Source organism: Neomonachus schauinslandi, chromosome 12 (genome assembly GCF_002201575.2).
Source record: "Neomonachus schauinslandi chromosome 12, ASM220157v2, whole genome shotgun sequence".
Classification (NCBI taxonomy): Eukaryota; Metazoa; Chordata; class Mammalia; order Carnivora; family Phocidae; genus Neomonachus; species Neomonachus schauinslandi.
In genome coordinates this window covers 100016623-100088711 of record NC_058414.1, presented here as the reverse complement: position 1 = coordinate 100088711, position 72089 = coordinate 100016623, and the positions used below count along the sequence as shown (strand labels likewise).

The window sequence follows — 72089 nt, the reverse complement described above, 5'->3', positions numbered from 1 at the left end:
AACTAAGATGATAGTGTGAGCCATCAGGGAGCACAGCCTGCAGGGTAGGGAAATGACAAGCCGGCCTCCCCATCACCCCCCACTCCCCAGCCCCCGCCAGAAGCTTCATCTGCGGCTTTGAACCCCCCTGCAGACCCACCGCCATTTTCAGGTGGCCGTCACTGGGTCAAAGAACACAGACCTGGAGGAAGCCCTGCTCCTCCAGTCACCATGAGATCCCCCAGCCTCTTGCTCAAGTCCCTGTGAGCACCCCGCGCCCCAGCAGTCCCTCAAAGTCTGACCCTCCGGCTGCCCGGCCTCCTCACCCAGCCTGACTCCACCCCTGTCCTCCTGAAAAAGCCCCACCCCGCCGCACCCCACAGGGCCCAGACTTCCCCCACCCCATCCCACCCCGTCCTGCCCCCCCACATCCTGCATGGCCCTGGCTGAAACCCCCTCCCTGCCCCTCCCCCTAGGGCCCTGGCCGGCCCCCAGCTGTCTTCAGGTGCCTAGTTTTCCATCATCTACTATTAATTCGTCTCCAAAGTCTCTGCAAGAAACACTAGTCTCCTCACCCTGAGTTCAAAAACGTGGGGTAACCCATCTGTTCCCTTTTTCTTAGACATATCACTTACGGGCCGTGCAGTCCTCCTGCATCCATCTGGATCAATGACTTTTCTAGACCTGCTGCCCAGCCAGATGCTTGCCAATTTTCTTCTTTCCAAAAACCAGCATTTTACTTTGTTAATAATACTTAATTCTGGGGGTGCCTGGGTGGCTCAGTCGGTTAAGTGTCTGCCTTCGGCTGGGGTCATGATCTGGGGGCCTGGGATTGAGCCCCTCAGCAGGGAGCCTGCTTCTCCCTCTCCCTCTGCCACTCCCACCCCCTGCTTCTGCTCTCTCTCTGTCAAATAATAAAATCTTAAAAAATAATATTTAATTCTCTTTTCTATATCTTTCACTTCAGCTCTTTATTTTTCCTTCCTTCTGCTTTCCTTAAGTTTATTATATTCTTGTAACTTCTTAAATGGGTCACTAAACTCAGTAATGTTCAGCCTTTTTTGGTTGTTCTAATGTAAGCACTTAAGGTTAACTTTTTCTCTTTTATGGCATCCCATAGGCCTCCATTTGTAGCATTTTTATTATCAGTTTAAATAGTTTCTAATTTTCTTTATGATTTCTTTTTGACCCATGAATTATGCAGAAGTATATCTCCTACTTTCCAAATGGATGGGGTTCTCTATGTTTTGTTATTGATTTCTAGCTTGATTGCATTGTGGTCAGAGAATGTGGTCAACAGAAGTTCTTGGAAATGTGTTGAAGCTTGCTTTATGACCCTCTACATGGTCAATTTTCATAAATGGCTTATACGTGTCTGACAAGAAGGTATATTTCTTTTCCTTTGTTGAGAGCAATGTCCTACAGGTGGTCATGGAACAACTCTGTTAATTCTGCTATTCAAATCTTTTCTGTCCTTACTGATTGTTAAAAATGACCTCACCTATCAACTACTAAAAGGTATTAAAATATCCTATATGATTTCAATTTCTCCTTGCAATTCTGCCAAGTTTTACTTAACATATTTTGCATAAACAGAATGTTATTGGTTACGTAAAAGTTAAGAACTGTAATATGTTCCTGGTGAACAAAAGCTTTCACCATTATTTAGAGACTCTCTGTCCACAGTAACGGTTCTGCTTTAAAACCTATTTTATTTTGTATCAATGCAGCTTCACAGGGTTTCTTTCAGCTGGTATTTGGTTTAACCTTTTCCCAATTTTACTTTCAATTTTTCTGAATAATTTCATGAGTTCTTACAACCAGGGGGACTTAAAACCTGGAATTTAAAAAATCAGCAGGCTCGGCTCTGAGCCTGGAGGGCAAGAGGAAACGGAGTCCCCACCGTTAGAGAGAAAGCACCACAAACAAGCCCAGAGATACAGCAGAGAGGCAGCAGTTTGAAAAACGCCTGGGCCATACCAGAGGGAGCGTTGTTGTTGTCTCAGGGATCACTGGGGGAACTCCTCCAGGAACAGAGGAGCTGGCTGGCACCGTTTCCCTCCCCTGCACCCCCAAGACAAACACACGGCCACCTTCGGGAAGAAGCACCCCGCCCACACTTGCTGCCTTACTTGCTAATAGCACAGCCCCAGGCCACCCCTCACCCCCCATCCCCCACCTCCCCACCCCATGCTGTGGCAGATCTGCCCCCCTTCAGCCAGGACTGCCTCAGTCCTGGCACTCTGGGTCCCCTCCCCTAGAAGACCAGCAGCTGGCAAACCTTGATAACACCGTACCTCCCCCACCCCCCACTTGCTCTGCTGAGCCGCCCCCTCCAAGCCAGCTGGCCTCAGTTCTGCTTAGTGACAGGTCCCCTCTCGCAGCGGACCTACCCGCAAACCTCGCAAACACTGCACATGACTCAACTCAAACCTCAGGTGGCCCCAGAATGGCACACTAACACCACAGGGACCAAACACTGCCCACAACAGGCAAAGTGAGCTACTGCAGACGACCAGACTAAGGGAAAAAGCAGCTCAGCTACAACAGCAGGATACACGCAACACACATAGGAGACACCCCTGAAGAACCAGGTTCTGGTGAACAGGAGACACTGCACTGCAGGGCACAAAAGGACTTCTTCAGAAGGCTACTACTTTCAAGAGCAAGAGACATAGCGGACTTTCCTAACACACAGAAAGAGACACAGAGTTAGATAAAATGAAGAGCCAGAGGAATATGTCCCAAATGAAAGAACAGGACAAAATCACAGCAAGAGACCTAAGTGAAATGGAAATAAGGAATATGCCTGATAGAGAATTTAACATAATGATCATAAAGATACTCACCGGACTTGAAAAAAGAGTGGAGGACCTCAGTGAGGCCCTCAACAAAAAGAACCAATCAGAGATAAAAAACACAAGAAATAAATTAAAAATACACTAGATGGAATAAATAGTAGACTAGAGGAAGCAGAAGAACAAATCAGTGACCTGGAGGACAGAGTAATGGAAAGTAATCAAGCTGAGCAGAAAAAAAAAAAGTTATGCAGAGTTGAGAGAAAAAAAAGTTATGCAAAATGAGAATAGACTTAGGGAACTCAGCAACACCATCAGGCATAATAACATTCACATTATGGATACCCCAGAAGGAGAAAAGAGAGGAAAGGGGGCAGAAAATTTATTTGAAGAAATAATAGCTGAAAACTTCTCAAATCTGAGGAAGGAAACAGTATTCTAGATCCAGGAGCGAAGAGATCCCCCAGCAAAATCAACCCAAGCTGGTCCACACCAAGACACATAGAAATTAAAATGGCAAAAGTAGTGATAAAGAGAAATGTTTAAAAGCAGCAAGAGAAAAGAAAGCAGTTACATACAAGGGAAACCCCATAAAGCTATCAGCTGATTTTTCAGCAGAAACTTTTCAGGCCAGAAGAAAGTGGCATGCTATATTCAACGTAATGAAAGAAAAAAATCTGCAGCCAAGAATATTCTATTCCAGCAAGGCTGGAAGAAGGATAAAGAAGGAATAGAAGGAGCAATAAGGAGTTTCCCTGACAAACAAAAGTTAAAGAAATTCAGGACTACTGAATCAGCCCTACAAGAAATGTTAAAGGGGATTCTCTGAGTGGAAAAGCGAGACCATAAGAAAGAGTAAAGAGGGGCGCCTGGGTGGCTCAGTTGGTTAAGCAGCTGCCTTCGGCTCAGGTCATGATCCCAGGGTCCTGGGATTGAGCCCCACATCGGGCTCCCTGCTCGGTGGAGAGCCTGCTTCTCCCTCTCCCTCTGTCTGCCGCTCTGCCTACTTGTGCTCTCTCCCTATCGCTGTTGAATAATTAAATAAAAATCTTAAAAAAAAAAAGAGAGAGTAAAGCAAGTAGGAGGCACAAAAACAGTAAAAATAAGTACATCTGTAAAAATCAGTCAAGGGACTCACCAAATAAAAGGATGTAAACTATGCCACCATAAACCTAAAATGTGGGGGTGGGGGGTGGGGGGAAGTAAGAATGCATTCCTGCTTAAGCAACTATCAGCTTAATATAGACTGCTATATGCAGAAGATGTTATTTACAAACCTAATGGTAACACAAATCAAAAACCAGCAAGAGATATGCAAAAAATAAAAAGAAAGGAATCCAAGTATATCACTCAAGGAATCCAACCAATCATGAAAGAAAAGAGCAAAGAAAGAAAGGAACAGAGAAGAACTATGAAAATAACCATAAGACCAAAAAAAAAAAAAAAAACAACCCAACAACCATAAGACAAGCACCAAAATGGCAATAAATACATATCTATCAGTAATTACTTTGAATGTAGCTGGACTAAACACTCCAACCAAAAGACATAGGGTGACAAAATGGATTTAAAAAAACAAGACAGGGGCGCCTGGGTGGCTCAGTCGTTAAGCGTCTGCCTTCGGCTCAGGTCATGATCTCAGGGTTCTGGGATCGAGCCCCGCATCAGGCTCCCTACTCAGTGGGAAACCTGCTTCTCCCTCTCCTACTCCCTCCGCTTGTGTTCCCTCTCTTGCTGTGTCTCTCTCTGTCAAATAAATAAATAAAAATCTTAAAAAAAAAAAAGACCCATCTATATGCTGCCTACAAAAGACTCATTTCAGACCTAAAGACACATGCAAATTGAAAGTGAGGGGATGGAGAAGCATTTATCATGCACAGACATGTGAAAAAGAAAGCCATGATAGCAATACTTAAATTGGACAAAATAAACTTTTAAACAAAGACTGTAACAAGAGACAAAAGACACTATATAATCATGAAGAGAACAATCAGCAAAAAGCTAGAACAACTGTAAATATTTATGCACCTAACATGGGAGCACCAAATATATAAAGCAGTTACTAACAAACACAAGAAAGTAATCGATAGTAATACAGTAACAGTAGGGGATTTTAACTCCTCACTTACATCAGTGGACAAATCATCAAAATGGAAAATCAACAAGGAAATGGTGGCTTTGAATGACACATTGGACCCAGACATATTTAGAACATTCCATCCTAAAACAACAGAACACACATTCTTTTCAAGTGCACCATGGAACATTCTCCAGAACAGACCACATATTAGGTCACAAAACAAGTCCCAACAAATTCAAAAAGACTGAAGTCATACCATGCATCTTCTCTGACCACAATGCTATCGAACAAAAATCAACCACAAGGAAAAAATCTGGAAAGAGCACAAATACATGGAGGTTAATCAACATGTTACTAAACAACAAATGGGTCAACCAAGAAATCAGAGGAAATAAAAAAAATACATGAAGACATGAAAACATAACAGTCCAAAATCTTTGGGATGCAGTAAAAGCTGTTCTAAGAGCTTACAACAACAGGCCTACTTCAAGAAGAAAAATCTCAAATAAACAACCTAACCTATTACCTAAAGGAGCTAGAAAAACAAATAAAACCCAAAACCAATAAAAGGAAGGAAACAATAAAGATGAGATTAGAAATAGAAATAAACAAAATAGAAACTAAAAACAAAAACAACAACAAAAAAACCCACAACAGATCAATGAAACCAGGAACTGGTTTCTGAAAAAATCAACAACACTGATAAACCTTTAGCCAACTCACGAAAGGAGGAGAAGGAGGAGGGGGAGGAGGAGGATAAGAAGACCACGATGACCATGATGATGACAAAGAGAGAGAACCCAAATTTAGAAATGAGAAAGGAGAGGGCGCCTGGGTGGCTCAGTTGGTTGAGCGACTGCCTTCGGCTCAGGTCATGATCCTGGAGTCCCGGGATCGAGTCCCACATCGGGCTCCCCCTGCTCGGCGGGGAGTCTGCTTCTCCCTCTGACCCTCCTCCCTCTCATGCTCTCTGTCTCTCATTCTCTCTGTCTCAAATAAATAAATAAAATCTTTAAAAAAAAAAAAAAGAAATGAGAAAGGAGAAATAACAACCAACACCTCAGAAACACAAAAGATTGTAAGAGAATATTAGGAAAAATTATATGCCAACAAAGTGGACAACCTAGAAAAAACAGATAAATTCCTAGAAACATATGACCTCCCAAAACTGAATCAAGAAGAAACAAAATATGAATAGGCCAGCAATGAACTCGAATCAGTAATCAAAAAACTCCCAACAAACAAAAATCCAGTACCAAACCACTTCACAGGTGAATTCTACCAAACATTTAAAGAAGAGTTAATACCTATTCTTCTCAAACTATTCCAAAAAATAGAAGATGAAGAAAAACTTCCAAATTCCTTCTGTAGGCCAATATTACCCTGATACCAAAATCAAATAAAGACACTACAAAAAAAAAAGAGAGAACTACAGGCCAATATCTCTGATGAACATACATGTAAAAATCTTCAACAAAATAATAATAAATCAAATCCAACAATACATTAAAAAACTCATTCACCACAATCAAGTGGAATTTATTCCCAAGATACAAGGGTGGTTCATTGTTTGCAAATTAATCAGTGTGATACATCACATCAATAAGAGAAAGGATAAAAACCATATGGTTTCAATATATATAGGAAAAGAACCTGACAAAGTACAACATCCATTCATGATAAAAACCCTCAACAAAGTACGTTTAGAGGGAACATACCTCAACATAATAAAGGAGACATATGAAAAACACATAGCTAACATCAATATTCAATGGTGAAAAACTGAAAGCTTTTCCCCTAAGGTCAAGAACAAGACAAGGATGTCTACTCTCACCACTTTTATTCAACATCATACCTGAAGTCCTAGCCACACCTATCAGACAAGAAAAAGGAATAAAATGCACCCAAATTGGTAAGGAAGAAGTAAAATTTTCACTATTTGCCGATGACATGATACCATATATAGAAAACCCGAAAGACTCCACCAAAAAAAACTACTAGAACTGATTAATGAATTCAGTAAGATCACAGGATACAGAAATCTGTTGCATTTCTATATGTTAATAATGAAGCAGCAGAAAGAGAAATTAAGAAAACAATCCCATTTACAATTGCACCAAAAAAAAAAAAAAATACCTGGGAAAAAAATTAACGAAGGAAGTAAAAGACTTGTACTCTGAAAACTATAAAACACTGATGAAAGAAACTAAGAACAACACAAACAAATGGAAAGATATTCCACACTCATGAATCAGAAGAACAAACATTGTTAAAATTCCATACTACCCCAAGCAATCTACTAATTTAATGCACTCCTTATCAAAATACCAACAGCATTTTTCACAAACAATCCTAAAATGTGTATGGAATCACAAAAGACTCCAAATAGCCAAAGCAATCTTGAAAAAGAAAAACAAAGCTGGAGGTATCACAATCCAGCTTTCAAGTTATATTACAAAGTTGTAGTGATCAAAACAGCATGGTTCTGGCACAAAAACAGACACATAGATCAATGGAATGAATAGAAAACCCAGAAATAAACCCACAATTATATTTTCAATTAATTTTGACAGAGGGTGGAAGAATAGGCAATAGGAAAAAGACAGTCTCTTCAACAAATAGTATTGGGAGAATTGGACAGCTATATGCAAAAGAATGAAATAGATCATACACAAAATACTTAGGCCATACGCAAAAGTAAACTCAAAATGTATTAAGGACCTAAATGTGAGACCTGAAATGATAAAAATCCTAGAAGACAGCACAGGCAATAATTTCTCTGATATCGGCCATAGCAACATCTTTCTAGATATGTCCCTGAAGCAAGGGAAACAAAAGCAAAAACTACTGGAACTACATCAAAATAAAAAGCTTCTGCACAGCAAAGGAAACAATCAACAAAACTGAAAGACAACCTACTGAATTGGAGAAGATATTTGCAAATGATGTAACTAATAAAGGGTTAGTATCTGAAATATATGAACTTATACAACTCAACACCAAAAAAATAATAATAATAATAACCCCATTAAACAATGGGCAGAAGACATGAACAGGAATTTCTCCAAAGAAGACATACAGATGACCAACAGTCACATGAATAGATGCTCAACATCACTCATCATCAGGGAAATGCAAATTAAAACTACAATGAGCTATCACCTCGCACCTGTCAGAATGGCTAAGATCAAAAACACAAGAAACAAGTGTTGACAAGGATGTGGAGAAAAAGGAACACTCATGCAAACTGGGAATGCAAACTGGAAAACAGTGGAGGTGTGGAAAACAGTATGGAGGTTTCTCAAAAAGTTAAAAATAGAACTACCATATGATCCAGTAATCACCCTACTGGGTATTTACCTAAAGAATACAAAAACACTAAATCAAAAGGATATACATATCCCTATGTTTATTGCAGCATTAGTTACAATAGCCAAATTATGGAAGCAGCCCAAGTGTCCATCAATAGAGGAATGGATAAAGAAGATGTTGTAGTATATTATATATATAATGGAATATTATTCAGCTATAAAAAGAATGAAATCTTGCCATTTACAACAACATGGATGAAGCTAGAGAGTATAATGCTAAGTGAAAAAAGTCAGAGAAAGACAAATACCATATGATTTCACTCACATGTGGAATGTAAGAAACAAAACAAATGAACAAAGAGATAAATGAAAGAGACAAAATGAAAAAAAGAGACTAACCAAAAAACAGACTCTTAACTCTAGAGAATAAACTGATGTTTACCAGAGGGGAGGAAGGGCGGGGGCGGGTAAAATAGGTTAAGGGGATTAAGAGTACACTTATCCTGTGGCACTGCTCCTCGAGGCTCAGTTCATTGAGCTTCAGACTCTCGATTTTGACTCAGGTCATGATCTCAGGGTTGTGAAATTGAGCTCCAGGTGGGGCTCCATGCTGGACATGGAGCCTGCTTAAGATTCTCGCTCTCCCTCTCTCTCTACCTCTCCCCACCATCTGTGTGTATGTTCTCTCTTTAAAAAAAAAAAGGTACACTTACGTTGATGAGCATTGAGTAATACATAGATTGTTGAATCACTATATTTTACACCTGAAACTAATTTAACACTGCATATTAACTATACTGGAATTAAAATTTTTCAAATTAAGTTAAAAGAATCACACATTTAAAAAAAAAACTTTGTTAGATATGATCAAAATTTTCCCATGTATTTGGTGAAAGAGAAAAGTATGACTACATAACACTAGCACTAATTGGTCAAGCAGCTAGCATGTAATTCTATATTTTGCTCTTTGGCAGTAGGAATTTTTTTTTTAAAGATTTTATTTATTTATTTGAGAGAGAGAATGAGAGAGAGAGAGCATGAGAGGGTCAGAGGGAGAAGCAGACTCCCCACTGAGCAGGGAGCCCGATGTGGGACTCGATCCCGGGACTCCAGGATCATGACCTGAGCCGAAGGCAGTCGCTTAACCAACTGAGCCACCCAGGCACCCCGGAAGTAAGAAATTTTAAACATTTTAAAAGATGAAATTAAAATGATTGAGTACCTATATTTCATAATGATTTGATAAAAGGGGTTTTAACATTTTTGAACAATGCATACCAACTGTGAAAGAAATATAAAAGTTGTATCCTTAGTTTCTATCCAATGTATATTAAAAATTTTGGTGGTTTAAGAAATTTTTTCAGCTACATTTAATGGAATCAGCTTAACTATCATGCTGCTCTAGCTATTTTAAAGTCTTTTCTTTCTAACTAATGAAAGAGTTGAGAGATGAATAATGAGAGAAATTGAAAAGAATTATGTTCTGATAAGGTTTTTTTTTTCCAAAGCTGGTTTTGGGGGATATATTATTTGTTTTAATATTTTATTTATTTGACAGAGAGAGACACAGCGAGAGAGGGAACACAAGCAGGGGGAGTGGGAGAGGGAGAAGCAGGCTTCCCGCCGAGCACGGACCCCGATGTGGGGCTCGATCCCAGGACCCTGAGATCATGACCTGAGCCAAAGGCAGACGCTTAACAACTGAACCACCCAGGCGCCCCATGGGGGATATTATTTCCTATCGACACTGTCACTGCTTTGCTCTCATAAAACTCCTTCAGAACTGATTTATGTTAACCAGTCCAGGGATTGGAAAAGGAAAGTAAATGAAAAATTATTGTTCTTACCACCCCTCCCCATATTATTTCTGAACATCTCTACTCAGGCCCAAATACCTCACTGAACACCAGACTTCAATCTTAACATGAACATGTATGAGAAAAAAGAATATACAAAGTTCTAAGGGTCTGTGACATTTCCATTAATCACTAAAGGAGTTTTTCCCTTTACCTGGGGCTCCAATATTTTGTATGCCCAGGACAGTGCGACCTGGTAAGATTTAGGACTGGTGAAGGGTCTACCCGACTTCTGTAAAGTGGGAAAAGAACTACAATGAACTCAGGCATATTCCCAGGCAGACCCATGTAGGAAATAGTATACATTAAGTTGAAAATCTGGAATTTGATCCTCTTTAAATTACCTGTTCTTGTGTGTCTCTTGGAAAGCTTTTGCACCCTCCTAGGGCTACCTGTGCTCTTGTTTGAACACTTTGAATTTTTAAGTGTGTACTGATCCCTCCGGGGACTAGAATCGATTTGTCCCCCTTCTAAGTACATTTCCTAGATTTCTACCAGCTGACATAACACATTTAGAACCTCAATGAGAGTGCCATTAGAGCATCATCTGAAGAAATCTGGATTAAACTGGCCATTTCTCAGAGATAATCTCCATCAAATTGGAAAATATCTGCCGATTTCATTTAGCATCGCAATCGAACAATGTGGGAGGTCTGCTTTACCAGCTTAGGAACTCGCTCTGCTTCCAGGAGAAGTATTGTATTGGGTTCAAGTTACACCTAGCTAGCAGTTGCTAGAAATAACCTTTGCAAGGAGAGGTGCTTTGCTCTTCTGCAAGTGGGAATGACTGGTTTGCGACTAGGGAAAGGGGCACACTGGGTCTTACGCAGCACCCATAGTATGACTTCGGGGCATGGGGGAAGGTATAAGGGATGGGGTGGCATAGAGGCCCTAAAACAGGGTCTGGGAAGGAAAGACACTGTGCCTTCATCTCCTGGGTGGCACTGCCCCTCGAGGCTAAGCCTGGAGAGGAAGAGACACTGCCAGGAGCTGAGGAACTCAGCCAGAGGCCTCTGTGAAGCAGAGCTGCCTTAGAACCACGTGGTCTCCCAAATCCGGGAAGGTTTGACTACAGGAGGGGAGCGGGGAGAATGCACACAGCAATCCCACCAACAACAGAATCAGCATACATTCTAACTTGAGTTTATTAATAATGTCAGTGGGAAAGGCATAAAATTTGACTGCTTTTACTTTAAAAATGTGTTCTATGAAATTTAATGTTTATAAGATTTGATAAATTACATTTATACCAAAATAATGGTTGGCATATGTCTTTCTGGAAGCCACCAAAGTGCCCAAAGGTAGAAAGCACAAAAGCACAGTGGTTGGAAGTGCGGGTGCTAGAGTCAGACTCCTGACATTCTAGCCTGCACTTGATGGACGTGCACTCTATCAGGCTGACAGCCCTAAGCCTCAATTTTCTGTTTATTAGGTGAAGATACCAAATCATACCTATCCCCATAGAGCTGGCATGCGGATTAGTTGAGATAATGTATATAACGCAGTTGGAATCCAGTAAAAGCTCCATAAATTGCTATTCTCGTAGATCATGATACAGTCAGTCATACCATGGAATACTACATAGAGTTATGGAGATGGGTACCTATTTGTCAAAGAAAGATGCATACATGGTATGGACAGTATTTCATTTTTTAGGCTATAGATAGACATGTGATTAGAAGTAAGTCTAGAAATGCATTATGCCAAAGCACTAATAGTTATTGCCTCTGGATAATGGATTTTCAAGAATTTTATTATTATTTATTTATTTTCTAGAGAGAGCAAGAGCGTGTGTGCAGTGAGGGAGGGGCAGAGGGAGAGAGAAAATCCTAAGCAGGCTCCCTGCCCAGTGCGGAACCCTACATAAGGCTTGATCTCACAACCCTGAGATCATGACCTGAGCTGAAATCAAGAGCCAGATGCTTAACCAACTGAGCCACCCAGGTGCCCCCAAGAGTGTTATTATTTCTTCTACCACATGAGTATACAATAAGAAATCTGCAACCCAGAAGAGGGTCCTCACCCAACCATGCTGGTAACCTGAACACAGACTTCCAGCCTCCAGCACTACGAGATATAAATCTATTTTTGTAAGCCACCCCATCTATGGCACTTTGTTGTAACAGCCCAAACAGACTGAGACACAGTGCCTTTAGAAGCCTGAATCAAAGGTTAAGCCTTTGGTTGTATGGACCTACTTAGTAATGGTGAGTAAATTTTTTTTCCTTTTTTTTTTTTTTTTTTGAGGATAGTTGACACACAATGTTACATTCGTTTCTGGTTTCTGGTGTACTAGTGATTTGACAAGTTTATACACCATGCTATGTTCACCATAAGTGTGGTTACCATCTGTCCTGTTACATTGCTACTACAGTATCATTGACCATATTTTCCTTATGCTATGCCCTTTATTCCGATGACTTAAACATTCCATAACTGGAGGCTGTGTCTCCCTCTCCCCTGCATCCATTTTGCCCGACCTTCTATCCCCCTCTCCCCAACCCTGCTCCAGCAACCATCCATTTGTTCTCTGTATCTATCGGTCTGATTCTGTTTTAGTTGCTTTGTTTTTGTTTTTAGATTCCACTTATGAGTGGAATCCTATGGTATTTGTCTTCCTCAGTCTGACTTATTTCACTTTGCATAATACCCTCTAGGTCCGTCCATGTTGTCTCAAAAGACACGATCTCATCCTTTGCTGTTGTAAATAATGCTGCAATAAACAGAGGAATACATATATCTTTTTGAGTTAGTGTCTTAGTTGTCCTTCGGTAAATACCCAATAATGGAATGACTGGATCATATGGTATTTCTGTATTTAAATTTGAGGAAACTCTGTATTGTTTTCCACAGTGGCTGTATCAATTTACATCCCAGTGGTGAGTAAGCTTCACTGCCTCTGCTCTTTACCCTATTTGCAGCCAAATTACTTAAACGGGGAAAGAGGCTCATGAGGGAAAAAAATAAAATCATGAAATGTTGACTATTGTCAGAATCAACAATTCTTGTCTAATGGAAATCTACTTACACAATCCAAAATTTGAAAAGTAATGAACTGTCATAAATTCTACGATATATTCAATTTTACAGATTTTTAGTTACCCGACCCCCTAATATTTTTCTTGCCTGTAGTACTTACTTGTCCCCCCATCTCCCCCTCCCTACGTATCCCGGCTAAATACTGACAACACCCTCAGCCAACACTGTACCAAACTCACTCAATGATACCAAGAGTCACTTTTTGATAATTCTCACAATGTTTCAAATATTTCATTATTATATTTGCTATGGTGATTGGTGGTCTTTGACGTTACTGTGATCGCAGGTGGGTGACACAAATCACGCCCACATAAGACGGCGAACTTAAAAAACACTGTGTGGGGGCACCTGGGTGGCTCTGTCGTTAAGCGTCTGCCTTCGGCTCAGGTCATGATCCCGGGGTCCTGGGATCGAGCCCCACATCGGGCTTCCTGCTCGGCGGGGAGCCTGCTTCTCCCTCTCCCTCTGCCACTCCCTCTGCTTGTGCTCTTCTGTCTATCTCTCTGTCAAATAAAAAAAAAAAAATCTTTAAAAAAGAGCTGTGGAGGGGCGCCTGGGTGGCTCAGTCATTAAACGTCTGCCTTCGGCTCAGGTCATGATCCCGGGGTCCTGGGATCGAGCCCCGCATCGGGCTCCCTGCTCTGCGGGGAGTCTGCTTCTCCCTCTCCCCCTCCCCCTGCTTGTGTTCCCTCTCTCGCTGTCTCTCTCTGTCAAATAAATAAATAAAATCTTTAAAAAAAAAAAAAAGTTGTGAATGCAAAGGAGACCTTCTTAAAGGAAATTAAAAGTGCTACTTCGGTGAACACATGAATAAGAAAGCGAAACAGCCTTACTGCTGCCCTGGGGACAGGGACAGTGGTCTGGACAGGAGACCACACCGGCCACACATTCCCTTAAGCCCAAACCTAATCCAGAGCGAGGCCCGCACTCCCCTCCGCTCTAGGGCGGCCGAGAGGGGAGACCCGCACCAGGAGACCTGACGCGGGCAGAGGCTGGCGCAGGAGGCTCGGGGAAAGGGGCCGGCTCCGTAACCAGGAGAGCGCGGGGAAGCGGCCGGTTTTCCAGAAGGTCTCGCTGAGCTAAGCGATGAAGGAGGCCGCGCGAAACCCCAGATGCTCAGCGCCGGCGGAGCGGCCCTCTCTCGGAAGAAGACGTCAGCCAGGCCTTCCCCCGCCGCCGAGGAGAAGGCAGCGGCCGGCGGCCAAGCTCCGCGGGACAGGCCGCCCTCTCCTGAGGGGTTAACGCGGCCGGTGACCTGCACTTGAAGCCGGCGCTCAGGGCCGTTCTGAAAACCCTCGGGTGCTCAAGAACGAGGCTAAGTCCGCTCTGCCCGTGCTCTCGAACCGGGACGACGAAGCGGCAGCAGGAGAACAGGACGAGGAGCGCGGCCTGAAGCGGGGACCGACGTGCCGCAAGCTCAGGAGCAAACGGGACCGGCCGAGCAGGTGCTGCTCCGGGACGAGCCAAGCACGGGGGTTCCCGAGTCCCCTCCCGGGGGGACAAAGGATCCGGCGCGTGACAGAGGCTCAGCTGATGCGGCGGCGGCGGCGGCGGGGCCCGAGAGGACCGACTCCCATTCCGAAGGCAGCTGTCCTGGGGGGGAAATGCGCCCGCCGCGGAGAAAGCGCGCTGCCGGGCGAGCCGTCGGTGCGGGGAACTGCACGGTTGTCCGGGGAACCCGCGCGGCCGCGCCGGCCTCCAGCGCCCAGCACCCGGGGCGGGGCGGGGGGGGCGCTCAGCGGCCGCCAGCGCCGCCCCCCCTCCACCGGCAGGAAGACGGCCCCGCTGAGAGCTCCGGGGGCGGGTGGCCCGTCCGCAGGGAGGGCTCTTCCAGTGAAGGCCTGCTCGTGGTCGTGGCGGACGCAATGCTACCGCACAGCCCGCAGACCGCAGCAGCGCGCTCTAACCCCCTGCACTGGGAAACCAAAACATTCCCGGGACCCGCTTTATTGCACTATTAGCTGCCCCGCGGGGGTCGGAACCGAACCCGCAACATCTCCCAGGTGCGCCTGTGCTAAGAACAGGTCAGTTAAATAAGCTAAGCCTTTGTTTGGTGTCCTGGGTCTTGTGAAGAAGCAGTGGGTTGGTGCCCTGGGGGCGTTATGTTGAGAGGTGAAACCTCAGCCCTGCAGAGCTGGCATCTCGGAGCATGGCTCTCCCACTCTGGTCCAGCTGTCACCCCAGGAACAGCGGCAGCACCCACTCTTATCTTGTGCCTTTCTCTGCTTTATGCCTTCTGCAGCTCATGGCTCCCATCTCCCTGTGGGTCTTTCAGCTTCTACTGCTTCTAACAGCCAACTTTTCATGGTTTACATTCAAACTCCAAGAGGACCAGACTGACTGAGCCAAACACCATGCAATACAGATGACCCTTTCGAGCAGAACTTTGAGCAGGCCACAGATCGACGTATAACTTGGCTCTCCTTGTCAGGTGCCCATCCTGACCCAGCCAGCAGTGGGCCAGAACTACAAAGTCACATTGCACACAACATGCCAACCCATGCAGGAAGAAACCCCCAGAAGAGTCCTATGGGCATGAATAACCTTCCAAGATCTCCCCAGAAAACAGCTGTATAATTAACCAGGGAACACCTGCCCTGATCTGCTCAGTTGAGTTGGAAATAAAACTATGCATACAGACACAATGTACTAATGTAGTGACCTTTATCTAATATTAGCTGGCAAGTTACTGATAAGCTTTTCTATCTCAGCAAACACTGAGATAAAGTTATACTCCAAATCAGAATGGGATATTTCAGTTTAGAATTTATGTATTGCTAAGCTAAACTCCATAAGGTAATCCACTGTTCAACCAGGGCACACAGCTTACTCCCCAAATTATCCGGTTTAAATATTTTTACCGTTTAGTATATGATACACTGAATGACAAATTTTCTTGAACCATTGACAGTTGACTAATTTTATGCTTGCATTAATCTTAAAAATTTTAATCCTCGTGGAAAGAAATTAACAGCCAAATTTTCTTATGCACAATAAATTCAAGCTGGCTTCTTTCCTTGTAGCTTATCTGGGCACATCACCAGTTTTTTTTTTTTTAATATCTAACCCATATTGTAAGTTTCCTGTTTGACCCTGACCTTGGTCATGCTGACATCCGACTAACAAAGGAGACTTATGAATCAAGCCTGGCTTTGCCCAGGTCAGGGAAGACCTGTGTGCCACACACTGAGATCAGACTGCTTTCTTCCCCCAGCCAAGAGCTGCCTCCAAGGCTTTTGGTTGGTTCCTCTCCAGCTGGCTGTTCCTCTCTCCTCTTAACTTAAGCAGTTGGTTCTCTTTTCTTCTGGGCTACCTCCTTCAAGGTCAAGCAGTAAGAGCCCTCCCAACTTTATTGGTTCTGGGACGGGACCCCATTTAGTTCAGGGAAGCATTTGATACTCCTTTCATGTTTGTGTTTTGGTTGAGTTGCTTTAATTTCAAAAGATTTATCCGATTAATCTTTCCTCCATTAAAATCAAAGGAAAAGTTGGCCTCCCTTCGGAAATGAAATCTTTAACCAAAACCACGTATTAAGAACAAGTAACAAGAAATGAACTACTATTATGAAAGAATTCAGGGAAAAGTCAATATCACAGAATAACTGGAAAACGAGATTAAGAGGAAACTTCATATTCAGTGTCCTATCATACACTATATGTCACACTGAGGATAAATCAAGCATTTAATCCAATCCCAGAAAAGAGGAAAGGTGAGGGGAAGGGACAAGATGACAAGCCAAGCCTTCCACCAGAGTTAGATCACAGCAGGTCTGGGAGGCACAGAAGGTAGGGTAGCTTATCCAAGGCTGTGCAGACTTCAGGAAGCAGAGCAGGAATTCAAACCCAGGGTACTCATTCAAAACTGAAGTCCTTCCCTTGGTAATAGGCATTAAACCAGAAACGGCATACCAGTCAATGTTTCTCTTTTCATAATGATTTAAGACACAAATATCTCTTGCTGAAGTCTGAGGGTCTGATCCAATTGTATCTTGTCAAATAAACACCACACTTAATGGTGGAATTTGGGTTGCTTACCCCCTAAATCAAGGACAAGATAAGGACGTCCGCTCTCACCACTTCTATTCAATGTTACAGTGTAAAGGCAAGAAAATTATATTGAAAGCACCCAAAATGAAATGTTTCAAGTAAAAACTACATGATTACCTATGCAGAAAAGCCAATGGACTCTATGAAAAATCTACTGAAACAAGTTTAGCAAAGTTTTAGGATAAGAGATCAATAATCAAAAATCGTTGTATTTCTGTATACTAGCAACAATCAAAAATTGAAAATGCCTTAATCCCATTTATATTAGTATCAAAATATGAAATACTTAGAGTAAATTCTATAAGAGATATTTATAGCCTGTACAGTGAAAAATACTAAATATTGCTGAGAAATTCATGAAGACCTAAATAAGTAGAATGATGTCCCTTGCTGGAATGGAAAAACTCAGATTTTTCCTTTCTGAGTAGGGAAAAACCCAGTTCTTCTCTCCCGTGTTTCTCTCCTGGGAGTCTCCTTTACTCTTCACGGAGAACACTTCACTTCTGACACTTCTGGTCACCAAAATGTGTGAAGTTTCTCCCCCAAAACCAACAAGCAATTCTTGGTCAAGTATCCAAGAAGTCAACTCAATTCTGACACCATCTGCCTGGAGAGAGCATCAGGCTAAGGAGTCACTTCCACAGTACTGTCCCCACCCTCACTTCAGATGCCAACTGCAAGTCCATGTTGCGACCTGTGCTTCTGACTCATCAGCTATAAATCAGATATTCCCACAACCACTTCTCTGGGTTCAATTAATTTGCTGGAGCAGCTCACAGAACTCAGGGAAACACATTTACCAGTTTAGTAAAGGATACAGATTAACATCCCAAAAGAAAAGGTGCATAGGGTAAGGTATGAGAGAAGGGGTGCCACTCTCCCAGCACCTCCACATGTTCACCAACCCAGAAGCTCTCCGACCCAGTACTACTGGGATTTTATGGAGGCTTCCCCACATAGGCATGATCAATTATTAACTCCATTTCGGGTGCCTCTCCCCTTCTGGAGAAGATGGGTGGGGAGGGCTGAAAATTCCAAGCTTCTAATCATGGATTGGTCTTTCTAGAGACCAGCCCCCATCCAGGAGCCCACCCAGAGTCACCTCATTAGAACAAAAGGTGCTCTTATCACCTTAGAAATTTATAAGGGTTTTAGGAGCCCTGTATCACGGATGGGGTCAAAGACAACTATTAGAACAAGAGATGCTCCTAATGTTCTTATTGCTTAATACGTTACAAGGGTTTTTGTTTATTTGTTTTTAGATAAATGTTAAGTTTCTTTTTTTTTTTTTAAAGATTTTATTTATTCACTTGAGACAGAGAGAATGAGAGACAGAGAGCATGAGAGGGAGAAGCAGACTCCCTGCCGAGCAGGGAGCCCGATGCGGGACTCGATCCCGGGACTCCAGGATCATGACCTGAGCCGAAGGCAGTCGCCCAACCAACTGAGCCACCCAGGCGCCCCTCTTTTTGTTTTTTTTTTTTAAAGATTTTATTTATGGGGCGCCTGGGTGGCTCAGTCGTTAAGTGTCTGCCTTCGGCTCTGGTCATGACCCCAGAGTCCTGGGATCAAGCCCCACATTGGGCTCCCTGCTCAGTGGGGAGTCTGTTTCTCCCTCTCCCACTCCCCCTGCTTGTGTTCCCTCTCTTGCTGTGTCTCTCTCCGTCAAATAAATAAAATCTTTAAAAAATAAATATTTTATTTATTTATTTGACACAGAGAGAGCTAGAGAGAGAGACAGAGAGCAAGCACAAGCAGGGGGGAACAGCAGGCAGGGAGAAGCAGGCTCCCAAGGAGCAGGGAGCCCGATGTGGGCTTCCATCCTAGGACCCCGGGATCATGACCTGAGCCGAAGGCAGACGCTTAACGACTGAGCCACCCAGGCGCCCCTGTTACAAGGGTTTTACGAGTTCTGTGCCAGGAACCAGGGGCATATATATATTTTTTTTTTCTATTATCTCACAGTTGCTCATGGGTCAGAAGACTCAATATGCTAAAATGCCAAATTGATTTATAGATTCAAAACAGTGCCAATCAAAATCCCAGCAGGATTTTTATAGAAAGTGACAATTCTAAAATTCATATGAAAATGCAAAGGACTAGATTAGTCACAATGACTTTGAAAAAGAAGAACAAGTTTGGAGGGATAAAATGACCAGATTTCAAGATTTATTATAAAGCTACAGTAATCGAGACAGTATAGCATTGATGTAAAGACAGAAAAATACATCAATGGAATAAAAGAGTGTCCAGAAATAGCCTTACACATATATGGGCAACTGAATTTTGACAAAATACAAAGGCAATTCAGTGGATAAAGGGAAGTCTTTTCAATATATGGTGCTGGAACAATTGGATATTCATGTGGAAAAAAAAAAAAAACGAACTTTGCTCCATACATTTCTCCATATGCAAGTATTAAAACAAAGCTCGTTTTCAGAATCCAGAATTTTTATAATACATCCTCCATAAGGCCCACTACAAAAGTTACTAGATGTGAAAACAAAATGACCTATAATCAAGAAAAAAGTCACTCAAGGGGCGCCTCGGTGTCTCAGTCGTTAAGCGTCTGCCTTCGGCTCAGGTCATGGTCCCAGGGTCCTGGGATCGAGCCCCCCATCAGGCTCCCTGCTCTGCGGGAGGCCTGCTTCTCCCTCTCCCACTCCCTCTGCTTGTGTTCCCTCTCTCGCTGTGTCTCTCTCTGTCTGATAAATAAAATCTTTAAAAAATAAAAAAATTTAAAAAAAAAAGTCACTCAATAAAAGCAGACCTATGAATGCTCCAGATGCTACAATTAGCTGATTTAAAAATAACAGTAAGTGTGTTAAACAACCTAGAGAAAACAAGGGTATGTTGGGTAGAAAGAGGAGAATTTCAGGAGAAAAGGGAAAGTATAAAAGAGAACCAAAGGGAAATCCTCGAAATGAAAAATGTTACCTGATTCTTTTAAAAATCACTAAATTAGCAAGGGGGGAAAATACAGAAAAGAACAAACAGAGGCTCAATGACTGGCAGAACACTATCAAAGTGTCTAATATGTGTGAAACTGGAGTCTCAAAATAAAAGGACAGAGTATGGGACAGAAAAATACTTGAAGAAATATTGACTGGGAAATTTTCCAAATCAGATCAAAAATAGTAACTCACAAATCTAAGAAGTTCAGTAAACTTCACATGGCATAAAAGCAAAGAAAACTACAAACACATCATAAACTCCGAACACCAAAAATAAAGAGAAAATCTTTAAAATTTTACAGTCTTGGGGCGCTGGGTGGCTCAGTTGGTTAAGCCTCTGCCTTTGGCTCAGGTCATGATCCTAGGGTCCTGGGATCAAGCCCCATGTCGGGCTCCCTGCTGAGTGGGGAGCCCACTTCTACCTCTCCCTCTACCCCTCTTCCCTGCTCATGCTCTCTCTCAAATGAAATCTTTAAAAATAAAAAGAATAAAATAGGGGCGCCTGGGTGGCTCAGTTGTTAAGCGTCTGCCTTCGGCTCAGGTCATGGTCCCAGGCTCCTGGGATCGAGCCCCGCATCGGGCTCCCTGCTTCGCGGGAAGTCTGCTTCTTCCTCTCCCTCTGCCTGCTGCTTCCCCTGCTTGTACACTCTCTCTCTCTGTCAAAAATAAAAATAAAAATCTTTAAAAAAAAAAAAAGAATAAAATAAAATTTTACAGTCTTAAAAGCAGGTATTACATAAAGGAAATAATATAATCACTGATTTCTCATTAGGAAAAATTGGAAGCCAGAAGAAAATGGAACTTTAAAGTACTAAAACACACACATAACACATGCTATCTACCTAAAATTCTAAATTCAGCAAAAAAGTGTTTCAAAAATGAAAAGAAATAAAAGGATAACATGAGAAGATTTCTGTGGTGATGGGACAGCTCTGTATTTTGACTATGGTTTTGGTTACACAAATCTACACATGTAATAAAATTGAATAAAACCACATAAACACAAGTGCTTGTAAAACTGGTAAAAACCTGAATGAGTTCTGTGGACTGTATCAATTTCAATTTCTTGGTTTTGATATTATAGTATATTTATGTTAGATGTTACCATTGGGATATTGGTACACAGGACTGCCCTGTACTATTTTTAAAACTATCTATCTATATATATTTTTTAAGATTTTATTTATTTGACAAAGAGAGAGAGCACAGCAAGGGGAGCGGCAGGCAGAGGGAGAAGCAGACTCCCTGCTGAGCAAGGAGCCCAATTCGGGGCTTGATCCCAGGACCCCAGGATCATGACCTGAGCTGAAGGCAGACACTTAACCAACTGAGCCACAAAGGCGGTTCCATCTATAATTATTTCAAATAAAAAGTTAAAGAAATGAAATAAAGACAAGTTTCAGATAAATTAAGGCTGAGTTTGTTGCCAGGAAACTCCAGGAAATGCCAAAGGAAATTCTTCAGGTAGAAGGAAACTAGGGTAAAGCATAACTCCCCAGTTTGTGAGGGCTACACACAGTAATTCCCTTTCAAAGAAAGCAGTGTGGAGAAAAAAAAAAAAAAAAGTATAAAAATCTGACAAACATTACCTCAGCCAGGAGATCAAGGTCAACATCAACAGTGATAAGCCACGCTGATAGCCTGCACCCTTGATATGATGTGATGGAAATGCACTTTACCTCTGTGGTCTTCCTCTCAAACCCAAATTCAAAACACCTGAGCAGCACTCCTCAAAACTGTCAAGGTCATCAAAAAATAAAGTCTGAGCAAACTATCACATCTAAAAGGAGCCTAAGGAGACGTGATGAGTAAATGTTGGGTGGGATCCTGCAACAGAAAAAGGACATTAGGAGAAAACTGAAGAAATCTGAATAAAGTATGGACTTTAGTTATTAATAGAGTAGCAATATTGGTTAATTCTAACTAATATACCACACTGATGTAAGATGTTAAGAATGAGGGAAACTGGGCACAAGGCATAGAACTCTCTATACTATCTTTGTAATTTTCCTGTACGTCTAAAACTGTTCTAAAATATAAAGTTTATTTTTTAAAAACTTAAGACATATAGCAACAAACTGCATTATATGGGCTTTTTTTTGGATTTGAATTTGAATAAACAGTTAAATTATGAGTCATTAAAAGACATCGAATAGTCTCGATATCTGGTGGTATTAACAAGTCCTTAACTGGTTTTGTTTTAGGTGTAAAAATGGTACATTTTATTTTCTAAAGAGAGTCATCTTTCAGGGAAAATACTGACATTTACGAATGAAATGATGTCTAGGATTTGCTTCAAAATGATCCATGGGCAGGTGGGAGAAGCAGGTATGGTATAGATGAAACAGGATGGTCCATGATTCAGTAAATACTGAGTAGGTAAGAGGCTGTGTGGGGCTCATTATACCAATCTCTCTAGTTTTATATATATGCTTGAAATATCCCCCCCCCCCAAAAAAAAAGTTGCAGAAAAACTTTATAAAGTCTGCCTTAGTGTTTTGGATGCTTAGTTTTTAAACATCTTGCTGTTTGTTAAGGGATACTCACTATATATCATTAGCTAACATCAAGATGTAATTATACTTAGTCATCATTAATGATGTGGATGTGAATCTATATTTTAAATGCTTTTGTCAATTTTGACTTTTTTGTAAAAAAAAAAAGGTTAAAAATAAAAAATGTTTAAAAAAATAGAAATTTTGTTTTTCTTTTTTTCCCTGCGCACCAATGAAAGAAACTCCCTGGATCCCAACATGCTAGAATAAACCCCACACTGAGATGTCTTCCCATAGGAGGAAGAACCAACAGTGAACACATTCCTCAAACAGTAATTATAACTTCGGGTAGCTTGTGAACACCGTGAGTAAATTCCACATCTAATACACAGTTGAAGAGCTTATATAATCCAAGCCTGACTGGCACAAGCCATCACCTGTTTTATTGCACAGAATTAGCCTCCTGGCTCGTCTCAAGCATCCCCCAGGCTCTTAGGAACAGGTGTTCTGTTCCAGCCATCTTGCCTGACCACTACCAGGGACTGGTGAAAGCTCCTATGGGGTGCACTCTGGCTTTGGAGGTTAGGGATGAGGCCAATTTCATTCACGGCCCAGCAGAAACTAGATTCAAACTTTTAATGAAACTTTACTGATGATTTGAGGATAATTGATGGATTTCTTTTTCTTTTTTTTGGATTTTTTTTTAAATTTGTTTTCTAGGGCTGCCTTGACCAAGTGCCACAAGCTGGGTAGCTTAAAATAACATAAATTTATTCTCTTCCAGCTTCTGGGACCCCCAGGTGTTCCTTGGCTTGTGGCAGCATCACACCAGTCCCCGCCTCTGTCCTCACGTGGCTGTGGGCCCTGTGTCTGTGTGAGAGTCTCTTCTCCTCTTAGGACACCAATCATATTGGAGTAGGGCCCACCTTTTTGAAGGACACGTTCAACCTCTAACAGCTGCAAACAATTTACAACTACTGCATGTATCTAAACCTGTCCTCAGAGTTCCTTGCTGAGCCAACTTCCTCCCTTACGCGTGGCCTACCTCCATGGACCTAAGAGCCTTACTCCACTTCCCGCCTCTGGGGGCACCCCATGCAACTCTGTACCTCAGGGTTTGAGCCAGACTGATCCCAGGCATCAGAGAGAAAAGGATCTTTCTCATCCCAGTGCAGGTCGGGGACTTGCTTTCCCTAGGATGGCCTCCTGCTAGGATGCTGAGGACAGGCCTATAAGGATCCTGCTGAGAAAACCACTCTCTCATCCATAAGACGACACAATGCAATGACCTTGGCCTGTTTCCCCAAATCTGCACTGTTTGATTTGAATAATACCCTATATGAGCGAGACGTAACAGGTCAGTCTAATTCGGCTTATGCCATGATTAAGAGTAGCTTTTCCAGTCTTCCTTCATCAAATATTGAGAAGCAAAACAACAACAACAAAACGCCTTCATATCCACTTGCACTTAGGGTCACCCTTTCACATGTAAAAAGGTAAAATCATTTCCCAAAGTCCTTTTAGCAAAAGCAAGCACAGCAGTTTTACTCTTTGTCTAACCTAGTGTTAGATAAAAATAAGTTTTGTATAGTACCACAGGGAATTTTAAAAAAATGTTGAAGCTAGAAATAAGAGGTTATTGAACTTGGACATTATAATTTTCCCATAATAACGACGAGTTCATGCTTCAAAAAAATGCCATTAATTGCCATACCCAGCAATGCTGGAGGTTTAGGCCAATGGAGGCTTTCCTGGCAAATCTACAGGCTTAGCCTGAGCTCCTCACTCAAGGGATAGTGGTAATTAGCTGAACCAATCATGTCCTCTCTCTGGAATTTAAATGGAAGAGACAGAATTCTTAGATCCCAGGGAAATGGAATATAGTGGAAGGACACACAGAGGGAAGGCAGCATGCAGAGACCATAAGACAGAACGGTCCTGAAGAAGCAGAACCTGCAGAGGAGATATTGATTGGTGGCCGAAGTTCCAGCTGCTTAGACAGTTAACAAGTGATCTCAATCAGTAGAACTACTCTGAATTCAGAAGCAAGCACGTTTCTCCCCACCATGTTCCTGTAAGGTCTGGCTGCAGTCAGTCACTTTTACGTGAATTCACACCGTCAATCACCAGTAATTTTAGGGAACCGGAGTCATTTCTTCAACCAAATAAATTCTCCCCATTCTGGAATAATGGAATCTTCACAATTCCTGGGTCTGACCTTAATGACTTTAGGACACCTGGAACATTTCTTTAAGGACTCTGTCCTTTACAGTGGAGCTTCTCAGTCTGGACTCCTAATATTCCCAGGCTAGGGCAACACTTTCAAACTCTGTGAGGCAACTCACAGTAAGAAATACATTTTACAATGGAACTCAGTACCCAAAACACATATCACACCTTTACAAATACATATACACACAACAAAACATCATGAAACAATACAAAACAATACTTACCAATTCGAGCAACCTGTTTTCTGTTCTGTTCTTCTATTTAAGAAAATAAAAGGTAACACCCACAAATCTGATTTCACAGCCAACCAAGGAGTTTAGTAGCATCAGTTCATCAGTTTACTGTGGTAAGGGGCATCCGAGTTGACGGGATAAAAATGATACATTTTCCTGGAGATTCCCATTTTAAGACCTGAAGTTTTTAAATATCTCAACTAAATATAGAGTAGAATGCAAAAACCATTAAGACAAAACACAGAATTTCACAGATATTTCTCAGTTCCAGCTGGTTGTCTGGGACTTCAATCTGTAGAGTTCCTAGGATGTGAACACACACTATTCCTCTCTTAGAAGCACTTCAGCAAGATGGTGGAAGGATTCTGCCCTAATGCCAGTGTTCTAACTCAACAGGGCATATTTATGGGACAGTCACACCTCTGAATCTTCATACCCAGGAATTCAATCCTGCAACTCCTCAGGGTTTCCTGGGAAAGGCGAAGGGCTGTGACCAGCAGGTGGTTGTCCCAACATGGTCAAACAGCCTGAGGACAGTAGGGGACATCTGTAGGAGTAGCAAGAGTATCTGCTTCTTTAGCAACCACCAAGGGCAAAAAGCTCAAGCATGATGGAAGTCTCCCTGGCTGGAAAGGTCCCAAGCGCATCCTCATTTCTCAGGCCTGGCTTCCACCTTTATTTTCCATGACCGAGGCCTCCAGCGCTGGCTTCCCTCCCCCTACTCCAACACCCGTGCTCTTCGCGAGCACCAGTGGAAAAAGGGGTTGCCCGTGTGCTTTTTGTGGGAAATACACAGCGTCCCCTTCCCGGAGATGTCAGCCCGCACAGGAGGGCAGGCCCAGCAGACTTGACTCTCCCCCATCCCCCGCAAGGATGGTTCTGGAGCGTTCTCAGCCAGCGACGGCTGGTGTTCGAGTTTGCCTACTTAATCAGCCACTCAGGTGTTGACAGGTAAAGAGGTGTTGAATCGCGCTGGGTATTTTCTGTGAGGCGTGCCGGGTTCGCCCGTGGCAAGGCCGAGACCAGAACTGGGGAGGCACACACATTTGTAGAGAAGTGTGTAAGATTTGGAATTAACGCATATTCCATTCTTCCCAGGATCTTTCACCCAAGGATGACGCCTAGTAACCACCTACAACCTCAATCCTAGTCTTACTAACTCTAAGAGAGTGAAGGGGTTAAAAAATTAAAAATTAAAAAAACACCAAGAAGGAAGCAGCCAATCCACAACCCAGCCTGCAATAGCTACGTGCCTCGCGCCTTTTAAGGGCTCTGTGGGCGCGAGTTCACAAATCGCTCAAAGTTCCACCAATCACCGCACTCCCCACAGCTTGCCCCGCCCCTCACCCTCCTCTAACCAACCGCTGGGGAGTTATTTTCTCTCCGCCCCCCACCCCCGAGACGTCGGAATCCTTCAAACCTCACTCGCGCTCAACCCCGGGGTCGCAGCCGGAATTTATTTTTAGCTGTGGGCGAGCAGCCCCGCCCTAGGCTCCGCCTCCTAGCCACCCCCAATCAGAGATGGAGTTTCCGCCGCGTCATCGCGCGGGCGGGCGGGAATTATCCAATCAGCGCCCGGGGAGAATTGGCGTAATTAAACAGCGGCGGAAGAGGGTGGGAGGGTCATGACGCAGCGAGTTTCAGTCGTGACTTTTCCGGGGGCATCTTGGCGTCCCCTCTATTTCCCCTTAAAGTAAAACGTCGCACGCACCCCCGTGCGTTTCAAGGGCGGGGGTGGCCGCCGCGTCGGGGAGGGCGGTGCTGACGCGAGCCGCGGCCGGGCCGGCGGCGGCGGTCACGTGGGCGTGTTTGGGGGCGGGGCCGCGCGGCGGTTCCGGGCGGTTGGGCGCGAGAGCGAGGAGCCCAGGCAGCCGCGCCTGCCCGCGCCCGCCCGCCCCGCCCCTGGATGCCGCTCTGCCCCGGCGCGGCCGCCGCCGATCGCAGCACAGGAGCCGCTGCTGCCGCCGCGGTTGATGTGGTTGGCCCGGGGCTGAGGAGGCCGCCAAGATGCCGCAGTCCAAGTCCCGGAAGATCGCGATCCTGGGCTACCGGTCTGTGGGTGAGTGGCGGGCGCCGCGCGGCCTCCGCGCCCGGGCCCAGCCTCGCCTGGGCGCCGGGACGCGGCGGCCCGGCCAAGTTTGGGGTCGGCGCGGCCATGTGGCGGCCGCGCGTTTCGTAACCAGCCGCCTGCCCGCCGCCACCTCCATTTTGAGCGGAGGCGGCGAGGCCGGGCCCCGCGGGGCGGTGGCGGCGGCGGCGGGGGGCGGCCCGGGCTCGGGAGGACGTGCCTGGGGAGGCCGCGGGCAGACGAGGAGGTCCAGGGTGGCCCGGGGCCGCCGAGCTGGCGGAGGGGGTCTGCTCCCGGCCGGAACCGCTGCAGGGAGCAGTCGCACCTGTCTTCTCTCCACCTATTTGCTGCTGGCTGTCGTGATCTTGCCAGCGGCCTTTCCGCCCCAAATTAAATAAAGTCCGGGGGATTTTAACAAAGGAAACAGCACCTTGGGTTTTTTTCTATCCGTGGCGAAGTTCAGCGTTTTAGGGACCTAAAGGACATTTGGCTACTGAGGGCAAGTTTCCTACCGAAGAAACCCGAAAGAGCCCTCTTCAGAAAAGCCCCCTAGATGTGGCCAGCGACCGAAGTAGGAAGGCAGAGAAAACGAGATTTCTGATTTCTCGGTGTCCTATTTTTCTTCGGGAAAAAATAAGGTCAGGTACTTGTAACCGGGCTGTTGAAGTAATTCAGAAGTTTGCTGGGGTTTCCCCCCACCCCCCCAGAGGTTGACATATATTTGAAACTGTTCGTGGCAGTCGCCTTTTTGCCCAACGGGGGTGGTCTGTGGTGGGGTCGGGGGTGGACTGGGTGCCGGAAGACGAGTGAGAAAACAACCGTTGAACTTAACCATGCTCCAGGGCGAGGCTTTATTGTCTTTGACAACCGGAAGCCTGGAGAAATTACGTTTATCTTTTAGTGTTGTTTTTAAGAAGTAACTGTCTAAGGAAAATGTGCACTTGATCTTGCGGGGGGGGGGGCGGTGAAAGCGAAGGTTTGGAGTCTACGGTGATTGCAGGAGGAGGCAACAATAACTGCCATAGGAAAGCTTTTAACTGCCTGCTACCCACTGGATGAACTCCCCGACTCCGCTTTCTGTTCTGCTTCCTCACTCCCATTTTCCACCGCCGGTGCCAGGGTCTGTGCTCTTTGACCAAGATCAGCTACAGCATGCTTACTCATCCTTTTATCATCTCTCTCGTCAAAGGGCCGGGGGTGGGGTGGGGTGGGGTGGAGGGATCATAAGAATGGGGGGAAATCAAAGGCTGAGAGATGCTCGTGTAGACATAGGGGGTGCCGAGAGTCAGAGGGATAACTCTTGTATGATGCAGTGTCAAATCATAGGTCTGTATGGGGGGGAAGACTGGTGAGGGGGCCTTAGCAGCTGCAGCTCTAAGGTAACCGTGCATCACATGGAGGCTTTTAAAAATCACTAGCAGTCCACTCCCCAAATGCCCATGTAGAATCGAACCTTTATTGGCAGCCTGAATCACCCAGCCCTTGCTTCTCTGTTCTCTTTATTTCCTTGGCATTTTGAAGAGTGGGAAGAGGACATATCCTGTCTCTTGAGTGAGTTCTAATCAGATACATAGTGCCCACTAGTTGAGGATAGCAATCTCTGAATAATTTACAGGTGACATCTACCTGGGCTGCCTGTTTTCAACTTGAGAGAATGTCCTAAAGATAGATACTGACTTACTCCTTGAAATTCTCCAGATGGTGATTCTAGTTTTCAATAATAAGCAAGTCTAGTGTTTATTGCCGTTTTGCTCAAGAAGTTCCTTATATCCAGTTGAGATCCGTTCTGTTTTGTCTTCCATCTAATCATCCCCCTCAAAACCCAAATGTGACAGGTCACCCCTTGACCTTCTGTTCACAAACATTTATTTTAAACTGCTTTTGAAATACTGTGCTCAACTAGCCTCCGGTGGGATACAGACTAAGTTCTGGTCCCCATTTTCTGTGCCTTCCATATGTCATATTACCATATCTTACTTCAAGTGTAGTGATGATGAAACTAAAAGGTATTTTGGAGAGGTTAAATTATTCCCAACCTTTACCTTTGATTTTAAAGTTGTTTACCTTTGTTAGGAACCAAGACACTTTGTGGTTTGTGGGTCTTTTGTTTTGCCAGCATCAAAAAAGGAAGTATTTCCCTGATGCTATGTACTAGCCACTCTTCAGAGAATTATTCAGTATTCAGACTTAATAGAGTTTACGGACAATACTTGCTTACATGTGATGCTGTACTAGAGAAGTTTGAGTACACGTGTTTCTAGGTTGTGTTATTTTGCGATGCTGAGCTGTTGTGTCATATTGACTAAAGGTAAAGAGTGGTAGAAAAGGGGGCGCCTGGCTGACCCAGTGGATCTCAAGATCTTGATCTCAAGGTTGTGAGTTCCAGGCCCATGTTGGGTGTAGAGATTACTTAAAAGTAAAATCTTTTTGAAAAAGGTTCAGCTAGAAACCACACCTTTCTTAGAATGTTCTCTTGATTATGCCAGTTTGACGAGTAGGGTACTTGTCACTGTGACTTTGTCATGTCACAAACTTTAAAAGTTTGCCTTCAGATAAAACTACTAAATTCTATGATTGTTTTACCTGGCTTTCAAATTTTGCGTTTGTTTTTTGTTTTTTGTTTAACATTGATAAAACTACCACTGAGGAATGTATAATTCTCAGGTAATTTATACAACCCTTTTTCCTGAAGTACTTTTCCTGTTATTTACAATGTTAAGCTTTTAAGGACACGTCACCTATAACGCAGTCTGGCTTTCTGGGAGTGCTTTGTATTAATTGTTTAGTGGTGGCAAATGTTTGAGCTCCCTTACATCCATTGTTTCTAACACAAACAAGGAGTCCTATGATAGGAGGTAACTAAACTTAAGTTAAAAATGTAGTGTCCGGTAATGATCCTTAAATAAAATCTGGTACATCCTTCGCTGGAATCTTCTGCAGAGAGCTTTAATAATCCAGTTTACCATCAGACTATAATCAAAAAATTTTTTGTCCTATAAAAGTCTCTGAGGTTAACAAAAGGGGGAGAGGATCACAGGAATGTGAAAGATCATTAAAGAGAAAATGAAACAGCTCTGTGGTTTGGTAAAAGAATTCAGAAGTAACTCAAATTATTACCTTGTCAGAATGTTTTAGGTAGTAAAGAAGATGCACCTTTTAGTTGGATACTTCATAGGGAAAATGTCATTAAATTTGTACCCAATAAAATACAATCCAGTTGTATTCTGATTTACTGTCTTTTTTAATTACTCTATCCTTTCCTGACCCATTTCATTGAAAACGCTAAAGGTAAAACGTTTTTTGCCATATATGAAGTCAATTAACATGTGAAGTTCTGTTCAGGCACTCAGTAACATTTTGGTTGTGCACCTGTGGGTAGGGTAGTTCTATAGTGGCCACCTTGTGTTGAAGCTTGAAATTAACTTTTTTTTGGTGGTGATCATTTGTTCTGTGCAAGAGGATAGTCAGAGCTTGCATTTGTGATTATGATATTTCAGTGCCGAATGCTATTTTGATGTCCATGTGGTTGTATCTGTCCATAATAACCTTCATCACCCCAAAAAGAAACTCTATACCTATGGACACATTCCCCCACTCACCCCTGCCCCTGGCATCCATTAACCTGCTTTCTGTTTCTATGAATTTACCTATTCTGGACATTTCATATAAATGGAATCACATGTACATGGTCTTTTGTGGTGAGCCACTTTCATTTAACATGAGTATTTTCAAGGTTCATCCGTTTTGTAGCATATACCAGTAATTCCCTTTTGTCACCAAGTAATTTTCTGTTATTTGAAAATGCCACATTTTATTTATACATTTGTCAATTGATGGACATGTGATTGTTTCTACATTTTGGCTATTATGAATAATGCTGTTATGGCTATTCCTATAAAATTTTTGTATAGACATATGTTTTCATTTCTCTTGGGTATATTCCTAAGAGTGGAATTGCTGGGTCATATGGTGACTCTATGTGTAACATTTTTTTTATATATATAAAGGTTTTATTCATTTGAGAGAGAGACAGAGAGAGTACAGCAGGGGGAGGGGCAGCAGGAGAGGGAGAGGGACAAGCAGACTCCCTGCTGAGCAGGGAGCCCAATGTGGAGCCCGATCCCAGGACCCCGAGATCATGACCCAAGCCAAAGTCAGACACTTAACTGGGTGACCGAGCCACCCAGGCGCCCCTGTGTGTAACATTTTGAGGAACTGCTAAAACTGGTTTCCACAGCAGCTGTGCCATTTTACATTCCCACCAACAGTTGAACATTGGTTTCAATTTCTTTACATCCTCATCAGCACTTGTAATTGTCTTTTTTATTTTAGCCATGCTTATGGGTGTGAAGTGGTATCACATGAGACTTGCACATGATTTCTTCCATTCTGTGGGGTTGTCTTTTCACTTTCTTGACGATGCCCTTTGAAGCAAAAGTTTTTGATTTTGACAAAGTCCAGTTTATTTTTTCTTTGGTGACTTGTGCTTTTGTTGTCATGTCTGAGTAACCATTGCCTGACCCAAAGCCATGGAGATTTACTACTATGTTTTCTTCTAAGTGTTTTATCATTTTAACTTGGACATATTTGATCCACGATCTACTCAGAGTTAATTTTTGTATATGGTAGGAGATAGGGGTACAACTTTATTCTTTTGCATGTGGATATCAAGCTGTCCCAGCACCTTTTATTAAAGACAATTCTTACTGAATTATCTTGACATCCTTGTCAAAAACCAAGTGACCATACATGTTAGAGTTTATTTCTGGATTCTATTCCTTTGACCTATATGTCTGTCCTTACGCCAGTATCATATTATCTTGATTGCTATAGTTTTGTAGTAAACTTCAAAATAGGAAGTGTCCGTCTTTATACTTTAGTCTTTTTCAAGATTGTTTGGGCTATTATGAATCCCTTGCATTTCCATATGAATCTTAGGTCTAGATTGTCAATTTCTGAAAAAAAAAAAAAAACCCACTAGGATTTTGACAGGATGTTTTATAATTTTGCAATTATCTTTAAATGTCTGATTTTGAAACCAGCTGAATTCTCATATCTGCTTCTAAATTCATTCCATTGCAATATGTTATTTTATTGCAGTATGTGAAGGAAATCCAGCCTTGTATAGATACCTAGTTGGGAAAGAGAGGAGTATTTTTTTTTTTAAGATTTTATTTATTAGAGCGCACGAGCGAGGGGGGGGGGCAAAGGGAGAGGGAGAAGCAGACTCCCCACTGAGCATGGAGCCTGACATGGGGCTCAATCCCAGGACCCCGAGATCACCACCTGAGGGAAGTCAGATGCTTAACCGACTGAGCTACCCAGGCACCCCAGGAATATTTTAATACCTTTCTCAGATAATTGTTTCTATTCTTTGATACTCACCAGAACTCCATTGGTGTTGGTGGTAGTTTCAACTCCATAGGTGGTTAGTTGTTGTATACAGCCTGAAATCATGTGGAGCAATTTTTTCTACTCTGTTACACTGAATTTCGTTGCTTTATTTTGCACTTTGAATGAATGGATCTTCTACCCATGACTGATTTTGTAACGTCATATCTTAGTTATTTTGAAAAGAATGGTTCACTGTTATGCAAATCCTTCCACATTTTGATACATTTCAACATACAAACTTTTTTTTTTAAGATTTTATTTATTTGAGAGAAAGAGAGTGCACGTGTGAGTCAGTGGAGGGGCAGTGGAAGAGAGAGACTCTCAAGCAGACTCCCCATGGAGTAGAGCCTGACCCGACGGGGGGCTCAATCACCACCCCAAGATCATAACCTGAGCTGAAACCAAAGAGTCGGATGCTTCACCGACTGAGCCACCCAGGCGCTCCAACATACAAACTTTGTATTCACATTTTTTAGTATCACCATCAGTCATTTTATTTACATTACAAAAAAATGTAAATATTAGAAAGCTTTAAGCTCACCATGAGTGATGCAAGTTCTCCAAAATTCGCATTTCTTCCTGAGGGTTTGAATTGGATCCTTGGCAAAGTGCTACCAGTCTTACTTGAAGTGACAGTCTCATTTCTTTCATTTCAAGAAGATGCCTGCCGAATACAAACTATTTGAAATAATGATCGCTTGTTGGTCATTCCTGCAAGTAAAAATGCTGTTCTGTGATAAAAGTGGCTATTTTCAGATCACTTCACAAACAGTGGTGCACGTGCTTTTCTTCGAGGCAACCGTCCCACTTCAGTATCCGGGAGCGCTTTGTGTATACATCCCATTTGGTCACACAGTATTAAAAAGGCATACTTAAGGGTCGGGATAAAATTAATCATTTTTACTGCTTCCTCAAGGACACTGTTAAGTGGAAATAGTTTGGTTTTTTAATGGCGGGAGCATGGCTGTGAAGACTGCCGTGCTTTCCACTACAGTGTGTAATCATGGTCTTGATTCGTGCTGAGGGGTCCCAAGCCAGCAGTGCCGCGTTGCTTTTGCACCATTAGTGCAAATATGGACATAGTGAAAGAGGCAGATACTATCTTGGTATGGTGATGGAAACAGTTTTGACCTCATGAGCCCCCTGAATAGGGCTCACGGGACCCCCCAGAGTGTCTCTGGCTGCACTCCGACTCCTTGAACCGTGGTGTGCAGAACCTTGCTAGACTGCTCCTTGCAGTTGTGCAGAACTGCATCAAGAGTGGTTGCATCGTGGATGCTACTCAAGGGGCAGGGTCACCACAGTGTCAGAGGAGCCTTCTGGAAGAGGCCCTGTCGCCTGGCAGGAGAGAGGGATGGTGGGGCAGGAAAGAACTTAACGTGCTTGGGAACTGAAGGAGGCAGGGTGACTAGCAGAGAATGTGGTGAGAGTAGGAAATGAAGTTAGTTGGAGGTGGTCAGGGGCCATGGATGAGGCAGGGCCTTGCAGGGAGTTCAAGAGACCATTCCTTCTGAGTAGTAAGCAGTGGGTTACTAGAGTATGGGGAGACTTAGGGTACCGAAAGGCAGTTGAAGTGGCCTCTGATTGTGGTGCAGTTTGGGGTGAGTGTCGTTTTTTGATCTGGTAATGGTGAGGCGCTCAGAGATTAATAAAAATAAACATGGATGGCAACATATCAGCACCTATGTGCTAATAACACGGTTTTCCAATACGAGCAGGAGAATTGGGGTGCAGGGGGGTACTGAACTACCAACAGCAACATTATCACAAAATCAGAAATGGCCATCTCTACCTGTGATTATGAAGTCAGTAATACCCAACACTTCTCTTACTTGAAGGTTTAAAATAAGGAGTTAACAACTTCAATATTGTCCATGAGTGGATTGTACTTTTATTTATTTGAATAAGTCAGAACTGCAGTTGGACATGATTGTGCAAGGTAAACCATTATCAGGTCTTGAGTGATCACCCTTGGGAGAACCTTTATTCTTAGTTCTAGAATTGTTTATCATGAAGTACCAGAGTAAGCCTTAAGTAATACAGTCCTCAATCTGTCTTAACCTCATACCTGTCACAGTGCAAACTGGTGGGGACCTTTATCATGAATTGCTTGCTTGATTTGGAAATACAATTTTACATCTCAAACACAGAGGCCCTGGAATACTGTTTTTAGTATTTTAATATTGTTAAATGTATATTGGGCCTCTGATTAAAAAAAGGGTTCCATATAAGACATTGGAATTTGAAGTCTAAATTGAGATTAATTGAGAACAGAAGCGCTAGAAGCAGAAGTCTGGCGCTCTGTGGGCAAGTGAAAGCAGGGCAGTTTGAGGACCCTAATAAAATGAACTCCCTCATGTCCTCGGTTGGTTGATGTCCCCCTTAGCTCCCCGTCCCCCCTCCCTCGTTTTTCTTTTTGTTGTGCTTGCTTGCTTGCAGAAAGACTCCTCAGGATGATCCTGGAGTCCCTGGATCGAGTCCCGCATCGGGCTCCCTGCTCAGCGGGGAGTCTGCTTCTCCCTCTGACCCTCCTCCCTCTCGTGCTCTCTGTCTCTCATTCTCTCTCTCGCAAATAAATAAATAAAATCTTAAAAAAAAAAAAAAGAAAGACTCCTCAGGGACTTTTGAAACAGAAACTGGTGTTTTAACAAGATCCTGCTTCTTGCAAGATCAGAAGTTGAATGTTAACTCTACAGCGTCACAGTAAATAATTTGTGCACGTGGAGATGAAAATACTGGCTCTTACAGTTAATATAGTTTGATGAAACAAAAATGCTTTTCTTAAGACTTGTATTAGATATAAATGCATCCAGTTACATTTAGAATTTATTTTAAAGAGAATATTTTAAAATATAGGTTCTTCTTTTTTCTTTTTTAAAGATTTTATTTATTTATTTGAGAGGGGGGAGAGAGAGAGCACACGTGTGCGCAAGAGCGAAAGAATGGGGAGGGAGAATCAGGCTCCCCGCTGAGCAGGGAGCCGAGACATGGGGCTCAGTCCCAGGACGCTGTGGTCATGACCTGAGCCGAAGGCAGACGATTAACCGACTGAGCCACCCAAGCACCCTGGTTCTTTTTATTCTTGTTCATTCCTTGTATAGGTGCCTGAGTAAAAAATGTAAGTGGCAAAATTCAACCATGGTGGCTAACATCAAGGGGAAGGAGGGCTCAAGATGACCATGGCAAACCAGATGCACCAAGGTAAACTGTTGATGCTCTGTGGCAGCAGGGAAGTGGGAAAACACTAGAATCTCCAGTCCACATTCTAGACCAGAACTCTATGGGGTAGGGTGAATCTCTGACCAGGCTTGTGTGGCCTTGAGTACACCAGGGGGCTGGAATGCCTGACTCTGGAGACGGCAGAGCTCTGTGAACGAAGAACCAGAACATTACTGACATGGCTACTGGAGGAAAGGACGACCAGAAATGTAAAGTCTTGGGGCACCTGAGTGGTGAAGTTGGTTGAGCGGCCAACTATAGGATTCAGCTCAGGTCATAATCTCGGGGTCCTGGGATCAAGCCCCACATCCGGCTCTGTGCTCAGCATGGAGTCTGCTTCAGGATTCTCTCTCTCTTTCTCTCTCCCTCCCTCCCTCTCCCTCTCGCTCCCTCTCCCCCTCCCCTTCCCCCAGCTCATGTGTGCGTACTCTCTCAAATAAATCTTTAAAAAAAAGAAAGAAATGTAAAGTCTTATGCTTATGTTTCAGAAAAGGTCTCCTGAGTGCATACAGGTTGAGGACCTGGGTTAATTTTCTGGGCATTTTAGTTAACCAACACTCCTTCTGAACCACAAGTAGAGCAGTCTCTTCAGTGCTGGGTGTCACGTGTTGAGGAGCATTGCCAACTTAGAGGAATGGTTCTTGGAGGTCATGAGCTTTCCCTGAAATCATGGGCCTATTTTCCGGGTAAAGAGTTGGCTTCTGTCAACTATCCAAAGGACTTCAGTCCCCCAGAAGATTGAGTTGCTAAAATGATGGGTTGAAGAGGACACTGTGTGGATTAGGTGTCATATGTTACTTAGATAGGTGTTCGTTAAATGTTCGAATCAGCCAGACACTGTATACTTAGTCACAGAAGCAAAGACAGTCCTGATCCCTGCCCTCAGGGAGCTTCATCTAGTGAGGGAGTCACGGGGGACTGTACTGCTACTAATAATGTGGTGGTTTTTAAAGCATTAGTGGTATGGGGTGCCCTTAAACTCTGTGAGGTAGGTATTATGATGATGATGATGATGATGATGATGATGATGCCTGTTTTGCAAATGAGGAAACTGAGCAACAACAAGGTTAAATGATTTACCCAAGGTCAAACATTTATTAAGTAGCTGAGCCAGGATCTCAATTTAAGCCATAGTTCAAAGCCAGCACTCTCATTGGGCCATTATACAGATGATTATTTAAAGACAGTTGGGATAAATGCTTTGAGAGAAATCATCAAGGGGAGAGCTCCTGTAACCATGGGTGAGGGTAGAGAACGGTCCCTAAAGAACTGTCATTAAAGCTGGAGTTAGGGGCGCCTGGGTGGCTCAGTTGGTTAAGCGGCTGCTTTCGGCTCGGGTCATGATCCTGGAGTCCCTGGATCGAGCCCCGCATCGGGCTCCCTGCTCCGCGGGAGGCCTGCTTCTCCCTCTCCCACTCCCCCTGCTTGTGTTCCCTCTCTCGCTGTCTCTCTCTCTCTGTTGAAAAATAAATAAAAATCTTAAAAAAAAAAAAAAAAAAGCTGGAGTTAGCCAGGCAGAGGGTGGGGGTGACTGGGGTAGGGGAAGAAGGGCAGAACCTTCCAGTCAAAAGGAGCAGCATACGCAAAGCTCCCAAAGGATGAGTGGAGCTTGGCACAGTGTGGCTGGGCCTGGGAATGGTGAACGAGGCAGAGAAGAGTAAGATGGGAGTGGGCAAGGAGGGGTTTATCTTTGTGCCGACTGTCTATCAAGAACAGCCTTGGAGGCCTTGTTGTGGAAGTTTTAGTCTTTTCCCTAGAAAGAGAGGAAAGTCACTGACGGATTTTAAGCAACAGATAAGATGATCATCTACGCCAGGATTGACAAGACTTTTTCTATAGACATATTGTGTATGTATATATGTATTAGATATTGTATTGTTGCAGTAAAGTAAGCTAGAGAAAAAAATGTTACTGAGAAAATCATAAGAGAAAATACACGTATAGTACTGTAGTGTTATTTATTGGGAAAAATCTGCACATCAGTGGACCTGTGCAGTTCAAACCCATCGTGTTGGAGTCAGCTGTGCTCCTGCCTTTTGTAGCCAGCAAGAGGCTCTAGATAGTACGTCAATGAATGTAGCTGTGTGCCAGTGAAACCTTATTTACAGACACTTGACATTTGAATTTCATCTAATTTTCACATTGTGAAATATTACTGATTTTTTTTTTCAACCAGTTGAAAATGTAAAAACCACTTGGAGTTCCTAGGCTGTACAGAAAAAGACTGTGGGCCACATTTGGCCCCTGGTCTGTAGTTTGCTGATCCTCCTGTATCCTCAAGATCCCTCCCCTCCCAAGCTCTCTGAGGTGGATGGGGCAGTGAGGGATCGGAAGTGCCAGGACCAGCCATGTACTGAAGTTCACCGGCCAAGGTGTCAGGGACTGGTGCAGTACAGGCAGGATGATGAGACAGAGTTGAGAAGTGACGACGGGGGAATCGCCAAGGCTGTGGTGTGGAGATGTTAAGGATAACCTTCAGGCGGTTCGCACGAGGGCCTGAATGAACAATGGTGCCACTGGCTAAAGGGAGAAAGGGTGGACCAGGATTTGGGGGTGGACCACATTCATTTATGTACCTGCCAGATAGACACACTCACCTTGCTTTCTGGGTATAGAGGCCCTAGCAGGGACCCACACAGTTCCCACGGTCCTAGAGATAGGTGGCTGTGCCTGCATCATGGACTCTGAGGGTATGCTGCTCCTGGGTCGTCATGTGACCCGAGGCTGTGCCCAAACACCTTCCTGCTGCGGCGTTGTTTCCCTGCTGCCTTGGACACCAGAGGTTGCAAGACCCGCTTGGCCCCACACACCCACACTGTTCACTCCACCAGGCAGGTGGGAGATGGGGAGTTGGGCTTCATCTCTAGACTTTTTCTTTTTTTGTTTGTTAGTTTTTTAAGTAGGCTCCACGCCCAGTGTGAGGCTTGAACTCATGACCCTGAGACCAAGACCTGAGCTGAGATCAGGAGTCGGACTTTTAACTGACTGAGCCACCCAGGTGCCCGTAGACTTTTTGATTCTACATAACTGCTACCAAAATGTATGAAATGTGTTTTGTTTTGTTTTGTTTTAAAGATTTTATTTATTTATTCATTAGAGACAGAGAGAGAGAGAGGCAGAGGGAGCAGCAGGCTCCCAAGGAGCAGGGAGCCCGATGCGGGACTCGATCTCAGGACCCTGAGACCATGACCTGAGCCGAAGGCAGACGCCCAACCATCTGAGCCACCCAGGCGCCCCTGAAATGTGTTTTTATAAAAGAAGTTGTTTTCCTAATCCAACCATGTTTCTGTTATCCTAAAAAATTGGACTGTACACAAAATGGACATAGCTTCTATTTTTTAAACTTCTGTGGAAGTCTTTTTGGTAGGCAGCTAAGTTCATACAAGTAGGGTGTTCCTGTACCTTTAAACCATGGTGTGTGTAGAGCAGCATTGTCCAACAGAAACAGAATGCAAGCCACATAGGGAATTTAAAATTTTCCAGTAACCTCATTAAGCAAGTAAGAAGAAATAGTTGGAATAATTTAAGTATAGCTTTAATTTAGCCCAATATGTCCAAAATACTATTTCGGTATATATTGAGTATTTTTTATATTGTTACCTTTTTTATGCTAAGCTTTCAAAATCTTATATATGTTTTACACTGTGTATGACACATCTCAGGACCAACCATGTTTCAGGTGTTCACTGCCCACTGACTCCCCACTGTGGGACAGCACGGGAATAGGAAGGAATGAATTGGTGGTCATAAATGGATCATTGTAGACTCTTAAAGAACTTTTGAAGAAATAATTTTTATAAATAACCATTCGTGCTGATGTCTCATTTCATTTTCCTAATTTTTTGTTACTAATTTTGATGAGTCTTAAACTTCATGTTCTTTAATATATTAAAGATTGTGTTATAATTTGAGGATTTATCTCGTTTGCTTTTCCCTAGCTCTTTTCCACCCTGAACCCCAGCTTTCTCCCCAGTTTTGGCCACATATGTAGCAAAATTCTTTCTTCATTGTTGCCAAACATTGAATTTCCTGCAGTTTATCAGGTCTGTCCCTGCCTTCCAGCTCAGCTGTATCTCTGAATCATCCCACGGAAATGGATCTCCTGTTTCAAAACTCTTCAGGGAGATGGTTCCATAGCCTTTCTTGGCAGAATTTTGTTTTTCTTTTAGTTTAGTAACCCTGACAGTTAATAACATTCTTCATTTATGTAGCTCAAATCTTTATGTTTTAATATAAACTTATTTATTGTATTCTCAGTGGCGTTCATCTCGTAGCATCATGCTTGGCAGTAGTAAGCACCCTGGAAGTATTTGAATGAGTAATAATTTTATGAACCAATTTTGCTTGGTCATTCTGTCTTGTCTTTGTTGTAATAATAATTGCACCTTCCATTTTTTTTCTCACCTAGCATCTATTTTAAAAAATCAGGAAGGGGGTGTGAGAAAGAATGAGATGATGTCATCCCTGGTTAACTCAGGAACAAATGAGATAGTTCATACGAAAATGTTTTACAAACTCTTAAAACAGTGTCTGGCTTGTAGGTTCTAGTGAACAATTAAATTTTGGATTATCTGCATCACATGCCTTCATCTGACTCTGATGGAGATGTTGTAGGGGTGGGTATGTATGTTAGAATAACGGCAAACACAGAACACACAAGAACTCTTTACGCACCGCCTTTTTAAATTAGAATGGTGAGGTAAGTGTATTTTTTCAAAAGGCTTCCTTGGTGACCCTGATATATATATATATCACCCCACCCCCTCAAAAAAGCAACAACCTGCCATTGACAGAACCACACATTTACTAAAGTGGGTGCGGTATTTTAGTAAGCGTCTACTTGGCATTGTGTATCATCTGAAGAACATTGTTGAACCTTTATACAGTTCATTGTTATTCTAGCCCTTTTAATAATGATACGTTCAGGTTGCAGTCCATTTATAACCCCAGGTGATTCTGCAGTTTTTCTGCTGTTTGCAAACTGGGTTGTTTTATTGATGTCCCTTCTATTGGTGGTTCCCAGAGAAACACCTTCCTGGTATTCAGGCCCTTTCCCTGTGACACTCTTGAATTAGCAGAATGCTACAGATATAATGATGGGCTGGTGCCAGACTTTACTCCTTAAGAAATCAGCAACTGCTGCTTTTGTGTTCTCTGGAACTGTTAGTAACATGTGGGCATGCTAGGCGAGGAGGATGTGTGGAAGGTGGAAGGCCCAGCTGGCCCAGCTTAGGCTAGCCACCCGCCCTCCCCCGCCACCAGGGAGTGACTGCCAGACGAGCAGAGGGCCCAGCTGAGCCGAGCTTTGGTTGTAGAATTCGAGAAGAGATGACGTAGCTGTTAGTATTAGCCACTGAGTTTTGTTTGTTTGTTTGTTACGCAGCAGTGGATGGTTTGTTACGCAGCAGTGGATGGTTTGTTACGCAGCAGTGGATGACCGAGCAGTTGGTCATTTACTGCTGGGGGGGGTCTATTTTTATACTTGTGCGTGTTTTTTTTTTAAGTAATCGCTACACCCAAAGTGGGGCTCGAACTCACGATCCAAGATCAAGAGTCGCATGCTCCACCAATTGAGCCAGCCAGGCGCCCCTGTCATGTTATTTTGAGGCCTTAGCTGAAATAGTTGTTAGTATCTGTCATTTTCTTAGATTACAGATTAATTTATTAGGTGTAATTATTGAATGCATTTTTCTCCAAAGCTGTTTAGTCTTAAGAGCAGTTAATAGTATTGCTACTAATGGGGACATTTAGTGAGGACTTACTACGTACCAGCTACTCCCCACGTATTTTCATTTAAACCTGACAGCAATCTATAAGGTAGGTCCTGTTATTACCTCCAGTTTACAAACAAGGAGAAAGACTCAGGAAAACTGCCCGCAGTGACATAGCTAAACTAGTAAATGTCTTCCTTTTTTTAATATACTTTTTTAATCAACTTTTATTGATGTATTATTTACATATAATAAAGTATGCATTTTAAGTGTAAAGTTACATGAGTTTTGATAGATTTATTCACCTGTGCAACCATTACTCCAAAATACAAAACATTTCTGTCATCCCAAAACGTTCCCTTATGCCCCACCCCCACTCCACTCCCAGGCAAGCATGGATCTGCTGTCTATCACCAGGGATTAGCTTTTCTTGTTCTACAGTTTCCATATAAATGGAATCATACAGTAAATACTCTTTTTGTCTGGCTGCTTTCAGAAAGCGTGATGTTTTTGAGATTCATCCGGTTGTCACATTTGTAAGTAGTTTCTTTTTATCGCTGAGGAGTATTCTATCATATGGCTATGCCATGATCTGGTTCTCCCATCACCTGTTGATTGTTTCCAGTATTTAACTACTAAGAATAAAGCTGTGAGAAGTATTTCTTATGTCTTTGTGGACGTGCGGTTATTTTTCTTTGGTAAATACCTAGGAATGGGGTTGCACAGGCTACATATATGTTAAGTGTATAATTTTGTTGGAATACCAAACTGTTTCCCAGTACATTTGTACCATTTTACACTTCCACCAGCAACAAATGAGAGTTCCATCCTCGCTGATGCCCAGTATCCTCCAACTTTTTAACTTCAGCCATGCTAATGCTGTCGGTTGTGGTTTTATTTGAATTGTCCCAGTGACTGGGGAGGTTGAGCGTCTTTTCATTTACCTGTTGGTAATTCATAGATCTTTTGTGAAGTGTCTGTTCAAGTCTTTTGCCTCTTTTATTGGGTTCCTTTTGAGTTACTTTGCATAACAGACACAGAAAGTAGCTCAATGGTTGTGGGGGGCTGGGGAGCACCCAGGGGAATGGAAGTGACAGCTGACAGGTATGGGGTTCCTTTTTGGAGTCATGAAAATGTTCTAAAATTGGTTGTGGTGATGATGGCACAGCCCTGTCAATATGCTAAAAACTTAATTATGCTCTTTAAGTGGTTAAATTATATAGTATATGAATTCTTTCATATTAAAGTTGTTTAAAATCAAAAGGCAAAAGAAGTGTATTCATTTCCCGGGGCAGCTGCAAGAGAGCAACACAAATGGCAGGTTAGGGGGCTGGAACAACAGACCTTTATCATCTCACAGCTGTGGGCTCAGAAGTCTGAACTCAAGGTGTGACTTAGGGTGATCAGTTAAGTTTGAATTTGTTTCCTGAGGACAGTGCTTTCTTAAGCTTTAGTGTGCAGCTGAATGGGAGTGGAGCTTGTTAATACTCTCTCGGGAGGTTAGGTTGGGCTCACTAATTTGCATTTGTAAATAGGTTACCCTGGGATGCTTCTGGGACCACATTTCCACTACTACTGCAGGAGGAAAGGGGGCTCCAGGGAGGATTCCTAAGGCCTTGGGACAGCCAGGGGGAAGGCGGAAAGACCATAGATTAAGAATAGTTGTTAACCAATCTGATTGCAGAATTTTTCTGCAGCTGAGCTCAACAGGCTCGCCAAAAGGCAAATGATTAGATTAACATCAGAGGGTTTTTCAAGGAGCCCAGAGAAAGGAAATTGGAGGGTAGACAAGATAGTAGTGGACAGTGATTTATCTTGGGGCTTAAAGTGATAGGCAAAGAAGTGAAACGTGGTGGAGATTGGAGATTCAGGATAGTATCATTTAGAGTAGTATATTTCTGACCTTTGTGACTGCAGCATGCAGTGAGAAACCCATTTTACATTGTGACCCAGTCATGAATGTTTGAAAACTGAAAGAAGAATTTTAATAACTTTATTCTTTGCAGTCCACTCTGGTGTTCTCTTTCTTTAAAAACAGTGCTGATGATGGGGTGCCTGGGTGGCTCAGTCAGTTAAGCATCTGCCTTCGGTTCAGGTCATGATCTCAGAGCCCTGGGATCAAGCCCTGCATCGCATCGGGCTCCCTGCTCAGCAGGGAGTCTGCTTCTCCCTCTGTGCTCGCTCGCTCTCTCAAATAAATAAAATCTTTATTTAAAAAATAAAAACAGTGCTGATCATAGCTCAGTATATTAATTTCATGACCTGGTGGGTTACAGCCCCTGGTTTGAAAACATTGCTTCCAGAGATGTCCTAGATAGAGTCAGAAAGTAAGGGCACTGGGAGACTGTGCCGTCCTGCTTGTGGTTGGTAAGAGGGAGGTTGCAGGTGTTGGAGGTGGAGTCGTGTGGGGAGGGGTGACCGGCCAGTGTTTCGTGGTGTGCGCACTAGGTGGCGTGAAGATAATTATCAGTGGCAATACCAGTGAAGCTTTGAAGCTAAACTATTAGCTTATGTATGTGGACAGCGGGGTCCCATAAGGTGATGTTGAGAATTTGAGGTATAAAGGAAAGCAGTCCTCGGAATGGATTGTGTCCCAGATACATTACATTGTTCCCATTGGACCCTTGTGCCAAATGACTTGACAGACTAGTTGATAGATTGAAACCTACTCCTTCCCATTAGGTCCCAATGAACATGTAACGTGTCAGCTGTTCCACAGTATGCTGGTTGGGGGTGTGAGATGGACGTAATATGTAAAAGTAGTGAGGTTTTTTAGGAGAATAATCATGAAAACTAGTTCAGAATTAATCTGAAAGCTCTTAAAAGTGTTTTATATACAATGCCTAATTTGCAGTAATCACAAGTGTGAGAAATTTGGTCAACAACCTTGCAGGTATGTCTTCTGTAATGAAAATACCAGGTGAACAAACTTACTGGCCTTATTATCCTTGGCAAGAAATACATAAATGCTGTGTTTACCTGGTAGAAGTTTAGAAGAAACTTACTAAAAATGATCTGTAGGATTTTTTTTTTTTTAAGTTAAGGTGGCCTTTAGTCTGGCAGAAGACTGTTTCGAAGGTAGTTGTGGCCTGTTGGGATATATTGTTTTCACACCTTTTTAGTACGATGTTATTGTCATAAAAGGAGTAATCCGTGCCTCTCTGTGTATTGATAACACACATCTGGGTACGCGCTGCCTTTCAGTTTATTTCAGATCACTCCTGGATTGTTTTCATTCAACATTTCTCCAGAGAGTTGATCTGGAATTTGAGGTCCTCCTCAGGTTGTACAAATTTATGAGCCTACTGAGAGAGAGCATGAAACATCTTCAGGAAATAACTATAGTGTTTCAGAATCTGAGTTTGATGAATGCAGAGGCCAAAGTAAATGTATGACATTATAACGAGGGGAAAATGTTAAAGGTGATGAGGTAAAGAACATCATTTGTACATCAACCGTGCCTCTCATAGCTGCAAGCGAACTGCACAGAAGCGTGACCTAAGAGCCAAGCTGCTGCTATAGAGGACAACGATGTCCCTGGAAGCCAGAAACTGCTGGAACCAGGACTGGGAACATTATGAGCAGTGGGATTTGTTTACTAAAATTAATATGAAAATTTCAACACTAGTTGTTTAATAATTCTGCTTTTTAATGGAAACAGCAAAAAACCCGCTGTGTCATGTCAGCAAATGTAGTCTTCCTGTCCTTTCTTAATATAATTAATGATCTCCCCTTAGGGGAGAGGACCAGGGAGGAGAGACCCAGGGGAGGCTCAGGCTTTTCTACAGTCCTGCCTCTGCTAATGGATAGTCCCCTTCTCCCAGGATCAAGCTGATTGAGAAAGGCAGTTTGCTCCCTACAGACTAGGGTTTTAAATTCAGGTGTCCCAGTTACTCGTGAAGACGAGAATTTGCCGTCACCCTGCATCCTGATTTGGGTTGGACTACACTGTCTGCTTGTGCTGGAATGATTCTTCGCGTTTTTCAAGTCAAATGTTAATTGAGCCTGCCAAATATTTTCTGCCCTTCATGATGTAAACAAGGAACTCTTTGGATAGGTACCAATAATTATATTTTTAAAACGTGGTCCACTTGTTTATCTGAAACTCCATTGTTGCACTTAATCTCATGCGATCTTATTTAATGTAACTTTCTTCAGTTTCCTGTGATAACTCCTGAGGTTCTTGTCCCGTCCCTTCACTCCTGCGGTAAGGCCTATCTTTGACAGCTGTGTGTGCCTGCCCTCCCCTTGGGGGGCTTATCATGTACACCGTACTTAACCCCTTTCTTTCACTATTTTTAATCCGGTTCTACTTTGGAAAATGTGTAAAAATCCTTTTAATCCCTTGTAACTCTTGCCCATTTACCTTCAGAAAAAATTACCGTCTGCTTTCTTCCTTCCCTGTGTCCATTTACAAGCCAGACCCCCCCCCCCGTAGCCTACAGAAGGGTTTCAAAAGCCCACCAGAGTGCCTAGAAATACTCTTCAGAAGCCCCAAAAGAAGTTTCTTCTCTCTAATTAAATTTCTTTTGCTTCAAGCCGTAGCATTCAATGTAAATAAGAATTTTCTTATTCCTTAAACTTAATAGTTTTTTCCTTGCTATTTCATTACATAAAATAGTTTTGCTGTATTTTAAGCTAAATGCTCTTTATGAGCTAGTTTAGATAACGTGGTTTCTTTTGAACACAGTCCCTTTGCAGTGTGTGGGCTCCTGGATGACCCCTGCATCCTGTAGAGCACAGGCAGGCCTGTGGTTGGCTACCAAATACGACAGAACTGTTTCTTAATTCCTGTTGAACTGTGTTTCCTGGTCACGTATGTATATAAAATTGAGATCTTGTGTAGTATCTGGAGTGTATGAGAGTGCCCTTAGGGCATGTGAGTTTTAATTTCAGTCACGTGTTCGGAAATGACAGTGTCTGCAGTGCATCCGCCACCACGCTGGTCTCAGTGGGCTAATGAGTTGGAGATAACGTCTGATAACGTCAGGCACTAAAAAGAAACAAAGCAGGATGGCAGTGATCGCTATGACCGGTAGGGAGTGGGCGCCACCATAGATGGGGCGGTCTTCGCGGAGGCTTCTCTGGTGAAGGGACATTTGATCCCAGACCAGAATAATGACAAAGTGCGTCATGTGCGGAGATCTGCAGAGATGGCTGAAACAAAGGGACTGGGGATGTGAGTGGGGCCTGGGCGGGTCTGGGGAGAGGGGCGGTGGCGGAGAGAGGTTAGGGTGATAGGCAGAGCAGGGCCTGGGCAGGGAGGGCCTGGTGTTGTGGGCCTTGGTTAGGAGTTGGGAATTTATTGTGATTGCAGTGAGGATTTTAAGCAGGGAGGTAACATGTAATTGTCAAAAGCTCTTGGAGGCTGCTTTGTAGAGAATGATTTCAGGTTTTAATAATTCCAGAAACATTTGAGCTGTGTGTTTAACTGCTTGTGAGGAGTAGAATAGGCCTGCCTACTTGGGGGTTTTTTAGTTGTCTCCCCACAGCTCCCGCTCTTAAACTGGTTTATTAATTCATTGATTTCTAAGTATGTAGGGCCTGCCTTTGTTGGGAAAACATACCACCTGTCAGCTGCCCTCTGCACAGACGGGGGGGGGGGGCAAGCACAACCTAAACCCCAGGGGCAGAAGGTTCCTGGTACAGCCTCTCTCCCTGAAGATCTTTTGAGATGGAAGTTCAGTGAGATGCAGCAAGCGTGTGGAGCACATGTTTAAAATTCATAGTGCTCTGAGGGGCCGCCTGGCTGGCTCGGTCAGAAGAGCGTGCGACTCTTGATCTCAGGGTGGGAGATTCAAGCCCCACGCTGGGTGTAGAGATTACTTATAAATAAAATGTTGCGATACCTGGGTGGCACAGTCCGTTAAGCAGGCGACTCCTGGTTTCGCCTTGGGTCGTGATCTCAAGGCCGTGAGATGGAGCCCCACATCGGGCTCCACGCTCAGCAGGGAGTCTGCTTGAGATTCTCCCTCTGTCTCTGCCCCTCCCCCCAGCCCCTGTGCTTGCTCGCGCGTGCGCGCGCTCTCTCAGATAATTAAATATTTTAAAACCATAGCATCTTTTTAAAATGTGCTCTGAGAATGTACAAGAGAAGAAAGGGTTTGGGGTGAAATTTGGGAGGGACCACTTCTGTCATTTCCTGGACTATTCTTGCACTGTCTTTACAGAGTCCCTTGGTCTAAAGTCCTTGAGTAGAAATTTTAGGTAACGAATAGAGGGGTGAGAACTTAGGGCTCTGGCTCTTGATTTCTTAGCACACAGCTCAATTATTAGCAGTGATTTTGTGAAGTCCAGAACATTTCTTAATTGTCTTCTGTGTGACAGACATCACTAGGCCTTTTGACACTGAATGGTGAAGACAGGATTTCTACCCTCAAGGAGTTTTTTATGTTTTGTTTTTTTAAAGATTTTATTTGACAGAGAGAGAAACAGCGAGAGAGGGAACACAAGCAGGGGGAGCGGGAGAGGGAGAAGCAGGCTCCCCGTAGAGCAGGGAGCCTGATGCGGGGCTCAATCCCAGGACTCTGGGATCATGACCTGAGCCGAAGGCAGACGCTTAACGACTGAGCCACCCAGGCGCCCCTTCAAGTAGTTTTTAAATAAAGACTTCTGTTACATATTCTCAGTTTCCCCTCTTTAAAAGCTGTACCTGGTAACATTTCTAACAGCCATATATGAAAGAGCCCAAAGAAATAAATCCTGTCTTACTAATTTCTGTATTAAAATTAATATCCACATTTCAGGGACACCAGGGGAAATTAGCTTAACTTAGACCTTATTTCAGAGTTTGTTTACCTTTAGCAGAATATGTGATATGCTTGTTGGTCAGTAATATTTGTTAATGGGACAAAAGTGTTTAATTCATAATAGCTTAATTGCTTAAATTCCTCTCGTATAGAGCAAATTCATGAAATTTATTTCCTTTTTAAAATTGCCCAGGGGCGCCTGGGTGGCTCAGTTGGTTAAGCGACTGCCTTCAGCTCAGGTCATGATCCCAGGGTCCTGGGATCGAGCCCCGCATCGGGCTCCCTGCTCCTTGGGGAGCTTGTTTCTCCCTCCCCCTCTGCCTGCCGCTCCCTCTGCTTGTGCTCTCTCCCTCTCTCTCTCTCTCTCTCTCTGTCAAATAAATAAAATCTTAAAAAAAAAATAAAATCTTAAAAAAAAATAAAAAAATAAAATTGCCCAGAAGTTAATTAAAAGAATGTGTTGTGATCCCAGTACTTTCCATCTCTTCATCTTGTTAGAATGGGGTTTTTTGTAAAATAGTAGAATTAAATTTTTTGTTACTTTAATATGCCAATACATACTGAGCTTTTGCTCTCTTTTATAGGGAAATCCTCATTGACGATTCAGTTTGTTGAAGGCCAATTTGTTGACTCCTACGACCCAACCATAGAAAACAGTAAGTATTGTTTTGAAGGGTTTATAAACTGAGAAGCCTGCATTCTTCATACAAACAGCCATTGTGTGTTCCTGGAGGCTTTGATGGCAGGGTTTATTGGGGTAAACCTATAGATCTCCAACTGGGGTCCCAAAAAGCTTCCAAAAGTTTGATCCAATTCACACTAAATGGGTTTTTATTCAGTGTCCAGATCCCACCATCTAGAAATTGTTACTCAGTTCCATAGGAATCCAGTCCTACAGTGAACCTCCTATCCCAGACTCTGCTTCAGGAAAACAAGAGTAGAGAGCACAATCTTTTTTTTCCCCCCTCCTTCTCAACAATAGCCCTTCTTAAAGATTCCACGCTTAAAAAGAAAGGACGAAAACACTCCAGATTCTTTGTACCTTACTCTTATGGAATCACTAGCCCTTTCCCCACCCCTACCCCCCCAACCCCTTCCAATCCTGAAGAGTTGAAAGAAGGCTGTGGAGAAGTGAGCTATTCTGGGATGGGGAGAGCAGTTGCAGCATGAAAACAAAGATGGCTCTAAAGTCTATTGGCATTTCAGGCCATGTGCAGAAAACACCAGAGAACAGGACCAGCCACAACCTTTACCTTGTCCGCTTTCAATCCGTGGTTTCAGAATCTTCCTGAAGGATTCTAGGACCATGAGAGTCTTGATTCTAGGATCATGGAAGAAAACCTGAAGCATTTCATCTAGGGAGGCTGGTTTGTTGGAAGCTGGTCTTGTTTCAAGCGATCTTAAAACCCTAAGTAGACCCTAGAACCAGTCGTCTCAGATTCTTGATACCTGGACTTAACCCAGGATTTGTCACCAGGAACATACACATTTAAACATGGGATTCTTCAAAACCTGATGGGCATATTAGACAGGAAGCTGACTTAACAGTCAGGTTCATACACTTCAGCAACTAGATTGTAGACCTCACCTGCCCAGAGCTTGCAAGAGAGACTTCAAAAGAGGCTTACAACAGGGAGTTGACAAACTATGGCCTATAGGTCAGAAAGACCCACTGCCCTTTTGTACAGTGCATGCACAGAGAATGGTTTTTATTTTTTTTAATAATTAAAAAAGTCAAAAGCATGGGGTGCCTGGGTGGCTCAGTCGTTGAGTGTCTGCCTTTGGCTCAGGTCATGATCCCAGGGTCCTGGGATTGGGCCCCGCATCGGGCTCTCTGCTCAGCGGGAGGCCTGCTTCTCCATCTCCCACTCCCCCTGCTTGTGTTCCCCTCTCTGTGTGTCTCTGTCAAATAAATAAATAAAATCTTTAAAAAAAAAAAAATCAAAAGCAGAATATTTGTGACCTGTGAAAGTTACGTGAATTTCACATTTCAGCGTCCATAAATAAAGTTTTATTGGAACACAGCCATGTGCAATCATTCATACAGTGTCTGTGGCTGCTTTTGTTCTACAATAGCAGAGTTGTTGAATACTTGGAACAGAGACTGTTTGGCCCTTTACAGGAAGAGTTTGCCCACCTCTGACTTAAAATATGCACCTATCCTTCATGTCCCAGTATTGTGGTGGCAAGGAAGCTTGTTGGTTGCTAACCCGACTCTGGGAAGACCCGAGTTTGAAAGTAACCTCTGTTGGTATCCGGAAAGGAGGAGTCCTGACTACATACACATCCTGTGTTGATTTGTTTGGCTGTCACTTACAGAATAGTATGTATGCCAGTGGGAGGAGCAGATTCATTTGAATGCTACATGAACAAGTTTGGTTTTCTCTCCGTTGGAATAGGAACACAAGAAAATTGTGGTCATGGCCTTAATATTTGCTATATGTAACTGTTTAGAATTGTGTGTCCTTAAAGAGAGATAAGGCTCATTTGGGCATTTTATTCATAGAATAGTAGAATATAGTTTTCTTGGTAGGCCCTGCTCATAAAAGTGGTTCTTACAATTGTGTGTCGTTGTACCACTTAAAGTTGAGGTGGAGGGAAAGTCATGGTGTTGTATATAAATAGATTTTCTTTATATGTAAGTAGTCGATCCAGTGAATGTCTAGCTTTCTTACCTTGATATTATCGCAGAAATTTAATGAGGAGACCCTACTTTGAAGGCTGTCGACATCATCTTTAATTGTGTTTTTAATGTTTCCTATCTAATACTTAGTGTTCAGTAATAGACTTTTTCATCTCAAAAATGGACTAAAAATATTTATTAAAGTCTTTAGGCAGGAGCGAAATGAATATCAGGGTAGATGAATGGCTTAAAAGTTCATGAGGCATATGCAGACATGAGTTTCTGTTTACCATGCTTCTGACCATCTAACCAAGGCAGAAACCCTTCCTCCACCTTATTCTCCTCTGTTTGGTCAAAAACACTGTTCAGTGATTACAGGGAATGAGAAATGGAACGGTTGTCGTAAGCCTGTTGCTAACAAATGAATGGATGGTTTTAAGAAGCACCGCATTCGGGCGCCTGGGTGGCTCAGTTGGTTGAGCGACTACCTTCGGCTCAGGTCATGATCCTGGAGTCCCTGGATCGAGTCCCACATCGGGCTCCCTGCTCGGCAGGGAGTCTGCTTCTCCCTCTGACCCTCCCCCCTCTCATGTGCTCTCTCTCATTCTCTCTCTCAAATAAATAAATAAAATCTTTAAAAAAAAAAAAAAGAAGCACCGCATTCTGTAAATCTGGAAATAATCCAGTAATTATTTTACACTTAACTTTATAACCTAGAACAAGTGGTTCATAACAGACATTCAGTGGTGACACAGCTCTATGAAGCATCACCACAAAAGCAAAAATTCTGGGACTGTGTCACCTTTTAAAACGGGATATAAGAAAATAACATCGGGCACCTGGGTGGCTCAGTTGGTTAAGCGACTGCCTTCGGCTCAGGTCATGATCCTGGAGTCCCGGGATCGAGTCCCACATCGGGCTCCCTGCTCGGCGGGGAGTCTGCTTCTCCCTCTGACCCTCCCCCCTCTCATGTGCTCTCTCTCTCATTCTCTCTGTCAAATAAATAAATAAAATCTTTAAAAAAAAAAAAAAGAAAATAACATCAATAAAACCATGTATTTTCTAGTTTGGGGAAATTTTTATACCAAAAATACTGCCTACGCAAATGTGCTTTTATTATCTACTGTATTGTTAATCTAACAACTCAATACAAACCAAATTGCTATGGTGAAATTTAGTAGCAGTAGTTTATAAATTAAGGAGGAATAGCAATTTACAACTTCTGCCATCTCAAGGTGGTATTGTTGATGCACTAATAAACCTTCCCAGAAAATTGGAAAGTTCTAATTAGGAGCTTTGCAGCATTATCAAGCATTGCATGGTGGGTGGGCTTCTCAGGAGGATATGAATTAGGAGTCCTCAATACACTTTAGTAACACAAATCTTACTTTATGAATTCCAAGTTTTAGAAATCTATTGTCTTGCTTATTTTAGTAGGCTTTACTAGTAAGTAGCTATTAGTCTGCTCAGGGCAATTTCAGGATTTTCTGTTGGAAATTGGATTAATTTCTCTAGTGATTGAAAAAGGGAGGGGGAGGGAGAGAGGGTTCGAGGAAAGTGAGACGAGGAGAAAGCCAGCTTTCTGCTGCTGCAGGAGGTTGAACACAGAGCACGCAGAAGAATTGGTTCCTAGTTTATGGAACTGACAGATCTCTTATTACACTTTCTTTTTTTTCTATAGTAATAAGAAGAGGCAGTTTTCCGTGACAGATGGAAGGGCCTCGATTTCATTTTACTGCTGTGCGTTGGAGGATTTACATCCTTTTTATGTGCAAGAATATACTAAAACATTGATTAATAATTTTATTTCTTACATCTTATGCACAATTACACGTCCTCCCTTTTTACTCTAAGCCCGTGGCCAGTATTTCTCCCGTCTCCTCGGCTGAGTCTTCATCATCTGGACCTGGCAGCGTAGGGTGCCCGTGGGCTCCGACATCAGGCTCAGGCTTTCTCTCTGCTTGGTCACCAGCGATCAGCCCCTCTCTCCGGGAATTTGCTGGTCTCACAGTAGCCCCAGCCCCACCCTCTGCCCCAAACTCTGGGCTTTTTTATTTAGCTGCCCTCACTTCCCCTTGGGTGTAGGCTTCTTCGTTTCTGTCCTCCCCCAGGCTTTCCCGAATTGGTAAATGGCGATTCATAGGTCTCCTTGCTCAGACCAAAAACCTTGGGAGTTGTCCTGCCTCTCCATCCTCTCACACCCTACTTCCAGCCAGTCAGAGATCCTTCTGGGCTCTACCTTTGGCTACACCCAGAATTCCACCCTGGCTCTCCACTCCTCTCTGCCCCACTGATCCAGATCACCGTCGTCTTCAGATCCCGAGTCTGTATAGGCACTGTACTATGGGCTCCCACCAGTGGCCTCTGTCCGCTCTTGTCCATTTCTGTTACAGCATAGTTAGAGCCATCTCTTTTAAATATAAATCAGACCAGGTTACTCCCCTACTTAAAACCCTTGGTTTCCCATCACATTTAGAATAAAACTCTGAAGTCCTTACCATCTCCTATAAGGTCTTCTTCCTCCTCCCCAACCTGATTACCTGTCCACTACTGTCTCAGCCTCTGCTGTGCCGACCTTCTTGCTTTTTCTCATGGTGCTTTGTCACTCGCTGTTTGATCTCCGCCTGGATGCTCCTCTCCCAGAGAAGATGACTGACAGTGTCTGGGTCTGCCTTCCTTCCCCGGGGCTGGAAGCTCACTGAGGTCAGCTGCAGTATTTCGAGAGCACCCAGAACAGTGCTTCTGGGGATAATAGGTACTCAAGAAATAAATCTTGCATGAATGAATGATGTTTTCATAGTAATTACATTCTACTTCGTAACCACAATTACTTAGTTCTAATTGGAGGTTACTTGTTCTATTGCTCACCGCTATTAGGTCCGTAATTTTCACCAAGTCTAAAATGCACATTTTGGGCTTACCTGAGTAAGGTGTCGAGGCAGGTATTCCCACAGGAATATCATGACTGCCCCCTGGCTGACAGTGATCGAAAGCGCAGTCAATGCAAGATGCATCCCAAGTTCAGAGAGGTTGCAATGTGGGAAAAAAAAATACCGTAGAATTTTTTCTTAGAATTGACGAAACCGAATATATTGGGTACTCCCTATCTTGAAATACTTGGATTCAGTTCTCATCGGATTTAATTATTCCCTAAAGTGGTCGTTTCCATCAAAGGCACAAGAATGAAAGTGTGGCAACCAGCTTGGGTGGCCTGGTCTGTGATTTTTGCCCACCTGCTTCCCACACCCCTGCTTGCACTAGGAGGCTACGATGCTAGCATGAGCATCCCTTTCTCTCCCTGTGGAACTCAGCATTCAGATAAGATCTCTCTGTATCCCCCTTGTCACTTAAAGTTTTCTCTCCTAGTATTCCTGTGTGTGTTTCTGCTTCCCTTTTTGGCTGTGGGAGACCGTGGGCAACAATGGGTCCTCTCCCAGCCGTGCAAGGGATAGATTCTGCTGCACAGTTCTAGTCAAGTAGAGTGGGCAGCCAGGAGATTGGAGGACGCATGTCTGAAACAAATGGTTGGGACCGGGAATGCAGAAGACATCAGTTCCCCTTTCCTTGCCAGGGTTCCAGATGGTTACACTTTAATAATCTGTTACTATTAATAGTTCTTTCCTCTTTTGTCTGCATTTGTTTGAAGTCTATCTCCTCAGAATTCTGAATTGACTTTTCCGGAAGTTACTTGAGTCTGGTTTTTTTTTCCCCCCTTGGTAGGGAAAAGAAGTTGTCACAAAATTGCTTGGATCCTTAAGCTAAGTGGGCATGATGGCTTCACGCAGAACACCTGTTCCATTGCTGTTTTATCTGTCAATAAAATTGTTAATTTTTTTATGTACTGAAAGTTCTCAACACTGCAGTTAATATTGGCTCTTTGTGCTCTGACACCAGACTTCCTATAAATTAATGAAAAGTTTTGTGCTTTGGGTTCATTCTAGATCTCAAACTTAATGTCATGTATCTCACTTTTTCACAAGAGGAGGAAGGCTTAGCCATAGATAGAGCACTCAAATGCCTTATAGGATATGAATTGTTGCCTCATTTCAGTTCCTTTGATAAAGGTTCAAGGCGTACTAAACCTTGATTTTCATCAGTCAGCCAGTATTTCTTAGTTAAATTGTGGAAGTGGGGAAGAATCTGTAAACTCGGGGTGATCTGTTCCATTTTGTTTTATGGGATCTTTTTATGAACTTATTAGGGACTCTGCTTAGTTGGTCATCAGTGTGCAAGCTTTAAGTGATCTAAAGTCAACTTTTTAAACTAATATTTAATTCCTTTTTTTCCCTGTAGCTTTCACAAAATTGATCACAGTCAATGGACAAGAATATCATCTTCAACTTGTCGACACAGCGGGGCAAGTAAGTCTCTAGTGTCTCAATCTTCTCGCTGTCCTTCTGTCTGGCAGTCCCGGCCCCACCATCGATGCTTCAGCACAACAGCAATGCCAAGGAAACCCTTTGGGGTTTATTAACGGGCTGTCTACCAAGACATTTATGGCAGTTTTTCCAAATCATTAACTTGCTCTTCTACTTTAGAATTGTGTGAAATATACTCATAGCATTGGGAAGGTTTGTATTTATCCGTAGGATAGTGTATTTCCGTTTTGTAAACTTGCGTTCTATATCAGGATCCTATTAGTACTTTTTTCTTCCTTTCTAATATGTATGTTACATCAAGACAAAAGTAAGTCTTTTCCAGAGGAAAGGCATGAGAAAGGTATAGGGCAGAAAGGAGCTGGTTTATTGATAGGTCACATGATTACTAGATTAGGGAGTGTAGATTTGATTTATAGATAGTAGGTAATTGCCAAAGATTAAATAACCAAAAAAATAAAAATAAACCAACACCATAGTCACAGTTTAACATAGTAGGGATTTGAGGAATGGAAGACCAAGGGAATTGACTAGAAGCAGTGGGTGAAAGAAATTCAGAGAACTTGAAGAGTACAAACAAACCCCTTAACCCTGATGGCTAAACTTCCCCATTCCCATGGCGCCCAGTCCAGCCTTTACTAGAAACCGTTCTGTTGGGCTGAATCTGTTAAACAGCTGCTGGATGTGGGGATGTTGGTCTCTGAGTCCTTCCTTGCATTTTACAATCGACAAAGGATCAGACTAGCAGGAGGGTGCGTGTAGTGTAATCTGGTCTGCCATGTTAAATGGAGGCATTTCTTCTGGAACCTGGGGAGATTGAGATAGACCTAGAATGGTGTGGCCTTCTTATGGGTTTGGAATGAACTCCCTCTGCTTTATGTTTTGAAGTGAACACAGAAGCAAAGTGTAGCCCCCTAGTGAGCAAGAAAATAGGTATATTGAGGGGGGTGAGCACTGAAGAAACCCTGGAGTTTCAATTCTGGAAGCTTCAAAGAAAATAAATGGGATGTGTATATCATAGAGATCTACCACGTGTCTCCCTCGTTCACCCTACACATGCCCCCTGGTGGTGGGTATAAGGGGCTTCCGTCACCAGACCTCACGATGGCTGTCTTAGAGCTGAGCCGTCCTAGGCTCTTATTCTGCAGGTACCTGTCAGTGACAGAAAGGGGGTATGGAGCTTAAAGGAACAAGGGGAGCAGTAGAAGTTTTCATAGGAGAGTGAGGATGTGGAGGACACAGCTTATTTTAGAAGTTACCATAGAAGAGCCTCTGGGATAAGACATTGTATTGGATTCTCAGAGTTTGTATCTTTTATGGTTAAGGTGACTGTAATTTATTGCCTAAAACAAGACACTTTTAAGAGTGAAGGGAGCCCTGGTAATAATTATGCTGGGACAGCAGGTGTTAAACGGTAGTGTCCTGGGCAAGGAAATACGGCCACATCATTCATAGTGGGCCTCTGACATCATCAAGATTTGGGTTTGCTTTTTATATCTTCATTTTGAATTTTCATTAAGATTCTGGAAAGTGGGGATGAGGATGTAAATTGGCAAATCACTTTTATGTGATGTTATTGTAGAAGTACATTTTGTAGTAGGCCAGGAGGAGAACCAGTATTTCAGAGTTGTTGGAATGTGGCTCTGCAGTCACGCTGCCGGGGCTTGAATCCTGGGGTTTTTTTACTAACCAGCTGACCTTGAGAAAGTTACAAACCTTTCTGTGCCTCAGATTCTTCTTCCGTAAATTGGCGATGTAGTGCCTGCCTTCACAGGACTGTCGCATGGTCTAGAGTGGATGTGTGAGTTTCACGAGGATTTGGTCCTTATTTGTAAATCTTTGATGCTTCTAAGACCAGAGGAGTGCCTAGCATGGCAGCTTGATGTTGATGTTAACAAGACACTGAATGGAATAGTGAGGGTGTCGCTTATACTTGGAGCAGAGCTGTCCTTGAAAACATTTTTCTGGAGAGAAAATTTCTTTATGTTGACTCCTTATCAAAATAGAAGATGTGTTCCTCTAGGGTTCTATTTTGCTCTAAAGTCTAAATGTACACTGGACCATCACATGCCTTTAACTGTTTTGATGACAGAATAATAAAGGATGCCCCCCCTCCAAAGAAGCAGAGATCTTGGGGAGTGAGTGTATGGTGTGAGGGATGGCAAAGGCAAGGTCAGTGACTAGCTCTGCCTGTCTTGCTCTTACTGCCAGATAAGAATAGTTAGAGAATTTTTGCACAGAATATTTCAGTTGGGAGACTATGGAATAGAAGGTCATGTTCGTATCTGTGATCCGTGATTATGCGATGCGCGCACTTCCTTGTGCTGTAGAACCACGTACACCTCGTTTGGTAGCAACTGGATGAGATGTCACATTTACAGCTGCTCCAAGAGCTGTTTCTAAAATTGGATTCTGGGGCGCCTGGCTGGCTCAGTCGTTAAGCATCTGCCTTTGGGTCAGGTCATGATCCCAGGGTCCTGGGATCGAGCCCCGCGTTGGGCTCCCTGCTGAGCAGGCAGCCTGCATCTCCCTCTCCCACTCCCCCTGCTTGTGCGTGCGCTGTCAAATAAATAAATACATCTTAAAAAAAAAATCATTAAAATTAAAAAAGAAAAGAAAATTGGATTCCGCTGGGCTGGGGCTGAGACCCCCAGTGGCGGGGGAGATGATGAAGAAAGGACAGATCCTGTCACCGCCATCTAGAGCACATTTGTTCACTGGTGTACACGTTTTAGGAGTAAAACTGTAGCAACATATGATGGCAAGTCCTATTTACTTAGTAGTTTATATCGTAGCTGGTTTCATTGCCCAGCAAGGGATGATGATGAACATAGTTAAATACAGGTCGATTATTTTTAGTTTGCATGAAAGATTTTGTTTGGGCCTAATTTAAGTAGACTCAGTGACAAGTGACTCAGTGGCAGTCGTGTTTATAATGTCAAATCCCCCCTTTTAAAACAAGTATTAAATTACAGTTTTTTAAAAATAGTATTAAATAGGGGCGCCTGGGTGGCTCAGTTGGTTGGGCGACTGCTTTCGGGTCAGGTCATGATCCTGGAGTCCGGGATCGAGTCCCGCATCGGGCTCCCTGCTCAGCGGGGAGTCTGCTTCTCCCTCTGACCCTCCCCCCTCTCATGCTCTATGTCTCTCGTTCTCTCTCTCTCTCTCAGATAAATAAATAAAATCTTTAAAAAAAAAATAGTACTAAATGCACATGTTACAGAAATAAAATAGCGCAAAACGGTAAATAGTAGAACTGCGGGCTTTCCCCCTCCGGCGGCATTAGCTCCACCCTCCGAGAGCAGCCCCATCACCGGTTTATGGTATGTGCTTCCCGGATATTGTCTACATGAACATACAGATAGAGTTGGGGTTTTTTTCTTTTTCTCGCTTGAAGTAAGGTATCTCCGTGTCTCCATCTTGGAGGTGATCCCATAGCCATACATACGGCCGCGGTTTTCCTCCACGTGGCTGCATAATACGGTGTCGCTTGGCCACAGCCTACTCGGACGACTGATGGACACGGACGTGGTTTCCAGCCTCGCTGCCGCCGGGAGGGGCCCCGGCCGTCAGCGTCTTGCGTCATTTGGGGCCGTGCGCGCGTGCGTGTGAGAGCACGTCCCCGGCCGGCAGTTACGTTCTCGCCCGCAAGGAGCGAGTGCGCGCTCTCACCTGCACGCGCATTTGCGCAGGGTTTTAGCGACTCTCTTGTTACGTGCCACTCCAGTAGGTGAGGGAGAGTATCCCGGTTAATAAGTATTTTTTTTTCTCAAGAAGGAGTTTGAGCGTGTTTTCCTGTTTGAGGGCATTTGTATCTCCTTCTCTGGGAGTTCTCCTGTCCGTGTACTTTGCCCTTTTTCTCTTGGGCGGAGCGTCTTGGCTTATTGGTTTGAGAGACCCCTTCATAATGCGCAGAAAATCAGCATTGTATGTGACGTGAGCCGCAAGGTTTTGGTTTCAGTCTATGGTTTTTGTTTGAAAGGTTTTTAGTCATGAAGAACTTTCTCATTTTCATATAGTTGAATTTATTAATCTCTTTTCAACTGATACTATTCTTTTTTTTGAGAGCGAGAGAGAAAGCACGAGTGGGCAAGGGGAGAGGGAGACGCAGACTCTCTGCTGATCAGGGAGCCCGACGTGGGGCCCAATCCCAGGATCTGGAGATCACAACCTGAGCCGAAGGCAGTCACTTAACCAACTGAACCACCCAGGCGCCCCCCGTGATACTTTCTAACTGGTGGTGGTTTGCACCACCCCTCTGAAATACGATGACTCTTTTCTTTATTTCCATGTCTTCTCTTCAGGGAAAAGGTGGTTTGAACTCTGGATATACTGCAGCTCAGCTGGCGACTAAAATCATTTGGAATTTTGTTTTTAATCTGGGTTTAAAGACCTCTCATTCCATTAACAAAAATGCATTCTCAGAATTTAACACTAAAATGAACTCAATTTAATGAAACTAATATGAAACTGATAATGAAAACAAAGGTTTTATTTTGCAAATGTGGTAAACCCTGAGATGTAGAAACGCTGTCTTCTGATGAATGATTACTATTGATGATATCAAAGAGCTGAGAGTAAAACTTAATTTTCCTTTGATTTTTATTTTTTAAAGATACTTTATTACTATGGTAAATAGCAATAATTTGGGGCAGTAATTCAGGGCCATCATGAACATTAGTTGTAACCATACTGTGGAATTGCAAAGTTAACAGAGACAGTTACTTGATATAATGATGGTTTGACCTGATTTTCTATAATAGTGCTTAGGATAAGTGGCATGTTGATAATTATATTTCAACAGAGAATAAAATGTTTTATACCAGGCAGTGGCATTGTCCTAAGACACACTGCATTGATATTAGACCTTTAGTATGCTTTAATAATTCTAAAGCTGAGTTTTGAGTTTCCTAAAGCTGCTTTATGAAACTGGGTACTGATACATTGTTATGTAATGTGTACCTTTGTTTTTAATTCTTAAACTTGCTCAATAAATAACTGTTTGATCCTCAGAAGTCTGGGTACACCCGGTCTAGCGTTCTGATTTTCTCCTCTCTCCTTGCCCTCTCAAGTGCTGGGGACAGCCCACTAACGACCAATAGACTGGCACTCCGGCCGTTGTGACTTACACGCAGAGAATAGGTTTAGTGAGGACGTAACAGTTTTAGGTAGGAAAATACAGATTTATGGAATAAACCAGGAGCACTCATGAATTTCCCATGAGAACTAAAGTTCTGGACTTTATCTCCATAAAAGAACTGTTAGTCCTTTTCGCCCCCTATAAGATCACAGGACCTGTTGTCTTATCATTCCTTCCATCCTCTTTCCCCAGGAATTGCAGAAGTTACTAGCCTTCTCCACAAAAGTCTTAGAATAGCCAGAGTCGCTTTTTGAATGTTGGCTTAAAGCAATTATCAGCCCCAAACCAGTCTTAAATAAGTCCTAAGTGTGTAGGCTGTGTTTCTAGAAGAATATTTTAATCCACTTTGTTTCCTTTGATTTCTTTGACCAGGTCATGTGTGAAAAACTTTGGGTACAGATTGCTTGTTATGCTGCATGAAGACTTCTACTCAAATGGAATTATTTTTTCTCCCACAGGATGAATACTCCATCTTTCCTCAGACATACTCCATAGATATTAATGGTTACATTCTTGTGTATTCTGTTACATCAATCAAAAGGTAGGACTCACTCCTGCTGCTTGCTTGAGTTTGTTTGCTCTGCATAGATAGCATTCATCGTTTTAAAGGATCTGATGGAATTGGTTATAGCAACTCAGACTTTCCAGACTAAATGTTTTTCAGTGATTGTCTTGTGGAGCAAATAGGTTGTTAAGGGAGAAAAAATATCCCAGTAGACGTTCTCTGACACTGATAGAATAAAAACTGTATTTCTTCCCTCCAGCTGCCTAGATAGTGATTGCACATGATCTGAGCTCTTTTGCTAATGGAAATGGGAACTACATAAATTGATTTACTTTTTGTGTGTTTTCACCATATTAATGTGGATCACAGGCTGACTGCTAGGGCCTTCTAGCTAAAGAACATCCTACAAATAGAGATTAAAATTCGTGTTTATGTGATTTGTCAGCCAAGTGTTAGACTTTCCCATTTAAATATCTCACCTATTTCATTTTGAATATTCTCAGTAAGGGTTACTTGGTGTCAAATACATGCACACATGAAGAAAGATTTGTAGGAAAGAATTAAGGAATTCCTTGTGTTCAGGTTATTTTATATTAAAATGGTGAGTTGATGACATTATATGTTTTTCCCATGATAAACATTATATAACACTAAGATGGATGTCTTATTTCATGCTTCTGTTTTACAGTTTTGAAGTGATTAAAGTTATTCATGGCAAATTGTTGGACATGGTGGGGAAAGTGCAGTAAGTAGTAATAGTTTCTCTCTTTTGTTAGATACACTCCTTACAGTTCTGTCTTCTGAACAATAAGATCTGGCACTGACTAGTTTCCTTTGGCTTTTTTGTCTCACATTACTAGAATACCTATTATGTTGGTTGGAAATAAGAAAGACCTCCATATGGAAAGGTATGTAACTTCTGAATAATTGATTTATAAAATCAAGTCTGAGATGTATGCACTAAAGTACTTTTTGTAATTATTGTTCTCATGGTGAAAATATTCTTAGGTGTAGCATATCTGTGTTCAGAAATATGGCAGTGAGTGTACCCAAGCAGCAAAACCAATATAAAATCTCACCCGTCCTGACCAGTGTTTTCTCTAGAAAAGAGGGAGCAAAGGTGGTAGGAAATTAGCTTTGGGTTCTTCCACCATTTTGTGCAAAGTGGACTCTAAAGAGACCACAGAAGCACTTACTCATTCAACAAATAGTTTCTGAGTACTGCAGCCAGGATTAGGTCAGCGAACAGGGCCGCGGAGCCCAGTCTGGAGACGAGGAGGCTCACCAGCTGGATGCCCGTCGCCTGTGCGCAGCAGAGTTGAGCTGTGGGCCCCTACACTGCTGCCCTTCCTCGGGTGCTCACAGCCCAGCTCGCTGTGAAATAGTCCGTGTCCTGGGTACTGGAAAACACAGTCGTGTTCTCTGAACCTCGAGGGCTTGCTAGAGCATGGGTAACCCCAAAAGGCCACATCTGTTGCATTCCCCAACTTAGGCATTAATAAAGTGCTCCTCTGTGGTACACACTGGATGATAAGACTGAGCAGAGAGAATTCTTCTGCGTTACAAGAAAACAGTTGATAAAAGTGGAGCCTGGTTTGTTAATAATTATAGATGTTTTCTAAATAAAGAGCGCAGTACATTAATTAGAATTTTCTTTTTCCTCTAGGGTGATCAGTTATGAAGAAGGGAAAGCGTTAGCAGAGTCTTGGAATGCGGCTTTCTTGGAATCTTCTGCTAAAGAAAATCAGGTACCAAGTTTGTAGAACTCCTTTCATGCTGCAGCCGTCAGTCCCAGGCCTGTGTCCCCTCAGTCAGCCGAGCCCCGCCCTCCCTGCCTCTCCTGTTTCACCTGTGTCCTTCCTTCCACCACTCTCGTATCAGCCTTTGGGTTGCTATCAGGATTCTGCTTCCAAAGGGACCTAGAATATTTGTAGGATAAAACAGAAGTTAAGAGTGAAGAAAAGACTACTTTGTGAACATAGATTATTATTTTTGTTTTTTATTAAAGGCTGGTACAGAAGTAAGTCCAGACGTAGAAAAGAAACGAGAATGATCTTAAATCATTTTGGCAATAATTTTGTGCCTACACCAAGCCCCTTTCTCTGTAGGATGAAACGGAGTGTGGTGGATGTATTGTTTCTCACATAGAAACTGTTAAGAACCGTTTTACAGGCCTCTGTTCCCAGGTCAGCCCGGCAGATGTTCCGTTAAAGGCACATCCTAGGAAGGCTGTCGGTTTTATCTGCGGAGGCTTCACACAGCCTCTCTTTCCTTTTCCTCCCAAGGCCTTACTGTAGCCCCGCAGCGCCCCAGCTCGCCTCCTGCCTCTGTTTTCTCTCCAGTGTTTCTCTGCAGCCACTAACTTCTTAAAGCTGCATGTCAGATGGTGTCGCCCTCTGCTAGAAGGCCTGTCAGTGGGTTGCCTGTTGTCTAGAGAACAGACTCAGAGCCCTTAGTGATGCGGAGGGCGGACGAGATTGGTTCTCTTCCAGTTCCTCTTGTTGTGTCCCCGTCCTTTCTCAGTCCTTCTCAGGCATGACAGAGTACGCCCGCCACCTTCCCCACGAGGGACACTTGCCCAATGCGCCCTTCCTTCATGCTCTCCTCGGACCTCAGCTGTCCTTTCTCGATTCACCACTTACATCCATATGGTGCTTTACAGTGTTTAAAGTCTTTTCCACTTGTTCTCTCATTTGATGCTCATATAAGAGTAGTTGATGTTCATGTCTGTGAGGAAACTATTCAGTAAGGGTGACTGGCGCATCCTGGGTAAGGATGGCTGGCACACTGTGGGCCTGGTGCCTGTTTTCCCCACCTCTGCCACTTTTCCCCTGGCCCTCAAGGTTCTTTTCTCTTAACCCCCTTAATTCGTTCCGAAATCCAAGATGTGTCGTTTACCTTTGTATTCTCCATAATGTCTAGCACGGCAGACTCTATCGGCACACCTGTCTGGTAGGTGCTTAGTCAACCCAGGAACCCCTTGACAGTCCAATCCCTTTGTCCTTGGGTTCAGATAATGAGGGAGATTAAATCTGTGTAATTGGTTCCCAAGTGCCAGGTAACAAGGGATTTGTGTGACTCTGCTCAGCTCTTGAGTGCAGACAGTAAGAATTCAGATACCAAGAGTTGAGATAGTAAGAGATACTTTCATTTCCTAATGGAATTAAATCAAACATTTATTGGGTGTCTAATCTGTCCTTAAAATCATTTAGTTGCACTATCTCATTTTGGAAGTGAGTGTAAGATCCAAAGAAGTCAATGAGTTTTGTAAGATCAGTCTATTTATATGGCATAAGAATTAGGACTAAAGTTTAAATCTAACCACAATTTGGTCCTCTCTCCTCTACACCATGCTTTCCGATGGATTTGGAGAGAAGGCCTCGTGCATGACCAAAGCATAATAGAGATTAAAGTATTCTTGGGGAGGGATACAGATACAGACTGTCTGGATTACAGAGTCTGTGTGTCAGCCTTGATTGGAATCTGGTTGTAAAAACCTTGTAAAAGACATTTTTGGTCCATTGGAGAGATTTTATTATGTTCTGTATATATTAGGGAAGTAATGTTAATTTCCTTAGATGCGGTGATGGTATTGGAATTATGAAGAGAATATCCACATTCTTAGGAAATGCAAACCAAAGTATTTAGGGGCCAAGTTTCATAATGTCTGCGACTTACTTCCAAATGGGACAGATGGGTGGATGGACCAAGAGAGGGCAAGCAAATACAGCAAAGATGTTAACATTTGCTGAATCTGGAATAGTGGGGCTAGGTGATTATTGTACAGTTCTTTCCATTTTTCTGTATGCTTGAAATTTTGCATCATCAAGATTTGAAGGTGGTCAGAAGATAAAAACTTCTGCTTAGAAGATCAGTAAGTCTCAGACGTACTGTACAGCATGGTGGACTACAGTTAACGATACTGTGTTGTTTTTGTATTTGGAAGTTGTTGAGAGAGTAGGTCGTAGAAGTTCTCACCACAAGAAAAAAGAATCGTAACTTGTGGCAGTGAGTGTGAACTGGACTTGCTGTGGGGCTCACTTCTCAGTATATACAAACACCGAATCGTTATGTCATACATACAAACTCACACAGTGTTGTAGGTCAGTCATACCTCATTTAAAAAACGTTTTTTGGGGTGGAGAAGTGCAGTTGAATGGCCCCGGCTGTCTTGGTTCTGTTTGCTGACTTCAGTCTTTCTCTCTGGTGAAGGTCTGGGGGTCCTGATGCAGTCGTTCCATTGGACACGGTCCTTACATAGGCGGCGGCAGGATTGTGGCACTGTTGTGTGTGCGAGGGCAGCCCCGCATGCGTCAGTAGCTTGTGGGCCCTCCTCCAGCATGACTCGGGGGCTTTGCCCGGGAAGGCCCACCGCCTGGAGTTAATGTAGCTTTCTGACAATGACCTGGGATGGTTTGCTAGAGCTACGTTATTACGCCACTGCAGGGTTTCAGGGTGCAGGCCTCCGCCGTCTGGTTTATGCCGTATCTTCACTGTAGCTTCCAGTTTGTGATGTGGCTCTCTGTTGGGTCATTCTTCAATCTTGGCACTTCCTTTAGAAGGTAGCAAGACCCAGATAAAACATGAATCATGCTGAAGGCTCAGAGCTAAAGAGAAAGGATTCCAGCTACTGTGATTCTTCTCAGTTTTGATACATTTAGCAAATGGATCTGATAGTTGCCAAACATGTCGAGGGAGGCAAGGGTCCCGTATGGCCGCCTCACATAGCTCAAGCCAGAGAAGCGCAAAGATGAGGTGATGCACTCGTCATCTGTTCTGTTGCGCTGTCCTCAGATCAGCAGGTTCCTCATTAGACGGGAAATGAATCCTTTAAGGCGAGAAGATCCTCTTGCCCAAATCAGGTAAATACAGCAGTGACATGCAGTTCTTGGGACACTGACGACCCGAGCATTTATCTCAAAGGCGTGTCTAGAGATGTCTCTGCTCTCTGTCACGCTCTCGTACTCCTGCCCACGTGGTCTTGGAATGTGCTGAGGGGAATCAGGAGACCCTAAGCCTGGCGAGTCTCTCCCCACCCAAAGGGGAGAAACCAAGTAATTCTATTCCCTTACATTAGAGGTGTAAGTGATTCTAACCCACACAAGTGCCAGAATGCTTGCTATTATTGGTATAGAGTAGGGAGAGAATTTGTCTATGTAGTAAAGACCATGCGTGCACGCACACCACACACCAAGTCATGTGATAAGAGACCAGTCTGTGTGGGCGCCTGGGTGGCTCAGTTGGTTGGGCGACTGCCTTCGGCTCAGGTCATGATCCTGGAGTCCCGGGATCGAGTCCCGCATCGGGCTCCCTGCTCGGCGGGGAGTCTGCTTCTCCCTCTGCCCCTCCCCCCTCTCATGTGCTCTCTCTCATTCTCTCTCTCTGAAATAAATAAATAAAATCTTTAAAAAAAAAAAAAAGAGACCAGTCTGTGTGAACTACTCAAGTTTCTTATTTATAATTTTTCATATAGCTTGTTTGTCATTTGTATTACTTACCTAAGTAATACAGATTCAGTGGACTTTGTTAACAGAGTGCTTGCTGGAAAAAATGATCAAGTCAGTGAGGATCCTGTACTCTATTATTGAACTATGGGACGTGCTTGCAGTTCTGGCTTATTTCTTGTGGAGGCCTGCAGCTGTATTTTCGCAACGGGATGAAAGAACATACTTGGGCAGAGTCAGATCACACAGATAATCAAGGAGAATTCTGAGATTTATCTAGAAAGCCAAATTCCAGGCACACTGTGTTTTCTTGGTGAGAGTTTGGCACGTGTTTTTCCAAATATTTTTCTGTGCATTTTTGTACAGTGAAATAAACACTTTGTCTAATCATGGGAAAGGAGGAAACCTTACTGAAGCCAGTGACCTTGATTAGACAAGAGGGGTGGGATCTGGGGCCAGCTTTAGCTAAATTAGGGGTGCCTTGTCCATGGCAGCAGGGAAGGAGCCGGAGCCGGTGAGCCCAGACTCAAGGGTTGGTCAGTTTGGTGGACAGAGTATGTAGAGTTCTCTCATGAATGCTGCGAACTGGAAAACACAGTTACCAGGTGAGTGTGAGAATGGGGGAGAGGCTTTAGAAATCCCGGGAGAAAGTGAAGGCGTTTAAGCTGCATCCGGGGAGTGACTAGACCAGGGGAGTGCAGTTGGGTGGTGCCGAGGGTCCCCTCTGGAGTCCAGGTCCCAGCGGTAAAGTGAGCTGGGCCCCTCCGGCTGTGCGGCTGCAGGTGCCGAGCAGGCGACGGCTGGCCGAGAAGGAGGCCGCAGTACGGTGACAGCAGGCGTGAGCTGTGGGCTCAGTGCCGGCCAGGGCGGACAGTGAGCATGAGAAGTGGTTAAGGGACAGAGAAGTGTCCTTGGACAAAGGAAACCCTTCCCTGTGGGGCTGAGAACTGGGGAGTTTGGGCTATTGAGGGAGGGAGGGAATGAGAGCGAGAAAGAAGATGGGTGATGGAGGGTACTTGACATTGGGCGATGGAGGGGTAGCTGTTGGTATTGACGAGACCTAGGTGCTGCCCCTTGAGGCTTTTGAGAACAGGGGCAATTTTTGATTATCATCAGGGACGGGTGTTCAGCCTAAGAGGGGATTCCCTGCCCAAAATACCAGTGACTCCTCATGAAGGGCCTGTGGGGCTGCCCAGGCGGCTGAGCGGCGGCGGTGGGGAACGACCGGTCAGTGGAGGAGAGGAGGCCACGGGGCTGAGAGCGGTGTTGGAGACTGTGCCGCCGCTCCAGAAGGGAGAGGGGAAACGACTCGGGGCTTGTATGGGCTCGAAGCTGGCTTACATCATTGCAGAGCTGCGTACAAGTTGAAGCTGAGCGTTTCAGGGAAGCGGGGGGCACAGGTCTGGAGGGGTTAGTGGGGTACGGGAAGGGCGCCTGCCCTGCTGTCGGTCCCGTGCCTCAGGGCTGTGAAGAGGGAACCCTCCTCCCGGGAAAGCAGCGTTCAGATGGGAATGAGAGCTGACAGGTGAGCGGGTGCTCGTACTGGACCCTGAAACTCTAGAGGAACCAGAGCGGAGAGCGGGGAGGGACTTCTTGGACTGCGGCCGGTGAAAACGGGTCAGAAGCGTGATGCGAGGTTAGCTCCCGAGTCAGGAGGTGGCAGGGGTGAGGTGTGGGGCAGGAAGGGAGTCTGGGGACCTCCACCCGCCGGGGCGACAGTGGGCGGTGGGCCTTCTTCAGTCCTGCCAGCAGTAGAAGTATTCATCAGGGTTCCACTTTAAAACTAATGCGGTCTAGTTTTCTCTTTGATTTTCAGACGGCTGTTGATGTCTTTAGAAGGATAATTTTGGAGGCAGAAAAAATTGACGGGGCCGCTTCACAAGGAAAGTCGTCCTGCTCGGTGATGTAACCCTGCTGCAGAACCGGACACTGGGAGTCGATCCTGCCCCAAGAAGCAGACTGCCCGTTATCCTTTAAGATAAACTCAGCTTCTTTTTCCTTCTGTTAACCTGAAAGATTTCATTTGGGTCAGAGCTTTTTCCTGCCCCACCCCCCTTTCAGATTATGTTAAACTCTGACTCTGTCCAAATGAGTTCACTTCCATTTTCAAATTTTAAGCAATCATATTTTCAATTTATATATTGTATTTCTTAATAATATTATGACCAAGAATTTTATCGGCATTAATTTTTCAGTGTAGTTTGTTGTTTAAAATAATGTAATCATCAAAATGATACATATTGTTACACTACTATTAACTAGGCTTCGATATATCAGTGTTTATTTCATTGTGTTAAATGTATACTTGTAAATAAAATAGCTGCAAACCTTAACCCCTCGAGCTACTTGGTGTGGCCTTTAAAGAAGAAAACGTGGTCCCACTGAGGGAACCTTTCCCTGCCTCGGTGGGTGGGGGGGCTCCCGCTGGGGGTGGGGGTGGGGGTGGCCGCGGGCCGGCCTGCTGACCGCAGGGGCTCTGGGGCTCTGGCACCTGGCAGGCCCACCAGATGGTAGGGCCGTGGGATGGTTGGGAAGAGGCCCAGAACTGGGCTGGCTCTCGATCGACCCCAGCTGCTGAGTGGCCTTGGAGGGTCTGTGAGGAGAGTTAGTCCCCAGTAGTGACTGTTCTCCCCTGCACCCTCAGAGCCCCCACCTTGAGTGGGGGGCTTCATGCCGTGGGGGCACCGAGCAGAGCTAGAGCCTTCTCCTCTCCCTGCTGCTTGCCCGTAGGCCACCTGAAGACAAGGGGAAGTTAAGAGTCCCTTCCTGTTTCTCCTTGGGCCTTGCTTGATGTCCACCGCAGACAGGATCTGATTCAGATCCCACAACACTGAGTCGTTTCAAGGGCAGGGAATGTTGCCAGTAAGTGTTGTGGGGGGGGCTTGGGAGAACCTCCTTCAGACCCCGACCGCACCCCTCCCTCTCCGCAGGGACCAGCGAGAAGGAGGGTTTCCTTTGCTCAGTGGCCACCACGTTGACAATCTTAAGTCCCACTTGAGTGGCGCTTTCCCGGTGATGGTACACAGAGCCAGTCCCGACCGCGAAGCAAACGTTATCACTGACTTTATTAATAAAATACAGTTTTTCAAATACTCAAAATTTTCTTTGACAGCACAGTACTGATTCTCATTAACAGGGTTTATTCTTAGGCCTTGTGTTCTACATGGGTCCTCCGTGTGTGGGACTTTGTTAAATCTGGATCCACTTCACCCGGGCAGCCTTTTTCATTTGAAAAGAATTTCTGTGTAAATGGGAACTTTGAACACCATGTTCGTGCCGGAAGCCAGCTCTCACCAAGTGATCCTTGGAGGACCTGGGCCCTGTCTGGAGGTGGTCTGGGCTTCCTTTATGTGGTGCTGTTCACCTAGTCACTCCGATAGTTATGTTCTTTTTTTTCCAAGTTTTTCTTTAAATGTCAGTTAACATACAGTGAGACTGATCTGCGTGTCATGAACACAGCAGGGAAACCTGCACCCTTAACAGAGCTTGCATCCAACCTTGAGCCTTGGAGATACTACAGGCCGGTCCAGTCCTGCTCCCCAGTGCGTTGATCCCATCCGCAGGCAGTTGACTGACGTGCTGGATGGACTGAGCGTGTTGTGTGTTCCAAACGTGGTGCCGCAGCTCCAGATTTCAGTGACGAGGAGTTCATTCCCTTGAGGTGCCGATGGGAGGTGGTTGGTAGTTACCTGTGGTGTGCTGATGTTCTGGTTTGCTTCCCAGCCGCCCTATTTACAGATGAGGAAACCATCTTAAAGGTGTCAGCAATTGGTTAATGTCAAGGACCAATACCATTGTGTGTCCTCTCTGCTCATGTGATATCTGAGCTTCTGAAGAAATTCTAGCAACTGCCAGATTTGACTTAAATTTTTTGTTACTTAATACTGTGTTCAATCACTCACTTCTAGGCCTTTTTTCTTATGTTTTAGCATTTCTGAAATCAAAAATGAGTCTTATGATCAATGAAAAAGCATCATGTTAGGAAAGATAATGTTTTTCTTAGTGGTACATAAATGTGGTCTTAGATTCATTGAAGTACAGTACGTACAAATATAAAACCAGGTATGTATTCAAAACTATTTTGCAGGGGTGCCTGGGCGGCTCAGTCGGTTAAGTGTCCAACTCTTGGTTTCGGCTCAGGTCATGATGTCAGGGTCGTGAGATCAAGCCCTGTGTTGGGCTCTGTGCTCAGCGTGGACTCTGAGAGTCTTTCCCACTCTGTTCCTCCCCCCACTTGCACTCTCTCAAATAAATAAATAAAATCTTTATTGGCATAAACTCTTCTGCAGCTCACAATTAATACAAATTATAAAATCACATTACAAATTTAAATTAACGTGATGGAATTTTGCTCAAACTAGATAGTCCAGCCGCTTACCGTATCGAGACCGCCACGTCTCAGCCATGCCACTGACGGCGCGGCCCGCTTGCCCAAACTGCTCATCACCCCCTTGTCAGCACACCCATGGGTCCTCCTGGTTGCTTTCTTGACCTTTCAGCAGCATCGCACACGGCTGGTGACTCCGCAAGCCTTCTCCCTGCTTCCATGAAACCATGTTCTCCGGGTCTCCTCTGGCGCACTGTGGGCATGAGTCTCCTTTGCTGTTTCCTTCTCTGCCAGACCTCGGCGGGCCCTTGTCCTCCCTGCACCCTCTTCCCTGGTTTCCCTACGTTTACTACCACATTTCCCGAAGGCCCCAAAGCTCACACCTGCCCCCCTGACCTCTGTGGGCTTTTCTTGTCTTAGATGTCTCGACCTCTCAGGTGTGTTATGTCAAAATTGAATACTTGATTTCCTCAGAAGCCTGGGCCTCCCCTAGACCCTGATTCAGGAAATGACACCACTGCCCACTAGATACTAAAGCTAGAAAGTGGGGCGCCATCCTCTCCCTCTTCCTCGTCTCCCATGCAGTCCACCCCGGTGCATACTGCCTTCCCGCAGTAGGTAGCACTCCCAACCCTTCACGTCGTGGACCAAGTCAACTTGTTTAAGACAAACCGTTTCATGTCACTCAAAATTCTCTCATAATAATCATGCCAAAATCCAAACTTCCAATGCTTGAAGCCCAGCACAATCGAGCTGGTGCTTAACCTCATCTGCCCCCGAGGCCGTGCTCCGGTCCCTTTGGCCTTGGTGGTTCCCAGACAAAACGCCCTTCCCCAGACTTCCCACCCCCCCAGGCCACCACGTGGGCTCCCCTCCGCGAGTCTGAGCCCTCACGCTCTGTCACCCGGTACGGCACCTGCCGTGCTCCATCACTGTGGGTCCTTGTGCACACCGTGTACGCCGACTAGATCCACCTGGAGCGGACACAGTGATCCATCTGTCCCAGGCACCCTGACTCCCCAGCGCCCCCGAGCACGGGGTCTGCTGAAAAAGATTGCCCAGTGCACAAGTTCACTCAGCCGTGTCTGTCATAACATGTATTTTTTTGTGATTGTCTTAGTGGTTGCCCTAGGAATTATAATGAACATCTTAATTCATAACCATCCAGTTCGGATTAATGCCATTTCAATAGTGTACAAAAACTTGGCTCCTATATATAGCTCATGCCCTCCTCCCCATTTGTAGTATTGTCCTACAAATTACATTTTTATGTGTTGTATAAAGTGAATAGGTTGGTTATTGCTTTATGAAGTCATCTTTTAAATCAAATAGGAGAAAGAAATTACAAAAAAATACATTTATCCTGTCTTGCGTACTTACCTGTGTAGCGACCTTTCCCGGTGCTCTGTAGTCATCCAGTTTCCTTGGTTCCAGCCCGAGACTCCCTCCAGCATTTTTTTTTTTTTAAAGATTTTATTTATTTATTTGACAGAGAGAGACACAGCGAGAG

General features: G+C 43.8%; 1 protein-coding gene across 1 annotated transcript; it reads left to right on the top strand.

Moving 5' to 3' along the window:
- The first annotated feature begins 26842 nt into the window (after nucleotides 1–26842).
- On the top strand, nucleotides 26843–68585 carry RHEB (Ras homolog, mTORC1 binding). The gene is made up of 8 exons (XM_021693025.2): nucleotides 26843–27082; nucleotides 48749–48820; nucleotides 55081–55148; nucleotides 60762–60844; nucleotides 61497–61553; nucleotides 61669–61716; nucleotides 62475–62556; nucleotides 68069–68585. The coding sequence occupies exons 1-8, from the start codon at nucleotides 27031–27033 to the stop codon at nucleotides 68159–68161; spliced, it is 555 nt and encodes a 184-aa protein (XP_021548700.1). The 5' UTR covers nucleotides 26843–27030; the 3' UTR covers nucleotides 68162–68585.
- The last annotated feature ends 3504 nt before the right edge of the window (nucleotides 68586–72089 follow it).

Excerpts from the sequence above, each read along its gene's own strand:
- RHEB (XM_021693025.2), top strand. The coding sequence starts at position 27,031 with ATGCCGCAGTCCAAGTCCCGGAAGATCGCGATCCTGGGCTACCGGTCT. Across the intron at positions 48,821-55,080 it reads CGACCCAACCATAGAAAACA|CTTTCACAAAATTGATCACA; the intron begins GTAAGTATTGTT and ends TTTTCCCTGTAG. Across the intron at positions 62,557-68,068 it reads CTTCTGCTAAAGAAAATCAG|ACGGCTGTTGATGTCTTTAG; the intron begins GTACCAAGTTTG and ends TTTGATTTTCAG.